Source organism: Nyctibius grandis, chromosome 5 (genome assembly GCF_013368605.1).
Source record: "Nyctibius grandis isolate bNycGra1 chromosome 5, bNycGra1.pri, whole genome shotgun sequence".
NCBI classification, from domain to species: domain Eukaryota; kingdom Metazoa; phylum Chordata; class Aves; order Nyctibiiformes; family Nyctibiidae; genus Nyctibius; species Nyctibius grandis.
In genome coordinates this window covers 81865349-81937437 of record NC_090662.1, presented here as the reverse complement: position 1 = coordinate 81937437, position 72089 = coordinate 81865349, and positions in this window count along the sequence as shown.

The following is a 72089-nucleotide window of genomic DNA, read 5'->3' as shown; positions in this document are numbered from 1 at the left end:
GGAACAGGGTATTAATCTCTCACTTGAGAGTATCTACGTAATTTATCTGCTACGAGGTACCATCGAGTTTCCGTACCTGCCTCATAAGCATGGCCAGCCTCTGTGCTAATCTCCACACCATTCCACCCTCTGTTCTCTCAGAGTTAGCACACCGAGCTCCTCTGGCACTGAACATATGAGAATGCAGGCCAGATCACATGGGGAACCATCACAGAGCAGATTCCTTACATGCCAACCACGTTCCATCCTGGATGCTTTCTTAGTTCTATAGGATGCGGATATAACTTTACTTACTTACTCTCAATAAGTGTGCCTCCAATAATTGGTTTCAATAAGTTGCCCCCAGTAGTCACTCCACAATTACAGTGATCATGACTTGCAGTTTAAGACCCTAAGGGACTTGCTTCCACAGGTCCATGTCCTTCTTATGTTGGGGGCCCCAGAGCTGAACACAGATAAACCAGGTGTGGTCTCACGAGAGCAGCATGGAATGTAAGAATCACCTCCCTTGACCTGCTGGCCATGCTGCTTTTGATGCAGCCCAGGATACAGTTGGCTTTCTGGGCTGCAAGTGCACATTGCTGGCTCATATTGAGCTTCTTGTCAACCATCACCCCCAAGTGCTTCTCCACAGGGCTGCTCTTGATCCATTCTCTACCCAGCCTGTATTTGTGCTTGGGATTGCCCCAATCCACATGAAGAACCTTGCACTTGGCCTTGCTGAACTTCATGAGGTTCGCACAAGCCCACCTCTCAAGCCTATCAAGGTCCCTCTGGATGACATCCCTTCCCTCCAGCGTGTCAACCACACCACACAGCTTGGTGACGTCAGCAAACTTGCTGAGGGCACACTCAATCCCACTGTCCATGTCACTGACAAAGATGTTAACACTGGTCCCAATGCTGACCCCTGAGGAATGCCACTCATCACTGGTCTCCACTTGGACATTGACCATTAACCACAACTCTGAGTGTGACCATCAGCCAATTCCTTATTCACCAAGCAGTCAATCCATCAAGTCCATGTCTCCCCAACTTAGAGACAAGGATGTCATGTGGGACAGTGTCAAATGCTTTGCACAAGTCCAGGTAGATGACATCAGTTGCTCTTCCCTTATCCACCAATGCTGTAACCCCCTCGTAGAAGGCCACTAAATTTGTCAGGCATGATCTGCCCTTAGTGAAGCCATGCTGGCTGTCACCAATCACCTCCTTGTTTTCCATGTGCCTTAGCATAGTTTCCAGGAGAATCTGCTCCATGATCTTGCCAGGCACAGAGGTGAGACTGACTGGCCTGTAGTTCCCTGGATCTTCCTTTTTTCCCTTTTTAAAAATGGGGGTTATGCTTCCCTTTTTCCTGTCAGTGGGGACTTCACCAGACTGCCACAACTTCTCAAAGATGATGGATAGCGGCTTAGCAACTTCATCCACCAGTTCCCTCATGATCCACGGCTGCATCTCATCAGGTCCCATGGACTTGTGCACCTTCAGGTTCCTTAGATGGTCTCAAACCCAATCTTCTCCTACAGTGGGCACTTCTTAGTTCTCCCAGTCCCTGCATTGCCTTCTGCAACTCGGGCAGTGTGGCTGGAGCACTTGCCAGTAAAGACTGAGGCAAAAAAGTTGTTGAGTACTTCAGCCTTCTCCATATCATGGGTAACCAGGTCTCCCATTTCCTTCTAGAGAGGACCCACATTTTCCCTAGTCTTCCTTTTATCACTGACATACCTATAGAAGCACTTCTTGTTGCCCTTGACATCCCTAGACAGATTTAATTCTGTCAGGACTTTAGCTTTCCTAACCTGGTCCCTGGCTGCTTGGACAGATACTCTGTATTCCTCCCAGGCTACCTGCCCTTGCTTCCACCCTCTGTAGACTTCCTTCTTGTGCCTGAGTTTGTCCAGGAGCTCCTTGTTCATCAATGCAGGCCTCCTGGCGTTTTTGCGTGACTTTCTCTTTGTTGGGATGCATTGCTCCTGAGCCTGGAGGAGGTGGTCCTTGAATATTAACCAGCCTTCTTGGGCCCCTCTTCCCTCTATGGCTTTATCTCAAGGTAGTCTACCAAGCAGGTCTCTAAAGAGGCCAAAGTCTGCTCTCCTGACATGCAGGGCAGTGAGCTTGCTGTGTGCCCTCCTCCCTGCCCTAAGGATCTTTAACTCCACCATTTCATGGCCACTGCAGCCAAGGCTGCCCTTGATCTTCACATCCCCCACCAGCCCCTCCTTATTGGTTAGAACAAGGTCCAGCATTTCACCTCTCCTCATTGGCTTCTCTATCACTTGGAGAAGGAAGCTGTCATTCACGCATTCCAGGAACCTCCTGGATTGCTTGTGCCCTGCTGTGTTGCACCTCCAACAGATATCGGACTGATTGAAGTCCCCCATGAGGGCCAGGGCTTGTGAACGTGAGGCTACACCTGTCTGTCTGTAGAGGGTCTCATCCACTCCGTCTTCCTGGTGAGGTGGCCTGTAGCAGACACCCACTATAATGTCTCCTGTCCCTGCCCTCCCTTTAATCCTGACACATGCTTTCAGTTGGCTCCTGCTCCATCCCCAGGCAGAGCTCCATGCACTCCAGCTGGTCATTGACTTAGAGGGCAACACCCCCTACTCATCTCCCCTGCCTGTCCTTCCTAAAGAGCCTGTAGTCTTCCATTTCACTCCACTGCCATTAAATTCCATTCCACTCCCTGTGAAGATTTTGAAACAAATCATCCTAGAAGCTATTTTCAGGCACTTGAAGAATAAGCCAGTGATTTGGAACAGCCAACATGGATTTAGTAAGGCCAAATCATACTTGACAAACCTGTGATGAGATTACTAGCTCTGAACCAGGAAAGAGCAGTAAAATCTAAGTAGTCTTGAGTTCAGCAAGTCTCCAGTGTTGTCTTCCATAACAACCCTATAACCAAACTGGATGGGATGGACTACAAGATGCATAAAACCTCTAGCTGGACTGGCAGGTTAAAAGTGTCATGATCAACACATCAGAGTTGCACTTGAAGCCAGTTAGTTACCTCTGGTGTTCCTCAGGGATCACTGCTAGGGTCAAAGCAGTTCAACATTTTTATTGATATCCTGAACAATGGGACGGAAAGTACCCTCAGCAAGTTGAGAGACTAGGTGTACCTGGGTGTATGTCAACACAGTGGGGTAAAGGCTGCTCTTCAAAAAGACCTCAAAAAGCTGGGCAATTAGCAGAAACTTCACAAAGTTCAAAGACATATGCAAAATCTTTCACATGACATGGAAAACCCCCGATTAAAAATAAAATTCAAAACAAAAGCCAATTCAAAAAAGGGAAGACTCACTAGCAAAATGTCCCTTACTGTATCCAATAAATACAAGTACAGGAGTTAAATACCACTTTGCTCTACAGCTCTACTAAAGGAGAGTAGCTTTATGGTTGCTTTAAGAGGCCAATGCTACCAGTTCAAAAGATCAGTGCTGCTGGTTCAATAGTGTCATGCTTTAAGCCCAGTCAACAACTAAGCACCAGGTGGCCCCTGCCTCACACCTCCCCCCTGGTGGGATGGGAAGGAGAAACCAGAACAAAATCCTCATGGGTTCTACAACCCTCTCAGAAGACTGACCCCTAGAGCCTGCCACACAGACCCAGTTCAAAGAGGCCACAGCTACCTGCCCAACAGGCCTCTTATAGCATCTTGTCAATGCTATAAGGATAATACATTAGGCTGTGCTATGAATGTTTATGTATGTGCATGGTAGAAGGGGGGAGGCAAAGCAGAGGGAACATTTTATGAAATTGCCTAATGCTAAACATGGAAGAGGAAAAGCTGTCATTCTCAAAGCATAAGCAAAGGGTCAGTGTAAATTAACACACACATGAATGAAACTGCTCCCAACTCTAAGTGGAGGGTCCTCAATAATCTTACAGTGGGTGGTCCCATTAGTTTCAGTGGTTGCTCCCACCTGCAAGCTGCACCACAGAACTGGTAGCTTCATTTTATCCCAGCACTGCTAGAGTTGTTAAAGGGCAAGATTGAAAATGATGATAAAGCTGATAAAAACACATAGTCTATTTTCAGCCTAAGCACTCTGCAGCTTACTTGTGGTAAAGTCATTTGAAGTAAATGACATGAACAAAAGGAGGAACAGAAAGGCTGTTGAGAAATACTTACACTGGGAACAGAGTTAAAAAAAAAAAATCTCTTCTAAGCACATATCTCTGAGAAGTATCCACATAGTTCAAATCTAGTGAAACTCTGCTTGGCAAGTGAACAATAATAACATAAATCACTAATTGCCTTCCTCCTCAGGGACATTTTTGTGTCTAGGTTAGTGCAAGTTGCCCTTTTGGGTACCATTTTAAAAAGCCACAGCAACGGTCTACCTCATTACTGAGTTCTTCCTCTAATATTTATAACTGTTAGGAATCAAATAAAAGCAATACTGAAGAAATATACTTGTGAACTATACCTCCAAGCCAAGGCTTTCCCTGTACCAGGAAAAACATACTAGATCTATATGCACCTTCCAGCATGTATATAGCTTCATGTAACCTACATAACATGAAAGACCTTTTCCCTTGCTTTAAAAGGTTTATGAGCCAATGACCACTTTTAGCTGAGTTTCTCTACATTAGGTATTCAGGCTGCTGGTTCACAGGACAATAAATCAATTTTCAACACCTATTCCTGAATCTGAAGTGCCAGGACCAGCTAAAGCAAACAAACAAACTCAGTTTGCCAAGGCCCATCTGATAATACATTTTTGAATAGCTATATCTTTGTCCCCCAAAACCTTTTGCTGTACCCAGTGTTGCCTGCTCATTCATAGTCAGCACATGGCTGGTGGAAGTGTGGCAAGAAATGTGGATTCAGTTAACGTTCAGGTTACTATAACACCCCTGATCTAGACCAAATGCATACTTCCATACTATGTAGAGAACCCAGATCTGATATTAGCCAATATTTATCCTCAGAGAATATTTTCTCTTTAAGTGCAAACCTATTTTACCTCATAAGGGATACTTTTCCTGAAAGTATTACTTCTATTTGCAAACATGTGTAATAGCTAAAATCTGACTATATTAGCTATAGATGCAAGCCACTAAAAGGTGTTCTCATAAAATAGAGAAGTCCTGTCACATCATACACATGTATACATAAGCACTCACTTCAGTTAGTAGTTTACTTTTCTTTGTTGTTTTTAACTTGAGCTCTGAGCTAACATGAGTACATGAACAGCTCACCTCTGCATTGTTACCTGCAAGACACCAACTTACAATGAATAGCAAGCGAGGTGGCAAACTGTGACAGCATATGGACCCTATTCTTTTTCCCCTTCAATCCTTAGGGAATCATTTTGTTCCTACCACTTATGATCATAAGCTCCACTTCCAAACCTCCCAACACAGCAACAAGACTATCAGTCTCATTCCAGCTTCTCTGCTATATGTGCATTTGCATACATGAACTGTCCTTGTATCCTCCAGACCAAACCTCCTTTGTTCTTATGTGAAGAACCTGGCTAGATTTAGCCACTAACTAGCCACTAGAACAGCTAAACCAGGAAACTTACTCTACCACTCAAAACTCTTAAAGCTGGGTCTGATTTTCTAAGCAATATTCTCTCGTACGCACACAATTTTAGTAGGCTTGATAGAGTCAGGGATCCTTGGAAGTTCTCACTTGTGCTACACCAGAATTCAGATTAGAGAAGGGTCCTCCAAACAAAAATCAGTCTGAATCCCTGAAGGAACCATTAAATCCACCCTTCCATATCCAAAGGGTCTAGGCATTTTACCCTGACTTGAGAATACCTGTCAAGAATAATGTAGGGCTTTATCTCCCCTGGAAACTGTATAAGCTTGCAGGAAATACACCTTAAATTATAGTTGATAATAATGGTCTGATAAAGATTCTGTATTGGGGCTTGGGCATTCAAGGTTCATTTTCTAATTCTTTACAGGGTCCCAGCTAGACTTTGAGCAAATTGTTTTCTTTGTCACAGTTCTTTTATAGGAAGGCATATAAAACCCACCCTTCACTTGCCCTCTTGTCTTGTCCACGAGACCTTCCAGGACACTGTTTAAGGTTTTGTGGCACTATCATAATAAAAGCAAATAGCAGTGTGGGAGACCTGGCCTTTCTGGTCTAAAGCAAGCATAGCAATAGGAGATGAACCTTCTATTCATTTAAAGGGGATACTTTCAAGTTTGTTTCTGGCTTTGTATGCTCAGAAGGGTGGCAGGGTCTATGTGCAGCCTTATGATGAGTACTCTCATTCTCTTGGAAACATTTTTACACTGAGTAGAACCACGCATAAAATGAAAATTCAGACCAAATCAATCTTTCAAATATAGCTTCAGAAGTTTTTTTATGGTATGAAATAGGAAGGAAAAAAAACAACACAAATTTGTCTCTATGCAGTATCATTTGTAATGCTTTCATTCTAAGTTAAAACTGTAAAACTGAAAGTCTCATTTTCTATATGTGAACAACCAGCATTTCTTCTAAGAGTCACTTCCAAATTAAATACACTGTCCCAGCTATCATATCTAGCTATTTATTCAGAAAGAGGTTTCCTATGAACATAAAGCAGGAGGTGATTAAGTTAAATTAGAGCCTACATTTACAAGCATCCCCTTAAGCAAGCAGATTTTCCACAGCATATATATATTCCTAGGGATTGTTCAATCATGGTATCTGAATAAATGAGACTGCTAATGGACAAAGGGCACAGTAGTAATCCCACTTCTAGACACCCTGCTCCCTCTTGTAACACAAGTGTTACAGGTTGATCAGCAGTGTAACTGAAGTGCCCAGGTACAGCTGAGCTAGCGCTTTGTTTTTCTTTCCTCTTAGCCCTTTCCATCCAATTCTAGCTACAAAACAAACACATTTTTAAACATAGCTTGAGGCACCGGAGGCAACAGCTCGTTCCCTGCATCCACCAGCCTTATAGTTAGGACACTCACTCCAGGCAACCTCACTGCCTTCTCAGGAGAAGGGAAGGGAAGCAGTGTGTTGCCTCTGGAGGAAGAGGGGAAGGTTTCTCTTTTCCCAGTAAGGCAGTTCCACCACAGAAACTGCAGGAAGATGAACAGGAGCAGGACCCAGGACCTACAGATCCAAGTACTGAGCCCCATCATTGCTCATTTACCATCTCTCAACAAAACTGATTTTTCCACATTGAACTAATCCACAACACTGAGAAGATTCAAAGACAATTTGAAGACTCAAAAGCAATTGGCTGCAAAGGAAAACCTTAGCAATAAGTTAAATATTGAAATTATATTCCTATTTTTTCATAAAAGTCTTGTCAAAAAGGAGAACAAAACTCCATGTTATCTTATTTTCATTTCTGCTCTTTGCCATCAAAACTATCCTCCACCTCAGTCATCCTCACAGTACTCTGTTTATACTGGATAAAAGAGGAACATGTTTTGTTTAAAACTAGATACTCACAGTAATTTATTTTTCAGATTCTATCATATTCTACATGTTACTTACTATACAAGTAGAAATTGTAAATAGAAATATCTTTCTATATTAAGGTATATTAAGAATATATCTACCATATTAAAATTCTCCTAAATAAATATGAAAATTTCATAAAAATATAGACAGGTAACATGCTAAACTGGATGGTCTGAAATCCTTAACTTTCATGGGCAGGTGAGAGAATAACACCATTCATCATCTGGAGATGTCAAGGTGTAGAAGGAAGTAGTAAAGCAGGAAGAGCCTACACACAGATCTAGTTCCCATGTTAATGGTGAAGCAGTGAAGACAATCCTGCCTTGTGATGGGGAGGCACATATCACATTGTTTACTGCTGGGGAGCCAATGGAAAAGGGGGTGCTAAGATGCCTTTCCTGCCAACCCACCCCTCTTCCTCCTGAACTGTCAGCTGACTCCATGCTAGACATTGTTCTTCCAGAGGTCTCACAGGTTTCTCTTTCCTTTTGTTGCTTTATAGTTTTACATAAATCAAAGTGTTCAAAACATTCATTTTCATGACATTAAATGGCATATGGTATTGGGTCACTTGAGCACACTGTTAGGAGAACAACTTTTCAGAGGAGCAGGTCTGTTTTCAAATTGGCAGGCAGATATTCAATTTCCAAAGTCCAGGGACAGTTTTTCAGTGTTTATGATCATTTTTGTAACACACAGCCTAGGAATGATTTCACAGAGCCTGAATCCCCAGTTTGCCTGTTGTATCCAATAGCTGGAGGACAGATGTGAGGGAAGATATCTAATTAGCAGCTGGGTCTGACACCTCCAAGGTTCCTCACTCATACAGGACTGCACATTGCTGCAGGTAAGACCTGTGCTGGCAGCACAGTGGCATGAAAATGTCAGCCCTGCTGAGAAGGAGCTAGTCTGCTGTTAGGCCTGTGACAAACATGCGACATTTGACTGAACCAAAAGTCACTTTTTGCAGCAAACATGGAAATTAAGAGCTCAGTGGTTCCAGTGTTCCCATACTGCAAAACATTTAGTATAGGCTTTGCTTACATTCACCAGCCACCCAGTTAATACACCTATGAAGCTATACATCTAAAGCACAGGCCACAGCCCTGTAACCCTTACCTTCTGGGTTATAACACCCCAAGCTTCTCACATGTTCCTATATTGTACCAATTGAATGTTCAGAAGTCCATGGGGCCTGATAGGATTCATCTCAGAGTACTGACAGAGCTAGTGGATATTATGTTAGGACCCCTCTCAATCACCTCCCAAGGGTCTTGGTAGTCTGGAGAGGTCCCTGCTGACTGGAAGCTCACCAACATTATTTCAATTTACAAGAAGGGCATGAGGGAAGACCAAGGAAAATACTGACCTGTTAGACTAACAGTACCCGGAAAAGTTATGAATAAAATCATACTGAGTGCTGTTGAAAGGCATTTAAAGGACAATGCAATCATCAGGCACAGCCAACATAGGTTCACGAAGGGAGAGTCCTGGCTCATTTCCTATGCTTTTATGATAATGTCACCCACCTAGTGGATAAAGAGAAGGCAGTTCTTTGGATCTGAGTTTTCTGGATTTTAGTAAGGCTTTTCATAACTGTCCCTCACAGTATCCTTCTGGACAAGTTGTGAGATAAGCAGGTACACAGTGTGTTGGTGAAAAACTGACTGAACAACAGGGCTCAAAGGGTTGTAGTGAATGGTGCTATATCTGTCTGGCAGCCAGCCACTAGTAGTATTCCCCAGGGTTCCATTCTAGAGACAATTCTGTTCAATACAGGAATGGGATGGAAGCCCTTACAGATAAGTGTTGGTTCCCAGCCCATGGGCTAAGTACATTCTTTCTCTGTTTCAATAAATATTCAGAGAATTTTTACATGTCAAGACTACTCTCTGTGGAGACCAAGGGATGATCTACCACAACCTGCATTACAGCCCAATGGATGCCACTGCTCAACCCCCTGCCCCCACTCAGACAGAGCTGACCTTAACTCTCCCACAATGTGGGACATCCTCCTGACTGTAGGAGCACTGTTGTACTTCCCTTTGTTAAGGACACTCAGATGTGAAACAAAACACTTCCCTTATGCCCAAGCACCAGTGGTTGAACATTAGGTTCAACTCAAGAGGCATTTTTCAGCTTTTTACTTCCATAAGAAAACAAGCATAATTCTAAATAAGCTCAAATGATCTAAAATATTATTTCTCCAGGTATTTTGAGCTGGTCTCACCCAGGACTCGCTCATATCAAATATCCTGACTTAAATATTAGGACAAAGTGTTCAGATGAGAGACAGAACGAGAAGCAAACACTTACATTTTCTTGACTTAACTGCCTCCAAGTGTTTTACATTTACTATATCTTTGATTGGCATGTGTACATGTTTCAGGCATAACTGTGTGGAGAATGAAATTAACCTCAGCATGGCAGAAACATGTAAAATTTGTTCCTGATTACAATTCCTAATACATTCCTAAGAAGTTCCTAATATGTACAGATGTAAAGAGTTTATTTCCCCCATCAATCTGTCCTGTTTATAGCTCTAACATTTATACATAAGCAGTGAAACCCCTGTATAATTTCTCTTACTGGGCAATATTCTACACTTCTATCCACCAGAACAGAACTTTGATTGTCTATATGCTGATTTTAGTTTCTGACCAGCATCAATTCACTCATTGAGGGAAGTGATCGTCCCTCTGTACTCGGCACTGGTGAGGCTGCACCTTGAGTACTGTGTCCAGTTCTGGGCCCCGCACTTCAAGAAAGATGTTGAGGTGTTGGAGCGAGTCCAGAGGAGGGCAACCAAGCTGATGAAGGGTCTGGAGGGTCTGACCTACGAGGAACGGCTGAGGGAGCTGGGGTTGTTTAGCCTGGAGAAGAGGAGGCTCAGAGGTGACCTTATTGCAGTCTACAACTACCTGAAGGGAGGTTGTAGTGAAGTGGGAGTTGGCCTCTTCTCCCAGGCAACTAGCGATAGGACAAGAGGACACAGCCTCAAGCTTCGCCAGGGGAGGTTCAGGTTGGACATTAGGAAGAATTTCTTTACAGAAAGGGTTATTAGACATTGGAATGGGCTGCCCAGGAAGGTGGTGGAGTCACCATCTCTGGATGTGTTTAAGAAAAGACTGGACATGGCACTTAGTGCCATGGTCTAGTTGACAGGGTGGTGTCAGGGCAACGGTTGAACTCGATGATCCCTGAGGTCTCTTCCAACCTGGTTGATTCTGTGATTCTGATTGTTGTATTCTCACAGTATTCTTGCCTGTACCAAGACTGATGGTAGCTTTAATAACCAGGCTTACGGTAAGGTAGAAATTTGAGAAATTCAGAAAATCCAGATTATGCAAGTGGTATACACTGCAATTGTCACTATCTCCTGTCAATGCTCAGGACTGGTAAAGATGTTATTTCTATTCCTGTGCCTACAAGACAGCATGCCATCTACATTTATTGTATTCCTACTAGTGGTATCTATCCACCTAAAATACACTGCTTTATTTATAAAGGTTGCTTCATGAGTTGCTAGGAAGAATAAGATATATTCATCTGGTTGGCACATTATCCATTAAGACAGGCTGAAAAAGGTTCTACTACGCCTGCTGTAACGCTGTAGCTGTACCTCCTGGCATATGGAGGGAGTCAAAAGAGACTAAGCAACAAAATGTGGCAACACTGCCAGTATTTAGAGGAAATGGCAGGCTTTAGGGATGAACCAACTGAAGTTAATATTCAGTCTGTGGTTTAAGATAACTCATGGGACAGCTGGAACTTACTGTTGGGCTTTTTGATATTTTAAATAGCAGTAAGACATTGATGATACCTTTTCCAAGAGCTCAGAACATAACACACACTAACCCTCAAACAGATTTCCTGAACAGTAGAGCTTGCAAAGGTTTTATGAAACTTTTTCCCCAAAGAATATATATATATATATTGCTATCCAAGTGTAGTTCAAAAATCAAAACTGACAAGGAAGGGAAGACAGCTCTGCTGAGGAGTGAGTAGTTGTTCCCTAAATACAGGGTTATGCCAACTCCAGAGGTGTAAAACTGTATCAAATTTAAAGGTTTACTGTGTTCACTCATCCATTACTCACCTTGCCTCTGTACAATGTTCCTTTTTTAGCATGTATCTAAACTTGGGATAAATATTCAGCAAATATGTCATTCTTTTTTTCCTGACTCTTCTCCCTTCTAGCTGTTCTTTCAATAAAAGCTTATCTTGCCACAGTATTTTGAACAGGAACCTATTACTCCTTTTCCTATCACTGATATATGCCTTTGCCCCCAGTTTTGTCCTTTAGTCATTTTGGGATCATGTAACAGCTTTTCTTGGGTGCTACAAAGCTCAAAGCTTTCCAATTCATTTCTCAAGAGTTAAGGGGAATAACTGGACCTTGTTTTCCACCTCAGACACCCCTTTCATTCATATTTTCTATCAGACTAATTGAGTTGCCAACACTCAAGGGGATAAGGATAGCAGCAGCTGTGCACAATCCACCTGGATGTGGATCAGCCTTTTCTTGAACAATTATACCTACTGTGGAAGCTGTTTCAAATTTACACTGTCAATTGCTCACTATCAGAACTGGAATCCGATAACTCCCAGGGTCCAGAGCAACTTTGCCTTTAGTGGGAGATCTTTTTAAAAGACTTCTAAAATAAACAGAAGGTTGGGAAGAATGTCCTTCACATTTTTTTGCTTTTCAAAATTGCAACAGCAATTCTGACACATTCTTGTGTAATTTCCACATCGCACTCTTCCCTTTACATCACTGAATTCATTACTTGTCCTGATTTAAACAAAGCCAAGACCCTGCCATTGCCACCTGCCAAGTCCGTTGACTATGCTGGTCTAAAATGCTGTGAATCATTCTATGTAAATTAAGTCCTATATCCTCCTTCATAAAGGAAACTCTTCAGGCTTACTGAACTTTCATGGGCTTCACTTGCTGTACATTAGATGGCACAGATATCTTAGAACATCATTTAATCACCATAAAGATAACTTCTCACAAATGAAAGATTTAGGCTTGAAATTTAACTTCTATCTCTCCAGATCAAAAGAGGTTCTAAAGATGCCAATTAAGCTTGCAGAATAATGAAACATCAAAGCTACGATTATATATTCAGCCATAGTTCTAGTCACAACTGATTATTTTTCATATGATCTCTCGGAAAACACCACACCATTCACCACTTAAAAGGAAAAGAGAGCTTTATCTACTCTTTCAGGTGAAGATCTATCAGGATGGCATCATCAATGATGGACATTACTCACCTAGCAGGTTTCAAGGCTCATGAGACAAAGTTTCTTATCCCAGAGTTATTCTTGTCTTGATATGTCAGAAGGGGTTAGTTCTATCTCTAAAGGAGCTGAAATCCCTCCAAGCCACAGTTTTGTAGCAACGTAGGCTATTAGCTTCAGCCAGCCTTGCCTTATCCTATATACAAACAAGTCAGTGTGAAATCTCCACCTGACTTTCAGCAGGGCATTGATACCAGACAGTTTAGCAACAGTTTAGCAAGAGTAGGCCTCAGAGTAGGCTCTAAAAGGCCTTCTGTGTTACCTTTACAGAGAATCAACTTTCCTGTCAGTAATTTTCCTTTCAGCTAGAATAAGAGAGAATAACAGTATGTTCTGAAGCAAACAGCATGTTTTGTAGATAGGGTCTGCTTATGGGACTGATAACAGTTATAGTCGTCAATGATTCTTGCTTGTGCTTAGTCTTAGAAAACCCAAGGTCTCTGTTAAATTCCTTGCTAATTATAAAGGGCCAAAGACAAATAAGACTGTGAAAAACAACTTTGTGATGTCTAAATTAACTTGATTCACAAACTCTGGCGCCAGAGGAGAGATAAGTCTAGTGAGAACCAGAACAACATCTTCTCCTTGAGGCCACCTGCACTTGTCAACAAGAAGGCCTTGACCACACTTGCACAGAAGTGGGGTCATACAGCAGACAGCACAATTATGGGGGATTGCAACCACTAGAGACCCCCAGGGACCACCCAAGACTCCTTCCCCAATTTACTATGCATGCACAAAGACAATTACATAATGTATTAGCATATGCATAAGTTTCTTGGAACAGGTGGATTTTTCTTGGAATTATATGAATATTCATTTTTCTATAATGTATATAATGAGTATGCTTTTGTTCCTAAGTGTGCATGCTAGGAGTAGAGATCCCCCATGCACCCAGCGCTGCAATAAACCAATGTCTGCTTTCTAAACTATCATTTGGTTTAGACAGTTTTCTTGGTTACTATTTTCCGGTAACAGCATCAGTGCTTAACCCTACACTTAATTTGGAATTCTGCTGCTGTGTGTCCAAGTTTCTGGCCTGAAGACACCTTGATAGGGGAAGATATTGTTTACTTAGAGACACAAACTTACATAATAAATCAAAGATCAAACTTCCAAATAGAAGCTCCTCACCACTGATCTGTAAAACTGAGAGACTACAAACAGCTAGTCTCTTGTGCTATCTTGCCAGCCCCCCTACTTTTCTTCTTTAGAAAGAATTTTCTCCTTGTCTGTTATACATATCATATTTAGTCATTATTTCCTTTCTGTCAGTCCCCGTGGCAATAGATCTTATGCATTTACTATCAAACCAAGTATAAAATATTAATATCTTATTAAAGATTTAGTTGAGTCAGACATGTTTTCTGCTTCCTTTCATTTAAGGGATTGGTGGGAAAGGGTGTTTTGGTTTTTCAATACCAATATCCACAGGGTATAAAGCAGTACAGACATCCTCTGCTTTCCACTGCTGACAATAATTACAGTTAGCCAATCTTACTTTCACTTCATGTTCAGATATTGAGTACTTGTCTGGAAATGGCTTCGAATTGTAAAGATTCAAAGGATTATTTTTCTCTGCAGGACAGTGAAGTAATGGTGTCTTCTCAGCTTTCAAGCTTCTTTACTAGCTCATTGGCAAAATAAGCATAAAGCAGACCTTGAACTGGACCATTTAGTGCTGTGGTAGAACAGGCATTCTTTGTTCTCACAGGTTTTCTTGGAGGGAGAAAGGTGGCAATCAGGAGATAATTGCAGTATGATGGTACAGTATTCATACACAGCAGGGATCCTTTAGACTAGGGCTGCAAAAACCAGAATGGCAAGAGACTTTCAGCTTTCCCTCCCCTGCAAGGCCCTTTGCTAGTTATGCCATTCTTAGAGCTTTTCCTTGGAGCATGGGGAGGGGAAGATAATCAGGCGAGTACAACACAAGCCAAACGAAATTATTCCTTTCCTTCACCTACTGCTGCTGAGCATTGAGGCTTTTAGCTGCTGCATTGAGACAAAGACTCATCCATCCTCTTTCCCATTTTTACCCTGTTAGGTAAGCTTCAGGGGGAAAAAAATAATGGTTTTCCAGGTTTCTCTTATCTGAGGTAGGAGAAGGAACTACATTCCTTTCAGAGTAATTCAGAGCCTGCAACAGCAAAGAAAGCAGCCCCTCAATAAAAACAGAGGTAAAACCAAATACAGGCTAATGAAAAGAATACAGATAAGTCATGAACAGATACCAGAAAGGTCGTATCACAAGACCTCTTTATCTAAAACCTTAATATTGCAGTATCTGTCTACAAACCCTCCTTCTGTAACCCTAGAGAAGGAAATGAAATAGGCTGGCCTGAAGCACTGCACTGACAGGAAGCAAAATACAAATGCCCTCAGTTGCTTCCATATCTGGAAATTAATTAAGAGCGCAAGGCACTTCAAGTCTTCTTTTTCACTAAAAAGACCACGCATGCAGGGGAATTGCTTATAGCCAATTCATCTGAGTCAGTGAGCTGCTAGATAGGTACAGTTTTTCTGTAGAAGTGGAAAGGACAACTATTTGAAGTAAAGCCTTAGGGGTTCATGTGTTTGTTTTTACTTCTGACCCAAAAGGCAGTCATTTCTTAATAAGCCTCTAGCATGATATAAGAAGATAACAAGTGTTAAGATGCCATGTAGCTTGTGTTGATGCACATGTGCAAGACAAAAATAATAAGCATTTGGTGAATAGCTTCTATGTGACATAGGCAGAAAACAGAAGTGAATAATATGTAGAAGTGATGTCTCTCCCTTGCAATATTAGCATAACATATATATACACACAAAGCTGAAAGAAGTCTCCATCTATGACAGTTCAGACCTACATGAGTCTGTAGAAGACAGCTGACAAACCTTTTAGCATGGAAATACACAACTCAGCTTTAAGGATCTCTTGCCTATAGCTGCAGTCACATCTGCAAGGAAGTAATCTTACCTGATTTCAAGGGTACTTCTGAAGGCAGGACAGATACATACCTAAGGTTGTTCAGGATGACTGCTCAGGTGTGTGCACATAGTCTATTTATTTTTCTGTCTTAATACAACCAAGGACACTATTCCTCCTCAATAGGCTGTTTCCATTTTTGCTTTAGAGGATTCCCAGGAAATACATGAAAACTGAGCACAATATTCAGGCATCTTAGCAAAGAAATATATGGAGAGAAGGAGTGTTACTTTAGAAGCTGATTTTTTTAACCAGACAAATGTGGCAGTTGCTTTGAAACAGTTCACACATTTTAAGTGCTGCAAATAGTGTTGACATGTAGCTCTTAAAGAGAGTGTGAGCAGGTGGTCAAGGTTCAGGAAAAACTGCATTTGATCCTTTAGCATGTATCACCTGCTTATTTCCATGGATGTGAATACTAAAACATGCACAGTATTACAAATAAGTGAAAGTGCAACACATTTATAGTTCTTTTGTACCTGGAATCATAGTTCCCAGGATGAGGTTTGAATTAGTCTCAGAGGAAAAATTAACCATTTATACAATTTATGAGACTATTGATGTGTAGACATTTTTAGAAATAGAACAGAGCTCTGCAGAAAGAAAAATCTCTACATAACAGACAGCAGCCATTATCACCTAATGTGCTTCTGCAAGGCACTTCACTGAGCATGGTACAGGGATCTAAATAAAACAGGGACTAAGGGTAAGTAGATACAAAACCTGCTAGTACAGACAAATTAAGACCATGCACGGACACTACTTTTGGCCACAAAATGCCCAGGGATTTAGTAACAGAAGATACCAGTACATGCAGAAACTACATATGAGTGGGGATGAAAGCTCCATGTTGTCACTGCAGTAAACAAAGCCACTCATTTGATGTGTGCTACAGTAAAACCCTCACAACATCAGAAGCAGCAGGAAACTATCAGCTTAGCAAGACACACAAGGTAAGAGCAGAAGCAGTAGACAAGCAGTATTAAAATTAAAGTATAACCTAAAATAGCCCATTGAGAATAGTCAATATTCTTGCTCAATAGAGCAAGATACCCAGCTTTTCACTGCAATGAAAAAGGACTTCCCAGAACTTGAAACAAAGAGCTCATTACTGCATATTAAACTGGGCAGAGAATGAGTATTTCTGCTAGCTGGGTAAACATAAATGAAAAGTTTCAATGTTAATTAAATACCAAAGTGTGGATGACCATGTTATAAGGGTGACTGTGTTTTCAGAGATGCATATAGTAAGATAACACTTGCAGGAACATTATGGCAGACAGTTGCTGTCTGAGAAGACATGGCCATCTTCTGCTCCAATAACAGGCAAAGAGGGAGTGCACCCATGCCTCAATTTTGGCCTAGGCATAGTTGCAGTATTTAAACACTCCAAACCATGCTATGAATGAGGTGGATGAAGTGTGACACTACCTGCTTTTATTCCTACTTTGGGACAGTTACCTTTAGACAGACAACTCCTGATGGTAAAATCTGCAGCCACTGCTCCTCACATCACTCAAACCTGTCTGTCATGTCCTTTGTGTTAGCAGTGTGACTGAGACAGATATAGATGTCTCTTCCCTGTGAAGCTTTCCCTTACTGATCATGAACATCCATCCCTGTTCCCCTTAGAGCACATTAATCTGACTAGCTGCACACACAAATTCAGACACCTCATTATAATCCATCAGGGAACACAAAAATGACAACCCACATCTTCCAAGAAGATGGGTTCAGTTTAGAAAATGAAGTAGTGTGATCTTTGCATCAGAGGGCTCTCTCAGATGCAGATTACTTCACCAGTGTCCTTCCCATTTGACTCTCAGTTTGCTCTCACTGCTTCAGAGAGACCTCATCTTCTCATGAAATAGCTGCTGTAGTGTCAGAAGTTACCATGCTATGAGGAAAATTAAGTCACAGCAAATTTACCTGCATACCAGCTGTAAACTACAGCAGTTCAGCAGCTGTGCCTGCAGAGGAGGCAGGATTTTTTTTTTTTTTTAAAGGATGGAAGAAGAGCAATTCATCTTATCATAGAATGGTTTCAGTTGGAAGGGACCTTAAAAATCATCTAGTTCCAACCCCCCTGCCGCTGGCAGGGACACCTTCCACTAGACCAGGTTGCTCACAGCCCCATCCAACCTGGCCTTAAACACTGCCAGGGAGGGGGCATCCACAGCTTCTCTGGGCAACCTGTTCCAGTGTCTCACCACCCTCACAGTAAAGAATTTCTTCCTAATATCTAATCTAAATCTACCCTCTTTCAGTTTAAAACCATTCCCCCTTGTTCTGTCACTACATGCCCTTGTAAAAAGCCTCTCTCCCGCTTTCCTGTAGGCCCCCTTCAGGTACTGGAAGGCTGCTATGAGGTCACCCCAGAGCCTTCTCTTCTCCAAGCTGAAGAGCCCCAACTCTCTCAGCCTGTCTTCATAGGAGAGGTGCTCCAGCCCTCCAATCATCTTCGTGGCCCTCCTCTGGATCTTGAAAGGGTACACCTTCTATTATTAATAGGCCAAGAGTCCAGAGAAACAGGATTAGGCAGAAATTCTCTTTTGTCCCCTTAAAGGAAACTAAATATAACAATGTAATTATGAAGCATTATTATTCAAATACATTAGATCCATAATGAATTAAATACTGTAGACATCCTGGAAATTGCACAAGAATTAAATGCTATAAGTCCCTTTGAGTCTTATATCTTAAAATTGACAGAATGGAGAAAATCCAATTGTTGGTGAGAGCTGGTAATTATTCCACATGAGATGGAGATCCAAGCCCCAGATGGTTCTCTAGATTCATGTGAAACTGAAGGCTGTTTTTAATTCAAGAAAGAGCTTTCAGTGGCAATGCTTACTGAAGTTATTCCCACTCCATGCATCTTACTTTTACCCCTTGACACTATACAGCACCTGCCTTAGCTTGAGCAGCCACATTGTGAACAGGGTCAAGGAACTGATCCAGAAAAACAAACAGACAAATGTCAAAACATTATTGCTGATACCAAGCTTGTCAAGTGCAATCACTGAACACCCTCCAGTTTTGGAGAAATCAGGCTGTTAACTGTGATAGTCAAGTCTATCAACACAACCAGACAACTCAAAATTCCAATATTTTACAAGAGGATAGTCCTCAAATACCCTCTGTCACTTGAAATAAGGTTAGAAGTTAAATTCTAGCCTGATCCAGACCAGTGGGAAATATCCTCTGACTTCAGAGCCAAGAGTTCACCCTCACATTTACCATTTGTGGTACATTAGAAGTAGATCCACATGGATTCCCTCTTCAGCTTTGAGGGAAACTCAGAAGCATCCAGAATACCAGAGAGGGATAAAACAAAACAGGAAGTTCTGAAAGTTTTGACTTCAACATTTTGAAATCATTCAGTTAATGAATCATAGAAATTTCCTAAGTGCATTGATCTAGTTTTGTTTAGGTTCTTGCTTTCCCAAAAGGATATCTGGACACAATTGTCAGAATCACACAAAGTTTCAATTTAGACAGAACAGGAATAGTTTGCAAGAAAATTCTTTAAACTCTAATTAGAAGACAGTAACTTCAGAAAAATATTCAGATTACCACAGGAGAGAACTTATTAAAAACATCCTTGTCACTTCCCATAATAAAGCTTCCTTGGACACCATACTTTAAGGAACCTTAACTAATTTTCAACTACAGTAGCTTGGACAAACAATTTTCAAATTACATATTTTTCTATGAAAAATTAATATTGAGTTTCTGGGATTTCTCCAGTTTGAATATGCATTGTAAAGCTGTTGGTTAAACAATGTTTTGAAAGGTTATGACATGCTGTGTACTACCAGCTGGAACAAATGGACCTAGACATTAAGATCAGTTTCCATCTAGCCAAGAGTCAAATTAACTTTCCTGATTTTTAGATTTTGGTTTAAGTCATCCTCCCCAGCAGCAGGTGCTTTAATGTGAAGTCAGCAGAAGTTGACTTCACTGACATTAAAGACACTGAAATATAACCTTACCAAAACAGCAAATAAAGAAATCTGACAAACAGAAAACTTGAAACAAAAAACTACCAAATGAGCTAGTTTGCTGCTTCTAGCTAGGCCACCAGGGTACCCATAGCTCTGCCCCTGACTCCAGGGAGGTGCTACAGAGCACCCAGATTAGACCCAAAGGTCCCTCTTGTGCACTCTGAGCCACCCAGTACTTATGCTAATAGGAGACACAATAGGTTCCTCTATTCAAGATTTAGAGAAAAGGTTTCTAAAATGCCTCAGTGATCAACAGTTCATTTGCCCCCCAAAACACAGCAGCAGCCACCTACATATTGGCACCACTGCCAGGAAGAAGTTGTATAGGTTTGAGGCTGATGAGGTCTTCTCCTTGGAAACAGAGGTGTAACTTCACTCAGGCACAGGTTGCAACTGTATCTGAATCCCTAGCTTCCACATCCTTAGTGAGCACCATATTCACCTACTACTGGTTTAAAAGTGCATCACTCTCCTTCCCTCTCTGAGCTTAAGAAAGGACTGACACTTGCTCAGCATCTAAAAATAAGTCATTCAAAAGAAAATGCAAATACCAGAGCATGGTGCCCTTGTATTTCCCTAAGGCAACCAAGTGCTTGTCCTCAGAGGACAAGATAATCAGTTTTCAGATTTTTTGTTTACTACCTTAGTTAAATCAGTACTCAGGGTGCTTCTTACTGCCCTTAATTTTTGAAGACTTTGGTGTTGCGAATCTATTCACCACAAACAATCCTGCTATAAGGAACTCACTTTCAAAAACCCAAAGCCACAGAGCAGGTACAGCTGAGAAGATACTGTCCAGGCAGTTGCCAACGCATTGCTTTGAAAAAGTTTTCTGGAATACCACACATAAGCTAGATTCTTATTAAAACTGAAGCTAAATTGCATATCCTAACATAATGGTAAATTACTATGTGGAGGGTAAAGAACTGAAATTTAAAGGCAACAGATCCAAATGACAGTTTGCCAGGCATTCCCACTATGTTTGCTTTTGTGGAAGCTAAACTGCATGCAGCTGAAAAATAACTAAGATGCTTGATCCACCATTCACATGGATACAGATGCTACAAATAAAGGACACTAAATGAAACAGGGGAGGAGAAACCAACAGGAGCCAAACATGCCAACACTGTTCTTAAGATTTCCAGCTAAATGTTTATTTACATTATGTTAGACAGTGACCAGACTTCTGCAACTGACATTTTGTTGCCTGTAAATGCTCTGCTTGTGCAAGCGCAGTGTGTATTGTTTAAGCTGTGAAATCCACTCAACAACTCTGAGCACTTCCCCAAATGAAAAACATCTTACTAGACTGCTTACAGTGTCTAAGGACATGGTAGGTTTACTGTATGTATCAGCTGAACATGGTATCAAGCCACATGTCCTCATGGCTTGCCCAATAGCCAAAAGAACCCAACCCAGGTGTCTTTGGTAGTTCAAATAGAAAAAGTGAGGGGATAGACTTTGATGTTTCTCCCAACCTACTTCCTATAATTCTGAAAGGGACAGACCCTAATTCTGGTAGCATTTACAGCCTGAAGATGGAGGACATGCCCAGAAACAGCCCTTGATATCTACCCCAGATCTCAACCATAACTGTTTCATGCCATAAGCCTCCATTCCTCCATGGAACTGACATGTTAGCAATACATCGCCAATCTTCACCCAAGGAATCACTCCAGAAAATAATCACAGGACTAAAAAGATGCAAAAGCCTATTGCATGTCACTGAGGCAACAGTCATCTCCCTTAGCATTATTTCCCAGTTAGGTTAAGCAGCTTCTCTCTTTGCTATGGGGCAAGGATTCCATGGAGAAGACTGAGCACCTACCTGGAACAGGTGCTTCCACTAGGAAGCAGATGGAAGAGCTGGGTGCTGCAACATGTGGGTACTCAGAACAGCTGAATGTTCAAATCTTCATTTCCCACTAACCTGCAGCAGGTTCAGTCAACCAGAAAATTGGCCCAGTTATTGATTGGATTAGTGTGCCACCTGAATACTTCAGGCTTAGTTTTTCAGGGAATAGCAGGCAGGGGAATGCATATCAAAAGGAGCAGTTGAAGGTTGATTTATACTTGGTCATAATTTTGAGACATTGAGAATGTAGGAACTTTGCTCAGGCTCATATCCTTTAGAATTTGTTGCTTTGAAGAAGCACTCAGGTTAAGTAAAGCTCCAGAGCAAGAGTTGCATACATAGAATTTATGTGGTTCCTTTGTGCCCAGTTATTTGTGACACAGCAGATACTGTTTCTTCCAGGGGATCCCCAAGACCCTATGCATAGTGGATGGCTGGTGCTTAACAGGTGAGCAGCCATCCAGAATTTTCTTCCCCTCATTGAATTAACAGGCCAGGATTCGGATGATTGAATGATTTCCTGACAAGCTCTTCCAAGGACTCAGCAGATATTAATTTGTCTTCACAACCTCCCTGCAAAAGTAATTTTAACCACAGGCTTCATGTAGATAGCTGAGGAACAGATAAATTTAGAAGTCCAGCCTGAGACAGACACTACTTATTCAGTACCAGTCACCTCAAAAAATAGAGCTTTCATGAACTCCTACAACAAGAAATCAAATCCTGGCCCCATCTGATTTCACATCCTATCCATCTTGCCAGTTAACCTCCTGTACCTCTTCTCCCTTCTCCTATAAAGACACTTGCTCTTCTGCTCCTACCTCTTCTTGAGGCTTCTTTCTTGCCTAGTCCTGGTTTTGACCTTCCATGCTTTACTGAGCAATCCCTTATCTTCCCCACTGCCATTCTTGGACTGGTCTCGACTCCTTCCTACCTGCACAACAGTTACTCATTGCAGGTTCTGTATTCAGCAAGTCCCAGCAGCCTGCTCCCTGGCTTTTATCTTGTGCCTGCCTCTTCCCATAGCAACCTCAGTTCTTGCTAGCTCTCCAGTGTGTTTGCTGCCTCAAACCACAGCTTCTGCCCCAGGTGCCAGTTGTGTTCCTCAGCACCCAGCTCATAGCTTTCTCCCCTACACTGACAGCCAAGGTTCAGGGGTGAAGAAAGTCACTCAGATACATGTAAGAAAGCAGTTCAGTATATGCAATTACCAGCCCAGATCCAAGCCCTCACCTAGACTTGCAACCTGTGCTGCTTCCTGGAGTCAACAGCATGAAAATAGGGCAGGAGATATTTGTCCCTTTCTAATTAAGAAGTTTATCTAAAGGTAGCCTACTCCATATAACCTCATTTTCATATTACAGTCACAAACATAGTTGCACTTACAGAAAGACTGAGAACTGACAACAAACTCCACAACAGACATCTGTCTTTGTACCATATGAAACCTCACAAACACTTATCAACCACTTTAAGTTAATCAAACAACTACTGAAGCACTAAAACAGCAAAGCATCTGTAGGGCTTCACATTGCTAACACATAGCTCAAGACCAGCAGTCACATGTTTAGGCTTACCTTTGCAGGTACCAGGACACTGAACTAGCAAGCTGCTCCCCAAGGGAAGACAAGCCAGCAGCCAAGGACAGCTGCAGCACAGGCTGGGCATAGTCCTAGATAAGGTGAAGGCAGCAGCCAGAGCTGAGTACTGGTAACAGAGTCTGCCAACAGCCCCATGCACTGCAAGGGGATGAACTGGGTCCAGGGAGTCCACCCAGGAGCAAATGAGATGGATCCAGAAACAAGACTGGAGACAAGTCCACATGAAAGGTCCATCCAGGGGACACACCACCCACAGCAAAGGCACAATGTCCACCCATGAGGACAGTACTGGAGACAAGCACACCTATAACAAAGCTTGGGGTGGAGCTTAAACAGGGTTTCTGGGCCGTGGGTGTGGGTGGAAGTCACAGGTGAAGCTGGTCAGGGTTATTAAGGCCATTAAGACCTGTTAAAGCCCACAGGGCCCTGACACCAAAATGCACTGAAACGTTTTAGCTCTCCAGATGAGAGTTAGGGGCAGATCTGCAGACTCCCCTGTCTGGCCCTGCAGCATACCAGGCAGCCATCAGCTCTGTTTGCATGCCTCTGTGCCTTGGTTCCTGTGCTGGGTGGAGGATTTGTCCTGTCCCAGTGTCCCCCCCGGGCGGTTCCTGCTGCAGTGCTCACCACAAAGTACACAGATAAAACACTTGCACATAGTCACGAGAAAAGATGCAGAAACAGCTGCGCAGGATAGGATTTGGTAGCCACGTGATGCAGTTAGGACATGTTTTGTACGTGTTTTAAGAAGATGGGTAGCCATGGACCCACACATGCATGTGCTGGGGTGGTCACAGAGGACAGTGGGAAAGCTGGGTGTAAGCGCTCCGCAGTTCAGGGTTCTCACCAAGCCCAGCCGAAGATGTGCTGCAGGAACCCCTGCACCCAAGACCCCTGTCGCTGCCTGGACAGTGACCCACCATCCTGCTCGAGCGGTTTGATTCCCCGTGTGAGCACTGTTCTACTCAAAAGGTTACAGGTAGTTTGTTGCTTTTTCTTAAAGAAAAAACTAGCTCTTTGTCCATGAGTGTCAGTGCAACATCTCTTCCACCTCTGTCAGCTGGACCATCACTGACTGTCTCTCCTCAGTCAGCTGTCTGCTAATAGACAGATGAGAAGGGCAGACGCTATCCATGCTTATCTGGTACTTACAAATGATTAGTGCTTTCCCAAGCGACATTGCTCAGTAACTAATCACACAAACAACGGATGCTAGCAAGGCAGCTTTGCATAAGTTTAACACAGATTTTTGTGCATGGTGACCATACCTCAGGAGCGTTTAGCAGGTACCAGGGTTCCTGCTTTTGTGTTTGGCTTCTCCTTGGTTTGGGGTCGCCTGTCCGGATACCTGCCACTGGTCTCCTGAAGTTGGTCTGTGAGGATGGTGCATGTGGAGCAGAGCTCACCCAGGTCTTGAACACACTCGCAGGAGCCAAAAACTTTTGATTTTTAGAAGTAGAGTTCCTAAAATTAACACAGTCCCTTAACAGGCATGCACAAAGTATGGTTGCTTAAGGATTTATTATTTGGCTGACTAGGACAGTGCTTGCACAAAGAAAAATGTCACATCTGTATCATTACTTGTAACCATCTGTCACAGAAAAATTGTACATGCTTAGTCCAAAACCTAGAAGGACTGGAAGGAATCTCTCAATTCCTTGACTGAAACAACATTTTCCTTGGAAATACATCAATAGTTTTGGTTGAAATGTTCTGGGTCCTCATCCTTTCCTTTACCCACACATAAATTTAGTCCAGGCTGTCAATTTTGGCACAAATAGTCAAAATGCTCCAAGCTTTTAAGCAACTGGAAACAATATGTCAATTGAAGGAGTCACCTTAATATTAGACTGTTAGCCCCACCTGTATGAAAAACAGTTTACGTGCACTCTGATATCAGAATGAGCTCTCCCACACAGTGGTTTCTTGTGTTTCAGCTTCTTTTTATAAATATACAAAATATGCATTGATCTATATTCTCTTTAAGCGCACCACAGATACACAATTTCAGAATTTAAAGAAGAGGAAAAGAGACTGAGCGAGCTACTGCATTATTTTCTCTTGACTTCTCATTTTGTACCCTTCTGGCAACGTGGTCAGCTTTATCCTCACTGAAATTAGATGTGCACTGGGTTAATGAAAAGAGCACTCTCTGGTTCTGCTGCAAGCAGTTTCATTACCACACTGACATGGAAGAATGAAATAGTTGTGGGACTTCGTGTTTTTTCAGACCACTAATAAAGAGAGACACAATCATTCTTTCCCCTAGAATCCCATAGTTTTGTGCATATAACCAGGTTACTATCTATCGATCACTGTGTAATTGTCTCTCTTGACACTAACGGGACACTTATGACCACAATGTCTGAAAACGTTAGGCATTTTTAAATGTAAGCACAAATGTTTATCTTATTTAATCTGTACCTTATGCTGGTGCATAAGGCTAGAGTAGCTACTAGTTTCCTCACATGTTGTCTCCTGCTGCATGAATAGATAAATTCTTCGTAATTTTTCTGGTATTTTTTTTACTTCATGTTCAGCTGTAAGGCTATTCTTAATGGGGCCTAGAATCCCTGAAGTTAATACTGTTGCCTGGGACACACACTGGCACATAGGTCTACCCTTTGATTTAAAAAGGCTGAATCAAGGCATTCAGTCAAGAGATGAAAAATCTCGTTCTTGAAAAGAGAAAAAAAAGTAATGAAAGAGAAACCTATAGAGGACGCTGTTTCCATGCACCTTGAAACCTGAGATACAGTTCTTTTAAAGATGCAAGCACCAGAATTTGGAGGAGTCCTAATCCTTTATGTTTTCACAGCAGCTGACAAATTAATGAAAGGAAACACTTCATTTCACAGCTGAACTCCAACTGAAGACACCATGTCTACCATGCATTATTAATTGCCTGCTAATGAAGTATAAAACAGTATTTGTGTCACCATATTATTTAAGACGTAACTGTGAGCAAAGCCTCTGCTTCAGACTGCTTCTATTATGACTTTTGTAATTTGGAAAGCAGTTCAACCAAAATTAGTTTTTCAGCTGACCTAAATAATTTTCCAAGAATGTGTGATTGCCCTCATAAATAATATTAACATCAATAAAGAAATTAGGCTGGAAAGACAACATGACTCCAGCACAGGCCTACCTGGCTGATAGATTATAAATCACTAAAAAAAAAGTAAAGCAGATTATACCAACATTGGCTTGGATTTTGTCCCTGTCCCATGGGTGGGGACACCTTTCACTAGACCAGGTTGGATGGGGCTTTGAGCAACCTGGTGTAGTGGAAAGGTGTCCCTGTCCATGGCAGGGGGGGTTGGAACTAGATGATCTTTAAGGTCCCTTCCAACCCAAACCATTCTATGACTCTATGATTCTATGTTTTCTCTTAAGTGTAATTAAAAATAATCAGAAAATTGATATTTCATGTCTGTCATTCTACTCATCACTTCATTCCCTCAGTGCGTGGTGCACAGTCATCATTTGGAGTATGGCATTAATTTTTAACAGTGCAAAGTGCAAATGTACCATCAAAGCTTCTGCCACAGATTAATGGTTTCATGGCAGCCTCTGAGCTAGTGGCTGCATTGATTTGTGGGAGAAATTTCTCCTGTAGGTGTTAGGAAATGTTGAAGATCTGAGCACTTAGACCTGCTGTGCCTCTTTCTTCCATTCAGTCTGTTCTCATTCCGTGTCTCTAGAGAGGCTCAGAAAGACAGAAGAAATAGAAAAAAGTAGCTACCATATTTCCCCAACCTACTCAGCAGTAGCACATCAGTTCCCCCAAACCTCAAAAGGGAAAGGAAGGTTAAAGCTCTGACAAATGCATACACCATGGGTGCAGGGCTAAGCTGGTGGCAGGGCAGAGCCTCAGACCCACAGCCCACTCACAGGTGTCCATTGCCTGCCTCCTGCAGACCATCAGCAAACCTGTTGCGATAAATTGGGCACTGTGCTAACCTGTCAACAGCAAAGTATCTAGAGGTTCTCTGTCGGCAGGGACACTGCGGCAGCATTAAACGCTGCTGACAGCTTCCTTCCCAGAGGCAGGGGGAAGATATTTTCAGAATGTGAGACAGTTTTATCACGCCCTTCTCTTAAATAATTTTGAAATACTTTTGTCATTTTTGTAAGTTATTCATGCCTTGGGAGCATAATCCTGTTAGAAACAGAAGGGTGGCTCAGGCTCATGGGCTGCTGATATTTTAAAAGGCAGCTGAAGAACCGAGATTGCTCAGGAAATAAAAATGACAAATACAACTTCCCGAGCTACAGGACAGCTCTTATTTCCTAACATTCCCTGAAAAAAATCATATCGTAAAATACGCAGCCATTCCTCCTTAAAAGTAATCTCTGGGACTATTTATTACCAGAAGAGATTTTAGAGACACCTACCAAATCTCCTAGAGTCCTGGGGAACCTGACTGACGGACCCTTAAGAAAGTCACATAAGGAAAAAAACCCTCAAGCATATGCCCCCCAGCAGGGTTAGGGGGGTACATGGCAAATCCCAAGCATGCAATTGTGTGGTTTGGGGTGGAAGGGACCTTAAAGATCAACTAGTTCCAAGCCCCCTGCCATGGGCAAGGACAAAGCGGGGGTTGGAACTCGATGATCTTTAAGGCCCCTTCCAACCAAACCATTCTATGAGTCTGTGATTCTATTATAATTGTGTACCTGGTCCTGATTCAGGCTCCTAAGGTTTACTGCATAACAAGTGCAATAATGACTTTACTGTTTCTGACCTCCACTGCCAATTTCTTTTATAAAAAGTGGACTGAGCAAGGAAAGACCAAATCTCTACGGGTGAATTTCTTTGGTTTCTGTCTTCTGTATGCATATTAGCATTAAAAACAATACTGACTGCCCCCACCTCCAAAACAGAGCAGTTCTTTTTGAGAGGAAGAAATGCTTTTGCTTTTATTCAGGAGAGTCAGCAAATAGCCTGCAAGGCATGAATTACAGCTAATGACCCATATGTTTCTCCAGCATTAGGCTAAAATCCAATATTCATATTTTTATGAGCTTACAGAATTGATCTATATGGAATCAGAGTAGCTGGAAATTATTTGGAATGTAAATAGCTGATGTTCCTGGGAAACTGCATCAACATTTGAAGCCATTTTGGGAGAAAAAATACTAATAAAATTGCCATACCTTTTGCTGAGGAGGGAATATAATTTTCCTAGTTTTCTCCTAATATACTTCCAAAGTTTACACTGACCATTTTTCTCCTTTGTGAGTAGATCTGTTACCTCACAATAAACAACTGCAAATTGGTGGTTTGGCTGCTACTCACACTTAAGTGCGTCCTAGATTTGTTACTGAGTTACACTGGACATTACAGAAGGAATTTTGATCAATTATTCTTAGCAGATACAGAGAAAGACAAACCTGCTGAATTTCTAACTTTCCTCTTCTTATTATTATATCTGATCTAGTGAAGTGGAACAGCTAGCAGTAGTAATACCTTGCTTTATATAGTACTTTTGTCCTTCAAAGTCAAAGCACTAAAAAAATATATATATAAAAAGCAAAATGAAACTATTTGACCGAGGTCACAGCACATATCAGTGACAGGCTAAGGAAAAGGATTTCTGAGTCTCAGAACACCACACACTTTGGAGCAGAGATGGAAATCATCAGTTCAAAAGGAAATATCAATCACTCGGTGCTGAATTAACTTCAAGGGGAACTCCCACCTCTTTCTCATGTAGATCTGTTAAATCTCCTAGCCTTTACAACACTAGGTATTTTAATTTACTTTCAACTTTGTCCATTCTATTAATGTATGTGTGGTCTCAAAGACAATAGCTATGCTGAAAAGTATATGCCTGGAAAGTTCATAAAGGGTCACCAAACTTTTCAGAGTTCCTAGGCATAAGCACAGTGCTAAAGTAATATTTTGCAAACAAAGCAAGAAGTAGAATTCCTTTTAGATTTGCTTTCACACGTTACCTGGATTAACACCTCAACCCCTCTGTTGCCCCCTTGGGAAATTTTCTCACATATTTCAGATTTATTTAAAAGCCTTTGTCTGGAACCATTTGGGGGTATAATCAAAGTAAATGAGAGTCTCAACTCGAAAAAAGTATCTAATATAGTTTAGGAGCTACTTCAAGTAATATAATAAAAGTAGGTTTTTCAGTAGTTTGCAAGCCTGGTCTGGAAATTAAGACCGAAATTATGCCGTGGCTCTGTTACTGACTCCACTGGATTAATCCCCCAATCTTCTTTCTTTCTCCCTCTCCTCTGGTTCTTTTTCTCTTTCACTTGACTGTTATTCAGGTCAGAGACAGTCTATTCTTTCCTGTAGAGCACCTAACCCAACAGGACTTTGGACTACATTTGGAATACTAGGCTTCCCAAAGGAAAATTATGAGTTTGGTCATGTGTGTTTTGACATCATGGCCTTTGTTTGTCGTGTAGACACTCTTCCTGAACCCAGCTTTAAAAAAGCACTAGGAAGAACTACCAAAGTAAATGTCGTTTGTTTTGCCTGTTAATTCAAGTCATGGTCATTAGCATTCAGCTAAGAGCTTTTAAACCCAGCACTAGGCAAAGATACAGTACTGCGACTGACAGGCGGAGGCTAGCCATGCAGCTGGAAATTGTAACTGGTGCTAATTCCCAACAGAAAGACTTTAATGTTTCATTTTTTTCCTCCATAGATGTTGAATGATTTATTGTGTCAGAGTCCTGCAATGCTATTCACAACACCAATTCCATTGCAATTTCTTCTTACAAAGGGCTGCTTTTTCTCAAGCTTGCTTATTCTTGCAAAATGTTGCCGGTGCCAATAAATGACAAGTTGCTTTAAGTAGATACAACTGCTCTTGTGGGGGCTTCCTGCAAGTACACCAATGAATATTGAATTTCACACCTCTGACATGACTAATCCTTGGAAGTGCTTTATGATGCCTGACACATATTTACAGAAGAGGCACTTGTAGACAATTAAATTAAGCTGTGCAGTATTTCCAGATACCCTGACTACTTTAAAAGGTTCCAGATTAAGGTTGAGTATCAAAAGCAGGGACAGGTGGTACTTGCAGTAGTTCATTCCGTTAGCAATTGCTTTTTCTACTAGGTTTGTATCTCAATGTCGAGATTCGAGGACAAACAGATATATCAAGGCAAAACACTTAAAGACAAGATGACACTTGAATATGTGTATATACTTCATAGGCATACCTACATTTGTAAAGTTTCATTTTTCTCAGGTCCTCTCTTGGCAGCAGTCTAAACAGCTAGTTTAGTAGAATACATGTTTTGCCTTTATTTTAGTGCTGTGTTTCATCCCAGATTCAGCTAATACTTTAGCAAAATGAGGTTGTATAATAGGAGAATTACCAGGGCTTATTCTCTTCTAGCATCAGTGCATACAGTAGCATACACCAGCAAAATACTGTTCACATCAGGGGTCTTAATCCTTATAGGCACGCGTGCAGATGAAAGAAAGATCAAGCTCCCTATGCAGGAGTAGGAAGCTAGAATCCCAGTCCCTTGCTGATGTGGGAGGCAGCTTAGCCAGAGTGATAGTTTTTACAGCATGATGTTCTCAGGCTGCGAGAACAAACTCTGTAGATTGAGCAGCTAGGTCTGAGTTACACTAAAGTAATCCTAATTTGCATTTAAAGCCAGCACCACCAGGAATAAAACAAGTGGTTTAAACCCAACTTTTTGGTCCCCTTACTTGTCCAGTCCTACTCCCAACATCCTCATTCACCCCTTAAAAATGGTGATGGAGGTGACTGAAAAAACAAGGTGCACAAGATGAGAAAAAATTTTAAACAAAGCAATAAATGAATAAAAATAAGACACTAAAAGTGTACATAGAGAAGACAGCTGTATAGTGTCAGTCTGAAGAACTGCCAGGGACAATAGGAATAAGAGATTCTCAGTAGCTGAGGACACAGACACGAAGGAATAACAAAATCCTTATTTTTAGTCACTTCTGCTAGTTGGTTATGTAAGTGATGTAACAAACAAGAAAGGGGCTTTGAAGTAGAATTCCACATAAAAGAGATTGTAAAGATTGGCAGAATAATGGCAGACCTACTTATTGCTTCCCTTTTTGTCTTTGCTAATTGGTGTACCATACAGGGCTGAAGATAATTTGGGTTACAGTAGTACTAGCATTGATCTAATAGCATTAGCTTTTTAAATTTTTTGTAACTTTGCGGGGGGAAATAAAAATTCTGCAAGACCTGTGTATATTGCTTTCTCTAATTTTGGAAAACAGTGCAAAACCAATAGTGAAACCAGGGGGCACCTGGGACCAAGCTGAAGATTCAAGACATTCAGGATAATACAGCATCCCAGAAATGGGTGTAGTGGGTCATTCCTAAAGACAGCCAACAATGAGGTGCCATAGTTTTGAGATTAATTTATCCCTGATTTGTGCCAATATAGTCAAGATTTTTCTTACACTATAAGTCTGAAGACCTGCAGTCAAAACACGTGAATGTAATGAAAACAGAGAACATTTTCATTCTTGATTGAAGCTTAGCTATGCTTCTTTCAGTTGTACCTAGGTAAAATAGTCTCAGTTTTTTATGTTGATACTTAACTGTCCATTAATTTCAATAGGTAACTGGAGATCTAAACAGCATAAAAATGCCTGGACATGATTTCGGACTTTGTCATGGGTAGACTATCTACTTGAGAAGTTTTGAACATTTTGCAACCCAGACATCGCGGTATGAGAGAGTCCCATAAACACAGATGTTTCACTGAGAAAATCATCATGAGCAGCCGAGAATACTAGAAATTGAAAAAGCCAGGGGAAAAAGTGTGCTCTGGCAATCTAGAAAATTATCTTTAACATTTTCTATAAGCATATCTTCTCACTATGTGATTTTAAAATAAACATACATGCGTGCACACACACAGGTGCATGTGCACACATGCTTCCCATCTATATGAAGCCTCCACAGAAGTCTTTTTGTGTAATTACGCTTGAACATGTTTTTCTTAACATGTATTCAATGATGTTTAATGCCTTATGTAATACAGTAGAGAAATATTATACAACAAAGTGATTCAGGTAGATCCAGTGGTAGCTGTTAAACACAGTCATTCAACTCAGAATGTCCCTCAACTGGAAATATATACAAGAGGAAGGATCCTTTTGGACACATTGTACACATTGTACATATTATTTTATTTTTAATTTGGGAGTGAGGGAATCAAAACTCTTCAAAGCTTTCTACACCCAGAAATGGGTGTAGTGGGGCATTCTTAAATCCCTTGTCCATGTTGAGATTAACTGCTGGCAACGGTGCCCCAATGACTGACTGCAGAAAGCAGCACTGCTGGTCATGGGCATAGCTTTGACTCTGGCTGTTTTCTTTGAAATTGCTTCTCTGGACAATAGTCCCCCTATCTTTGAACAAGAGTTAAAACTCTTTTGTGAAGGAAGTTGTGAGGATTAGTTAAAGTTTGAATACCTTGAAGATAAGCTTCCATATGAAATGGTAGGGATTATTTTAAAAGCCTTCAGTCTGGGAGTTAGTCATGCGGCCTGGTTGATTTAACAACATATATAATGGGACAGCAGCAATTGTTTTTAATATCTTCCTGTCTCAAGATAAAGAGTTAGAGAAATTCCACAAAGTTTCTTACTCTTTGCTTTTGGAATGCTAATCTCCCTAAGCAGCAGTGGTTTCTAACAGTAGAAAACCTAGACTAAAATACAGAGGCAAAGTCAAACACCACCAGGGAAGAAACTGGGAGTGGGGGGAGGAGGGAGAGATTGCTAAAACAGTCTATATGGAGATCATACAACAGCCTACTTTAGATTTTCTTGCTTTTTATAGATCTCTCTGGGCAAGGAAGCAGCTTCATATTTTTTCAGAGATGAGATTTTCCTGATAATATTAAGTCTCTTACCTTGCTCATACGGCTCTGTTCTTCTTTAATGTAGAATCATTATTGTTCTTTAAGTACTAACAATATACTTGGCATGAGACAAGACACGCTGTCCTATGCAGCTAAGAATTTGAATAGGCAGACTACATAAATCATGTACAAAGTGCAACAAAATACCTGCCCTGGTGGATGCCAGAATAAAGAGGTAAAGTCATCTTAGCCAGAATCAACACCAGAATTAAATTTACAGCACTGCAAGCATTGTATGTCAAAAAGTATTTAAAATAATACCTTTTTTTTTTTCCTTGAAACCAGTAACCCTGTGTAAAAATACAAGATTAAAACTGGAGATTCAAGAAATGTAGTACTTAGTATCAGCTAGACTCCTGCATAATTCATAATCATTGATTTTCACAAAATGACTCTTGTATCAAGCTTATCACTTCTGCATGAAGCTCTAGTCTATCATTCCAATTTAGGAACACAGAAATGAACAGAGACAAAAGAGGCAAAAGAAGGCATCTGAATCAAGGATATGCCTCTATGCTATCCCAGCAGAGCAGTTTGTTTAGTAAATAAGCATAAAGGTAAGCTAAGAAACATCTCTAGAAGAAGCTACATAATGCTTTTCTGTGAGCACAGTTTGCAGCACAGTACGGCTCCTTCCTTGCCAATATTGCTCAAGAAATGTGGGGGGTTTTGTGCAGGAGTTGCTGCGTACAAGCAAAAGTGAAGCATTGCACAACCAACATGCACAGAAGAGGAGAGAAGAAAAATCACCAAATTACAAAGATTTCCTTTGAAAACAGACCACATTCAAACTGAAAAGTACAAATCTAAATTCATAGAATCATAGAATCATAGAATCATAGAATTGTTTTGGTTGGAAAGGACCTTTAAGATCATCAAGTCCAACTGTTAAACTAGCACTGCCAAATCCACCTCTAAACCATGTCCCTAAGAACCACATCTACACGTCTTTTAAATACCCCCAGCTCCATTTATTTCCATTCAGAAATAAAGCTGTCAGACTTTATTGGACTAACTGATGAATAAAAGCAGATTTCTAGTGACAAGTGGATGTACGCATCTGCTCACACACCTAAGGTAAGAGCTCCCTTTGGTGCCACTTCACCTGCGTATCATGAGCAACTATGAAGTATTTGACGATAACATTTTCCTTGTATGAAACAGACCTGCCCATAGGTCTGGGAGTTTCCACCCCTGTGCTTGGCCTGTTCTTTCCTCTGCCTTTGCCTTCTGTAAACCTCTCTGTTAGGTCCTCATTGTTTTCATTTCATCTTGGACGTTGTTGGTAGATTTTATGGAATGTACCATGTCTTATCACATGTCCTATCTCAAAGCAAGCACACTCATTTTGAATTAGGCATTATTTAAATAAAAACCACCCCAGCAGGTTTGCTCCAAAGTAATCAGAAGAAAGAAAACCAGCTGACAAAATGGAAACCGCAGTATGTTCCCTGAAATGAGTAGATGGGGAACAGATGTCATTGCTGAAAGTGAGAGGTTAACCTGACATAAATAACGAAAGGACAGCAATAGGGAGTCCAATCAAGGCTGAATCAATGCTCTGATCTTGCACAGCCTGACAAATCTTTCTTGCTATTTATGGCTTCATTCCTCCTCTGCTCTCTGGGATTGCAGGTGGCAATTATGGGAGAAATCGTCAGGCCTTTTTTTCCCTTTTTTTCACTGTCCGTCTTGTGAAACCTGTCAAGAGATTGTCACTGAATGAGGAAATGGAGTTTGTCAGCTGGTATTTGAACATCATGCCAACAACTGCACAACTCAGGTTTTGCATTGCCTTTAACATGTATATTCCCTATTAGCTCCTATAAAGGGCAAAAGATGTTTATACCCTTTTTAGAGAAAAAGACTAGTATCATCCAGAAACTTTATTCTTGCTACTTAATAAATCACCTCTTTGTGCCATAAGACCAAAGCTGTGATTTCACTCAAGTAAAAATAAGAAAATTGAACACAGGCAAAGCTTTTTTCTATATATAGGTAAGTACTTTTGCTGTAAAATCCTAAATACGGTATTCACAACAGAAACTGAACAGAGTTAAAAAAAATAATTTTATGAGATCATCTAGTTCATCTCTCCACTAATGGGAGATCACGCAAGGCCTTGCCTGACACTATAAATCTGGGAAGCAAAGCAAAGCATAAAAGACAAATTTTACCCAGAGCTAAAAAGCCTTTTGGCATAAATGAATTTTTCTGTATCAGGCCAGAGAACAAAATGTTTCCTCGACCCTGTTCGGAGACACTGGATTCAAACATCATCCTCAAGGCATTTTTTTCTTCTCTTCCTAGAAGGCATCTGCATGCCATTTCCCAGTTCAGCCTCACTGACCCACAGGGAAAATTTCTGTGACCTCATTCATGATTTTGAAGCGTGTCAACACTTTTCCTGAGCACAAAGACATAGTTTCTGCACAGGCTTTTCAGGAAGGAGTATGTGGACAGAGGTGTCTGCATCATCTCCTGCCGTAAAAATACCTTTACAGGGGGAAAACCTATAACAAATCACTAATAACTCAACATTTTCCCCTGAATATATCTGCATCCTTAGCAGAAATACACCTTCTAAAGGGTAAGTGCTTGTGCACACTTCAGTGAACAGCAGTGAGCAGCAAAAGGTAAAAACTGTAAGGCAACATATTGAGATGTTTGCAGGTGGCAAATTGTTCTACTTCCAGTTCTGTGTGATGGCTCTGTCCACCATAGATAAGCACAGGCCTTCAAAGACCTGTGGGAGCGTGGAAGAGTGAGTACGTGTATGTGTAGGGGTGTGTGTGTGTTGAGGGGGGAGGTGTGTAGAGAGCGGGGGAAAGCACTCAGACATCTCTGGCAGAAACAGCAGCTGAATTCAGCGTGCAGGATCTGAATAAGGCTCCTGTTACATGTATATCACCATAGCTTTTACGCTTGTAACTGCTCAGAACAAAAAACATTTTCTAATTCCTCTTATCAACTGCTGAACTACAGCATCCTCCAAGAGTACATACCCTCCCCCCTTAATTTTGTTTGTCTAAAATTACAACCATTATCATTTGGGATGTAGCTGCAAAGCATAAATTAATGTATTTCCATAGCATCAAAGAGCAAAACACACACAAAAGACGGATGATCTGTATGTACTGGTTAGAGGCAGCTGCTGCTCCAGCCTCTTCCAATGGCTGGGTTGGCGCAGGCATCGGCGACTACTGTGGCCATGTCTGTAAGGGGCCAGGTTTTTTACCAAGTAAAGGATGCATGGCTTAAAAGGCAAGTCAGACCAACACAGGAAATAAGAGCAAACTTCTTTTGAGAGCCAGAAGCCAAAGAAAGAACCATTGGGCTCTCTTCCTATAATTCACTCAACTTGCCTAGTTACAGAGCTTTAGCCTGCAGTATCACTCTGCACAACAGTGCTATTGTATTCTGCACTGTGGATGCTACTACAGGTTCAGAACAGACTTTGTGTATTGATTATATGTTATTTCTCAGTGCTTTTTTCCTCTCACACTTAGGTAGGGCGAATAAGAACACAAGGCTGGCACATTCTGAAGGTCAAGGCTTTTCACACAGCTCCTTCATCTCTAAAATATTTAAATTTTTGATGAGAATATCTGACCTCCATTCACCACATTTATTGTCAGTGAACCCCTTACCATTACCATTGTTTCTTTCAGTTTTACTCATGCCATCTCCCTTACTGAGCCCTACCTCACATGCAACAGATATTCTCCAATATTTTATACAGATATTTCTGTATAGTCCACAAATACTGACCCATTTCAGCAAAATGCTCCTTCCTCTTCCCCATCAGGAGTCTCTGAATAAACTGTAGTTACGGGGTCTCCCCATGTGCGTACTTCAGTTGCAAAAACCTTTTTGTATAGAACTGCAAGCATGTAAGAATAAAATGTATGATGTATGCCTCCTCAGGTATATAGATCCCCATGGTTTTTCTCTTTTTCCCAGATTTTCTTTGAAGTCACCTCCCGTGAAATACCTTTGTTCTACTGTTTTCAGGAAATCCCCATCCAGTTACTTTCTGATTCTCCTTATTCTAGACTGCTTATGTAACACGCTCTTTTTTTTTTCTGAAGGGAAAAAACCTAAAAGCCTCAGAAAAAGCTTGTTTAATACCACTTACACCTCTTCTACAAATCCGTATTTAAAAACAAGCCCAACCCAAATTAGACTGAGAGAAAAATCAAAGAAGCATCTTTAAACTCATCTGATTTTAATCATCAAACCAACTTGCTGGAGTGCAGAAAAAAGAAATATCTAATTAATTGCAGTACGAGGTGAGTGAGACAGGTCAAAAGGCAAATCAGGGGAAACTGAGGGAAAGAAATGACAGAACCAAAGAAAATAGAAATGAATGGATTTGGCTGAAAGGGAAGTGGGGATGGATGGAAAGCTAAGACGACTGGTATGGTATCAGGGAGAAAAACTCAAAGTTCAGACACATGTATAAACATTTCTGGGCTTGCTGAAACCTAAACATCCAAACCCACTGAGTTAAGTATTCTAATAGAAGACATATTCCCTGTGTAATTGCAAGTGACATGTGGAGAAAACGTGACTTTCAAAGTAATAGCTCTTGTAAACCATTTAATCTTTGCTTTATTAAAGGCAAAAAGGGGAAAAAGTAAAATGACTGTCAGAGGAGGAGCACTGTTGTAGATGGCATTTAAACATCATGAGCCTCATGGATGACTAATGCGTTTATTCCAGAACTGCTGCTGAATACAGTACAAAGGCTATTTCACACTTCTGTGACCTTTTTGCCAAGGGAGCTGCTATTTCACTTCTCAATAATGAGTTTCTTTAGAGCTTAGAAATTCAGATTGAGTTGGGAGAGCCACAGGAGCCCTGATGCAAGGTGCTTTTACTAAAAGAATTATCCTTGCATTTTATATGTGAAAGATCAATGTTAAATTAGCTTTTGCATTGAAAGAACGGTGCTGTTTCTTTGCAGCAGGCTATCACTTCATGTCACATGAATCAGTATCTTACCATCAAGAAAGCCCCTGATAGCTACAAAAGTAGCTTGAAAAAAAATTCCCAAATGATCCTCAGTTGTTTTATCTTTCCAGCAAATAAGTGAAACTAATGTACTTTATCCAAGAAATAAACTACAGTCAGATGGGAACACTGCCTTCATTTCTGGCTCTGTAACTTCAGCCTAAACACAAACCAACAAAACCTCCTGGAAGCATGAAATAATGTCAGTGTATCCCATTGAACATGCACTGACATCAGAAAATGCCAGCAGATACCCCCGGTACTTTTGTTGGCAACCTCAGTAGGAACACTTTCTTCTCCCGGCTCTCCTGAAGCACACAGGCAAAATTACATGCACAAATGTGTGCTGTCTCTGCACATACTTTATCCTATTTTCCTGGTAACTGTTGTACACTGGGCTCCAAAACAAGCTGTAATAAAGGTATTAGTGAAAATAACACCTATTACTGCATGATTTTGAGGTCATTTGCTGTAGGGAATTTACAATTAACCTATCATGTTTCCCATCCCAGGAATTACTTTTTCTTAATTCCGGTAGGTTTTGTTAAGATTTACTTCTGGAGGGATTGGGAAGTACTCAGGTATTCTTATGAGAAGACCCATGTAAATTCCAAAACAGGCTGCATTTGACACATTTCTGATTCTTGCTGTTCAGAAAAAGTATGTTTGTCCTGCCCATTTCTCTAAAAAATTTACTAAATATATATTTTTAAGCATGAATTTCCTAAAACTATCTTCTATGAGTTTATATGATAGGTTATAGGAATTCATGGGGGTGCCAACCACTGCACTGTCCTGGGTGCCGCATGCCTGTCTTTGCTCACCTCTCAACACGCACTCGTGGGGACGAGGGTATCACCAAAGCAATGGGAAGCCAGGCAGTGCAGCAGCTGCACCAGCAGAAGTGAGGAACTGGCAGCAACGACGACCTGCTGTCCCCATTTCACAAGACATTATTTCTTATAAATTGCATCAGCGCAAGTCTTGAATAAGCATGTCTGCATCCACCTGAACCACACTGGAAATGTGTTCAGAACAGGGTGCAGAAGCCAATGGTCAGAACGGCCCCAGGGGATAACTTCCCCTGACACACCATTACATCAGTGACACAGTCAGCCCTGTCCTAGGTGGTCACCACTAAAATGTTTGCAAATACATTTTAATTTATTCTCTGTTAGACACTCCTGAATATTTTATGAAGGGAGCTGAAAAGTTTTAATTATCTCTCAAAAGCAATGTTCACTTTCTGACTTTTTCTCTAACAGCTGCTGTTACAGCGGAATCCCAAAACGAGAGCTCCTGACAGCTTGAATTACCTGCCAGGTTTGTAAAATCATAAGCTTGAGCAGTTAACAAGTGCTACAGAAAGTTCTTGGATATGCATCTAAAGGTTGTTTAATATGGGATTTGGCTTGGTAGGCCTAATCGGGAGTAGAGTTAAACCAGAGCTTAATTCTTATGAAATTCAATCATCTTGGGTGACACCTTGTGCGATAACTAATGACTGTGTGCAGGTTTGGAATCTGATCTCATGGCTAACATGCAGAGCTGACCCCGGAATGAGAAATTAATGCCCAAAGTCACAACATGAATCTGCAAGGTCTGGGCCAAGATCCACGCAAACGGTGTGTGTTTGTTGCCCTGACATAAGCAAGCAGCTTCCGAGGAACTGGTCTTGGGTACCTCAAGGATAATCTCTCTGTTGGAGACAAAGCGCAGATCACCTCACCCAGAGACACCTTACAGGCATCCCCCAGGGCAGGAATTCCTGAATACACATGAACTGAGCTAACTCCACCCCTGGGTGCAGGATGTGTCAGCATGGTGCTGCCCTTAGGCTAACAAGACCTGCTGAAGGCACAGCTATGTGGACCAGGCTGTCCACATACAGGCTGCCCAGAGAAGTTGTGGAGTCTCCTGCTCTGGAGATATTCAAAACCTGTCTAGATGCAACCCTGTGCAACGTGCTCTAGGTGAACCTGCTTTAGCAGGGGGTTGGCCTAGATGGCGTCCAAAGGTCCCTTCCAACCCTAACGATGCTGCAATTCTGTGACCAAGGAAGGCAGTGGGACTCCCCATACAGTGTACCAACCTCCGCACGGTACAGTGCTGGGCCACATATCTGTATGATGAAGTATCACAATGTGCCTCAAAGGCAGCCTGTCTACATTTAGGCTGTGCCATGCATCAGTTAAAAAGCCCTGAAGGAAGGCAGGATCTGGCTGCCTCCACCTGGGGAATGACCGTGGTCATTGCTAGCTGAGGGATTTTTGCACTACCTGCATTATGTGCATGCTCTTTGAGGCAAGACAAATTAGTCTAAGTAGAGTACCATGTTAATTCAGCTGTGCTGCTCTGGGACCTGAACTTGCATGTTCACCCAGCATGGGACCTGGGCACAGATCCTAATTCAGGGCTTTGCAAGGTGAATAAAGGGACTGATTCAAAACTATTTTATATCTATGCATTTGGCATAGGTAGATATAGCTATTTGCACTGAGAAAAACTTGAACTCTCACATTTTTGCTGATTGCTGATGTTATTCAAGACTTTGTGCTTGTCTACACTGGGTTGCTGCTCCTCAGTAATGAACTAAAAAAACCTGAAAAGACCTTCCATTTCTGAAGAAATAATCTAAAGAAACTCATGTGCTTTAGCAAGGGGTTGGACTAGATGACCTCCAGACGTCCCTTCCAACCCCAGCCATTCTGTGATTCTGTGATTCTGTAATCTCACAACAGTGGTGGACATAAAAATTCTACAGAATTACCATCCAGAAAATCTTGCCTAGCAGAAGGAATTAACCCTAATTTGTAAGTTTCAGCTACAAATCCTGCACTTGATTACCTAACATATGACTTCTATTAGCTTTGAAATATCCCTGTCAAGGAAAACCTTGAAAGCTGACACCTTCACGAATCTCAGAGAAGGAGATTTGAAAATGACGTGAGTCTTGTGCCACTTGCTCCCTTCATATTGCTCCAACACAGCTCTTGAGTAATCTCATGAATCTTCTCTCGTGTCATCCTTCCACTTTGGAAGCCCTTGTCTTTAACGTACTACTGATTAAAGCAATGTAAATGAGCATTCAGCAAAACCCAAGAGCCTTCTCAAGGATGACATGCTATTAAAATAATATTCATTCAGTGTTGAAGAATTCCTTCCGAGAGGCGCTTGGTAGGAAGCAGGCAGGAAAAGGAGGCTCAGCGATGATCCCTTATACTGCCTCTTCATTAATGCTGTATATGAATCAGCATATATGAATAAGCTGCTGCTCACAGTCTGCTTACAAGACCTCCAGACACCTACTGAAGAAATGCTGCAACAAATCATACGCACATGCAGGACTTCTGCTCCTGCGAAGGGGGCTCAGGGACAAAGCTACATGCAGAGATCAGACAGACCAGTGCTGTGGATTAGAGCTTTCTAATTGAATCGAGGTTTCTAAGAAAAAAAACAACCCTTTGCAAACACTGCAAGGATGCATTCAGAAGTCAGTGAAATACAGCTCCCACCTGGAAGAATTCAGCACTGCTGTCTTTACATCTCATGTCTAGACTTTGAAGCCTGTTTATATGTAAAGCCCCTACCAATGTGAAACGCCACCAGCACCAAAAGTGCAAAGGAATGAACCTGAATGCAATTTTGGTTAGCAGAAAGCACTGCCTGTCAACTTGAATAATTTTTTAAAATGATTTTCCACTTACGAACGTTACAAAAGACATAGAGGTGGACAAGCCGCCAACAGCAGAAACTAGCCTCAGCCTGGCTTACATGATAAATGACAAAGATGTATCAGAAATGAGTGTGGAAAATGAAAGAAAGGGCAGTTTAATGAAGCCAAGACCCTCCCCAAGTCAGACATTCAGCTCATACACGTTGGTGCAACTCTAGTGCCTGGACTGGGTGACACTACTTCATAACGAGACAAGAGATTTAGCTCCATATTATGTCTGCTTTTTCCAACTTTCAGTATTAAAAACAGAAAAGAAAAGCTTGCAAACAAAATGCACAATTTCTCATTGTAAAAGTCAACATTTCAATTGGGTATGAATGCATGGAAGAGCTCAGTCTAGTAAACAATGTCTTTTTCACCTATTCTACACTATGTCAGCAGAGAAGTTCGCTGTGTAAAATGAAAAAATATTGTGGACTGAGGTTGCTCTCATAAATTTAAGAAGGAAAAAATGTTTACAAATATACGTATGAAGGAGTTTTAGTGCCTTTACTAGAGTTCATTAATCTTTTTTCCTAGCACATATGTATTGAATACCCACAGGCATGAGGCATTTAACTGAGATGTCTAGGGCAAATGTGGAGACACACTATGGCCTTTGTCCAATCAGTTAAGAGATGGAGAAATACCTGTCTCTCTGGATTCAGATACGTGAGCTTCAGAGAATGCCCAAGCCAACTATACTCCCCATGTGAGCACCCGAACTAGGTGAAGAATCTCAGACCTACTCCCAGCCTCAGGTGATCCTCATCCAAGCAGTGATGTGCACAGCACAAATGGAAATGATGCAGAGTGGCAGTGGACCTTGCAAGCGCCTCCTGATTTATGGCATACTGGCATAATTGAGTTCGTATACAACATTGAAGAGAAGAGTGCACAGAGCATGCTGAGAACAGTGGTTGCCTAGCCAAAGCTACAGTTTTTATGGCTTCAGAGGCTGCACTGAAGCTGCAGAGAGTGCTCTTTACTAGCTAGAATTCCCTTTTGGCCATGGAAACTTCCAGAGAGGGAACATGGGGAGAGCTGTTGCCACTCTAGAGCTAATGTTTGGAGCAGAGCTGGCTGGAATGGCCCTGGGAAGTGCTATTCCCATTTCACGTGAGCACATGCTGCACCCCAGCAGTGCTAATGGGGCTACGGCACAGTTACCTCCACCCTGAGTATAAGATTATTCCTGCTTGGGCCAAGTTTCAACAGTAAAATGGTGGATTCATTTAGGGCATAATCCATTATTCTGTGCTCCTGTAGATCCTGCAGAAACTCCCTGGGACTCCTGATCTGCATCTCTGTTTTACCACGGTTCAATTGGACACCTCTATGACTGACTGTCAGTCAGTCTATGAAGAACTTCAGTAATAATAATAAATAGATTGGATTTTTTGTTTTTCTTCCATAAGGAAAAAATAAATATTTGTATGCATTATGCACAAATTATCTGTGAATTCCTTCCGTTCCAAATGTCTAATGATCTTGGAATCCAGCAACACTGTAAAAGCATACCAGTAAAGGCAGACCTGAAATATTAGCTATCTGGCAGCAATGGTGGGGTTGGAAACTCTGCACAAAAAGCAAAACAACTAAAATGTAGAATATGAATCACATAACAGGGTTCATTTCAGAGACCTTCTGGATGCCACATGGAGAGTTAGTGATTTTTAGCTCTATCTGGTACAGTATTCCTTCTTCTAAATTTCTGCTTTAAAGTTCTAAATGCCAGCTGGGGAGATAGATGTGACCAAAGCAGTAATCTATAGGAAAAATACCTGACTACTAATAATTAAAAAACCCTCAAAAAACTGTTTCAGAAGACACATAAAAAGGCAATTATATAGAGAGGAAAGAAACCTAAGTTATATCAGTCAGGTGTAGGCTAGATGGAAGAGTTGATGCCATGAAATTGTATGTTTCTTTCCAAAACCCTCATGTGTGAGGAGCTGTGAATTATCATTCCTTTCCATCTTAGCATTTTACAGCTTTTTAGAAATGCTGCTCCTACAGTGCTGTGACCAAAGCAAAAAAAGGTCATGTCTGAAACCACTAAATGCTGTGCTCTTTCCCAAGTGAAATATCTTCAGCATCCCTTGCACACATACCTCTTCTTAGCCCCATAAAATATTTACCAAATAAAAACGTTGCTTTCGCTTGACCAGTCTATCTCCCTTCTTCACTTCATTATACTGATACAGTCCTTTTGAGAGATAGGGCAACGCCCTTTACACACACCATGGATCCATCAAAGGAACACGATTTAGGTTGCAAAGCTGTTAATTTCTTTGGTGTTCATGCACTACAACACTGCTTTTAGTCCCATGACCAGATAAAGGTTTTTAAAGGATGTGTTTGCTTTATTTGGTACACCAGTGAGCAGTGCTCAATAAGCAGCTGTACAATTTTTAATTTTCTTCTCATGATGCAAGCCTTCTTCACTGAAAGGGAATTCAGAATTTGTTCTGAAGACAGATCTATTAATTTCTTCCTGAGCATATTTATGCTCTTTATTACCTGTATGTTGGGATTCACAAACGTTGATTGATCTTTACAAAACACTTGTGACAAAAGAAAATATGATCATTTTTGATTTCTAAAGGAAGAAAAAAACCAGCACAGATAATTAAGGTAAAAATACCCATGCGTCTTGGCTGCTCAGAGCACATCTGTGAGCTGAAAAATTCCCTTACTGTGATCTGCTCTCAGTGGTACAAGTAAATAGCTGACCATGATGGTTTCTGGGTGCATCAAAACTCTTTGAGTGAAAGTCTCACAGCCATGGATTTGACACATTACACAAGGGGGAGGATATGCCCAAATGCTGAGAAAGAGCCTTTTTCATGATTACAATGGTGCAGAAAAGAAGCATTCTTGTAAAAGTCCCTCATCAATAATCTGAGGGCACATTTGACACAGTGCAACCCACTGGCCAAAGATGAAATAACAAGGTGAGGAAAGATGGTCTTTTTAAAAAGCCACACAGAAAAACCATGCAAGGCAAAGGTAAAGGTGATGAAGCAGCATGCAGGCTCAGATGTAAAATTTTGATGTATCCAGTGGGATAAAAGATGCCTGTCTCAAATTGGCTTGTGCGATCATCCAGGCATGACTCAGTCACTCCCACCTGAGCAGTGGCATTCGAGGATGCTGGGGAACTGCAAGGGACCTCTAACAGAAGTTTCATTGGCCTTTAGTCATGCCCTACTTTACTTTTTTTTTCCCTTTTCAGAAATCTTAATAGTTCGCATAACAACTTAGAACCTAGATCCAGATATGATTCTCCTGTGCTATGAAGGTATTCTGAACAAAGAATGAAATCGCGGTGCTGATGAAGTCAGTGGAAATATTTAAATTCAATTTCAGACAGGATTTTATGTCACTGTCTAGGGCTGGCCTTGGCAAACTCCACACATGAACAGCTAATTAATGGAAGACACCTCCTTGAACAGCACAGAAATTAAATGCAGATGGTAAAAGGAAGTTCTGTTAGGCCTGGGAGAATAAAAAGATTTTCATTAAATAACCTCCTCATTGGAAAACAAAGGTAAATATAATGATGTCTATGGCCCTTTTGTATTAATTTTCTAGTTATTTGGATGGTTTTGCTTTAACTCCGAATATATTAAGTTCAAATGTTCAGATATTTTCCAGCTTTTATTCCATTGCTATGATATTTTCAGTTCTAATAATTTAAATTCACCTTGTTTTGTCTGGACTTGCAAATAATCTAATTAGGGAAACACAAACAATCCCAGTGACTTATATAACTTAGCAACCATCATCACTTCTGAAGTTCAACTGTTCACAATGAATTACTCACAAGACATTCACATGGAAAAGTTGTTTTGAAGAAATACACAAATCATTTCAGACATGCAATCGCAGCGCTTCATAATCAGCTCATAACGGAAGCAGACACAATTAGACTAATTGTTCATTATAAATTATTCACTCAGCTCTACACTTGCTAATCTAATGTCAATTGATGTTTATGTGTGAAAGGAGGAAGAAATTGCACTTTGTAGACTGACTACCTTCAGACATCGTATACTGTTTGTTGTGATTTATGACAGCTTCACAACAGCAGTTGCCTGAACTATAAATTGAGCTGAACCCCATTCACAGTCCCTGACGCCTGGAGGTGATAGAGCTATGACATGCCGATAGAAACTCAAGATCCCAAGCACATTACAGCTAAAATAAAATGTGCATTACTCTGTATCTTAAAGGACAAATTGGCTTCAAAAGATGTTCCCTCTTTTTCTTGCCAGTGATTAATAGTTACTTTTCTTTTTTCCAGCAAGTTGCTACTATTTTTTGAAATCTGATTTGAATTAAGAACTACCTCCCAGAGGGGATGAGGAGCAAAGCTGTCTTCTCTAAGAAGACAGTTGACAGAGTTCAAGTAACAAGTCCTGCAGGCATGCAAAACAGTAGGGAAAAAAACAGATCAACTGAAAAGTACTGTGCGTAAATAGACTGGGTAGGCTACTTATTTTATTTATGCATATAAATAAATGCATATGTATATGCACATGGAACTAAAAACAGTAGCTGGATCCTCTGCAACATGATATTTAGCCTATCTTTCACATAATTTTTTTGTGAGTTTAGTTCCCAGTCACAGGACTTCTTCACTTTTCTTTGAGATGTTCAAGATCATTACTAGAGACAGACACATCGAACTCCAAAGTTTTTTCAGAACACACAAAAAAAATTAAGAAAGAATGTCTTTATGAGTGGGCTTTATGAAAAACCCAAGCCTACCTCATACATCTCTTATTACCTATGGCTGGAACAGGGTGAGCAGATAAGAGAATCCACCTTCAAGTTCAAAATAACCTCTCTCTCCTCTGACCTGGGCAGCTGACAAAAGAAAATCTGAAACATCCTAGTGAAGTTTGGTTTATCAGCTTAATGGCTATTTCGCCACCTATAGAGTAATCCTGTCTCGCTCATTGCTCAGAAGGTTAACAACAGATAGGTACCATGGTTTGTTAAATAGAAAATATTATTTATAAAAATTTGCTCTATTTGTTATCTCCCCTGAACAGAGAGTGGAGGGAGCCTGGAGGGTGCTGATAAAAAGGATTGTGCTAGACAAATGAATGGAAAGGTGCTGTGTCCAATCTTTAAAACTTGTCACTCAGACTAAGCAATTCATTGTGCAGATAAGCTGTTTCTATGGAGGCCATTTAAAGGAGGAATGCTTGAATACTCTTTTTCAGGAAGGGTAGAGAAGAGAATTGAGGCACATTTGAGGAAGACATGGACTGTATACAAACTGTGTGGCCAAAAGTCAAGATACTGTTGTATCATCACTATTCCCCTTTTTAGCATAGACCTCATCTCTCAAATGAATTAGTCATTTTTTAGTCACTTCATACCAAACTGAAATGCTCAATTCCTGAAAATACTATACATTTTTAGTGCCATGACAAAGGGTTTTTTATAAAGTTCAACTGTACCTTTCATAAAGAGTATGCATCATATATTCTGAAGAACTTCTAAGAGCTTCACAGATGTGTTCTGACCACAGTATGTAATTTTCTTCACATAAATGTATTAAAGGTGTAGATTGCAGACCCTTGCAGTGCAGGATCAGATTGTGCCCTTTGCTGGGCTCATCCACTGTATTCAAAGGACTACACAGAATTTGACTTGCTGTCTAGTCTATAATATATGAAACTTGAACACTTATCTCCAATAATTGTAAAGTACCAATGCCAAGTCATTTCAGACTTTGTTTTTCCATATGAGTATCTAGATCTGCAGCAGGGTAAGGGCAACAAAATTACTGAACACCAGCTATCGCTAGAAAAGGATCTGATTGAAGATCTTAGCAAGAACACCTACAAGTAAGTAATATTTACAGCATCTGTAAGATGCTTTTAAATGCAGCCTTCCATGAGATCTTTAAAAACATTTTCACTGTTTCTCTGAAGCTATCTCAGATCCTTTACAGAATAAGTGATTGTGCACATTCAGATGTATTACATGTCTGCTTGCTATATATATTTGATTTTCTTTGCTGTTCTCAACACCGTACTGCCTGTTCTGAATCTGCAAAGACCATGAGCACCTTCATTCAATCTCTGCTGTTTACAGATATCCAAACTGCAGCCTCACTCCATCCCCTTGAAGTCAATGGCAAAACACTGAATTATGGAGAGTGAATTTAGCCAGCCTTGTACTGATGTGCTAACACCCACAAGAAAAGGATATTCCTTAGGCAAAGGTGGCCTTCATCTTGTGAAATCCCCATACCACGTGGGACTCCACTCACCATAAATAATGAGGCTATACACAAGCATAAGAATGTGCAAGGGTAAAGAAGGTTTAAGGACTAGAAAAGAAGTAACAAGATGCATACTTTTTACTAGTAAAGTATTTTGAAGAGAGAAAATGGAGTGGCACATGATTAACCTCTAAAGAGCTATCCTCTGCCTGACTTTGTAGTTAAAGCCACATACTTACCTGACTTTGGATGTACATGTTCAGCAATACCCCCGTCCGCACTTTCTTGTCTTCAACAGTCTAGTGAACATAATAGGTTTCTCTCACATTTATTGTCAGTTCCACTTTCTGGCTTATATGGATGAACTCCTTTATCCATTCTTGTAGTTCTTGTCTGCTTTGCACAGAAAAAAAATGATCCAGGAACCCGAAATGATTCAGTTATGTTATTACTTTTACATTTTCCTTTTTCTTCTAAAACCTCCAACTCCTTGCAAGAAAAAATATTTCATCCTTCATTTTTTTTCCTGTAGAAAGCAAAAAGTCTGAATTTAGCAGAACAGTTTCTAATATCATAACACATTTTATATCCAATAACAAAGGATTCGTTTTAGATGCTGAAAAGCAAATATACATACAGTGAGAGAAAGAAAGCTTATTAGGTGTATTTCAGTGGTCCTGTCATGACTGTACATGGGCACCTCCCAGTCTATTCTCACAATCATCCTATGAGGAAAACAAGTATTATTCCTACTTCACAGCTAGGGATCCAAGATCCAGAGGAGATATAAAGGTATTTGTATGATGTAGTTTCGTCTCCTTAATCTTCCAGAATACTCAGCACAAAGAGACAGTTTTTCTTCCATAAGGCAAAACAAACACCCAAGTTAGGATCCTGCTTTGCATTGTCACTGAAGAAACTTCTGTCTTCCCTCAACGATTATACAAGAAATTTTGTACTTCCTGAAGTCAGCATTTAAGACAGGTGCCTAGAATGAGGTGTTGAGAATAAGCTAAGTGCCAAAAACCACCATCCCAAAATTGAGAAGAAGCCAGAGATGAAACCAAGATTTCTTGCATGTCTTCTGTGCGTCTGGCTTGGTTTGCCAGCTCTTTACCTTGGAAACCACTGGGTGATGTTGTCTGTCCCCAGTGCTTAATGAAGCCTGGTCCATGTTCTGTGATAATACACACAATAAATAGTGGCCTACTAAAGCAGAAAATTGTAATTTTTCAGACATCCAAGACAGACATATTTGACTAAGGGACCTGGAGCAATCCCAGAAGGATTAGCTCTCAGTGCAGGAAGAGATGGGGGAGATTTCTGAAAAACAAAATGTCTCTCCTTTCTAACTTTGCAGAACTTATTTCTCGTTGTACTTGTGTTCCTGTTCCTACAGAATGATGCAGAAGCAGGGCATCTTTCCCATGTATACTAATGCCTTCTAGCCCTTTGGGAATGTTCTAGATGGCTGGCAGATGGCGGACAACGATCCTAGAAGTGTTGAAACAAGTATTTTTCAAAGCTCTACACACAAAGATATAGATACAGAAATGTTGTACCTTGGAGGTTTATAACACTGTGATCATTTAAGAATAGCCATCCACTTTCAGGCAATTATATCAATCATTCTATTATTTATTGTACATTTTCCAGTGATTAATTCACATCTCTGCTGGCAGGAAACTGTCTATGTAACAAAAAACCTGGCTCTGCAGGGAGCTTTGCATGAAAGTCTGTTCACAGAGAGAACCTGCAGACAGCCTTCTAATCTCAGGAACAACTTCGGTCTTTCAATTATTTCACTGCTAAACAGGAAATTAATTTTCAGAGCTTCAGTAATTTTATCTGTTTCTTCCAAGAAGTATTGTTGGGTTCGTTTTATTTTACTTAAAACAAAAAATTAATTCCTTTGTGCATCATGGCATTGGTAGAACTTTGGGTTTAGGGTTTTTTTACTGGGATAAATCTATTAAGGAATTTTCACGTGAATGTGTGTTGAGTGCCTTACAATGGATCAAGTAGAAATCACTGCATCATCCAGGTCTGGGTGCTAAATGATTGCTTGAGGAAATGAAAGTTGGGGTGAAAAACTGAGGAAATACTGAGACTTTCTAATGTAGGTCTAAATAATCTATGATAACTCACCATTTTGGGACTAAATTAAGGTACGCTATATATAAAACATAGCAAAATGAGCTTATATTTGAAGTAATTTACAGGAAGAATCTCACTAGTGGTTCTTCAGTGAGTCACCCACAAGAAGGTACAAAAGGCTTATGAGGTCCATATGACACATATTGTAACTTACACAGGTTTTTACAGCAGCAAAGGGTGTCCTCCTAAGAATACAGCAAATCCTCTCAAGACTGTTCTAGAAATTTCTTCCGCAGGTTCAAAATGCTGTTTCCACCCTCCCTTCCCACATAGAATAACACTGCTTTTCCCAAAGGTGGAGTCATCCAAGCTACTGTCTTTCCAAATTGGTGGGTAGGGAATACTGAAATCATTTGGCTTGCTGGTAAAGCAAGGTGCCACTTTACACTGTGCTGCATGTGAGTGGCAGTGCCATATTGAAATACTGCTTGCTTGAATGCCAAAATGCAAAGCAGAACCGTCCAAAACAAATTTTTTTTCATGTTTTCACAGGAATCATGAAGTGAGACAAATCTCCAAACGAAGCCTAGCTTCTGTGAGCAGCTTGAGCAGGTTAAAGGTGGGAGGGCTTCCTCACATCTGGCTGGATGCAGAAGATTTAACAGAATAAGAAAACTAGGAGCCACACTGTGCCTTTTGGAAACTCCTTACTTCTGCTATGCTTCAAAGGGCTCTTCCCTTCTGCTGCCCCCGGCCAGGACAGCCGACCTCCCTACCTCTGAACTAGGTGGCTCATTTACACCAGTGCTTAATTCGTTCCCGTTCCTATGAGTACATTTGCGGGAAATAACAAACATCAAGGCCTAGCTAAGTAGCCCTTTCACAACCATCCCAGATGAGAAGCAGTGTCCAGAGCGCTTAATTCTTTTTCATTCCCTCCATTGCCAGACTAGATCCAGGCATCACCCAACCCTCTGATAATTTCTAAATGTGTTCCACTACCTTATATAAGATATTTTTTTTAGCATTGAAGCGTGTTGCTGATATTACTCTATGCATATTTGTTCCTGTTTCTGCTGGCCAAACTCTTGGTTGCTGCTTGCTAAGGAACACAAATGAAAGCTGGCAGGAAATGGTCTTTTGAATAAACCAAACCCAATCAGAAATCACCCACGTTCTGCCCATTCTGTCTGGCTGCTTAAGAGAAGACTGACAGAAAACATCTGAGCTGAGTCTCTTCTTCATCTTTGGTGCCAATTAAATTAAATTAAGCTTATAATTCTGGTAGTTGGGCAGGGACTATATTAATGGATCTGGAAAAATAAAGTGCCTTGTGGGATGTCCATGAGCTTTTAGGCGCTGGCTGTGCTTAAAATGGACATATCATTATATGACCATTAGATATACAGTTGACTTTCAGATAAAAGTCAGTCAAGAGGGTGAGGGTCCAAACTTCTTCATTGTCTGCTCAGCACTCAGTGCTACTGCATAATTATTTTTACATTCGGAGCACTACATGGAATGGAAAAGGCATATTTCATAATGCCCTTCAGTAGTTAATGAATGTGATTGAGAGACATTTCTTCAGTGGGGCTTTCTGCCTTATCATACTTGCTTTACTTTTTCAGCATATTCCAGGGGAATGTTTTTTGGCATTTGTCAGCATAATTTCAAATATTTCTTTCCTACAGTTCACTATCAGATGACATGACTCAATTTCTTCATTTTAATAAATCTCCATCTAACTGAAAAGCCTGAAAGGAATATATGGTACTTCCCTGCTCTAAACAAAGTTGGTGGTTTTGAGCTCACCTGTCCTCATGATTTTCTTCTTATTATTCACCTACATTATCCAGAGGAGAAAGCTTTAAATAAAGCGATTTCAAGATCTTAAGATGCCTTGCACATAAAAATGATTGGATCCAGCTGCAAACAGTCATTCGAGTTTCCTGGTATTTCAGGTTCCTGACTGATTAATTAGAAAGTCAATCGCTTGATATTTTTACCTGATTGTGCCCTCCTAGTCTATTAGTACAGAACATACACCAGGGGTTAAACAGTGCTGGTGTTTAAAACTGACATACCTGCTCCCTCCTCCTCCTCACTGAATCTACTGATACTTTACCACCAGATTCAGTGAGTGATCAGTAAAACCCATTAGTTACGGAGTTTATCCCAGAAATTTAGTAATTTTCCATCTTTTATGATCACCATTTTCATTAGGGTTTTAAATGCTAGTTTCTATATGCATAAACAGAATTAGAGAGAATGGCTCCTTTTTGCACATCTACAGCATCAGGCAGGAAGAAATACACAAAATGGAAGAATTCAGCAGAGTTTGATTCTGACAGTAAAAAACAAAGAAGTTGCTACAAAATTTATAAGTGATTGTGGGGTAATTTACTGTTGTCTAATCTATCATTTTTTAATGCATCTATCTTAGGTACTTCCACAGCTCCCACATCTATCTAGTTGCCTTAGTTATCTGGCTACAGGCCAGTTAGTTATCTGGCCTGGCTCAGGTAGGTATGAGATCTCTCTGACGGTGAGGGTTAAGAGTCCACCCTGGGTATAGCTGCTGCAGAGAGCAGATCACTCTTTCAAAAGGCAACCAGTACGACAGCTAGCAGGTAGGACACAAACTCAGGCAGTGGCACTGCGAGACGTTTACCTTAAAGCAAAGAGAATATAAGCTCTTCTTTAAGTCTAACATAAGAGTATGTGTAACTATGAGGCTATAGAAGAGGCTTGGAAAGTAAAACCTTTGTGCTAGAACTACTTTCTCCTCCAGGATTATTTATATATCTTATGCTAAGGAAGTGATTATTTTCCTGGAAAATAAAGAGTGATGATTTTTCTTTTGAACAGGCAATTCCATGTATTCTAAGGAATGACACATATTCCTTAAGCTATTAATTTCTAGTGAAATAAACATATTTTTTGCCTTGGTCAGAAGTTTCTTAGCTCCATTGTTCTGAGATAAGGGTTCAAATTATTCACGTTGCTTTGCCATATGGCTTTTCTGTGGGTGAAGCTTCAGTTAACCCTGATTTCCTCATCAGCACACATGGCCCTTCCTCTTCGCTCCTACCTCTTCTCCCAGTTACATGCTTTTCAACCTGGCAATGTTAGAATTTCACTTGTTGGTGAATGGGCTTTTTTGGTATTCATTTCTGGAAGCCATTTATAACACAGGCTTCCAAGGGTCACCTAACAACAATGCAGGTGATCATCTGGCTATTTATCTTGGCTATAACTTATACTAAAGGGTTAGAGGAATACCTGCTCTGTTATATTTGAACTCTAGAAAAGGAGTGGGGAAAAGTATGACTATGAAAGAAAATTATAAGCCACCAAATCCTGTTTTATCTTTTCAAAGCCCCCATTCCAGATCCTTTCCTGACTGTGGTTTTGTTCAGCTCTGATTTTCGTTCCTAGGACAGCAACAACACGTGTGTGAATTGCCACCCTGAGACCAACCTAATATTGATACCAGATTCAGGCATTCAGCTTGCAAGAATTAAGGCTTTATCAAATATTAGTATAAAATGCTGGATTTTTGTCAGAATTATAAACAGCTTGTCAGCAATGTATTAAGTTTATTAAAAGCCATTTCCTGATGTCTGTTAGTAATGCACTGAGACAATCTGTTGCTCATACCACACAGGTTACAGCAAAAGGGTTCATCATCTTAAGGCAGGGATAAAACCTTTTAGGAAAAGAAGAATGGACACTATTTCAGTTTTTAGCTATAGGTGGCTTAAAAATGAATTTAATATAAGCCCCTTCTTTCTGTGTTTGCTACTTGGCCACAGGAATCATTTGATTTCATTTCTACAAAATGTGCTGGCTGACATTGTTTAGAAAGGATTTTACGTGATCATATTCTTGCCCACAGCTTGCTCATTAACTGTCGCAGGCCAGCCTTGCTTTCGGCATTCTTTACGTATAATTTGCTATTTATACAGTGCTGCTACCATCTTAAATCCCAGGGTATTCATTTGGTTGTCTCCACCATCCAATCATACTTGTAAGAAAAAGGAAAAGGACTCGAGTAAGTTTTATAGAAGTGAAAATTCATGCAAACACAGTCATTGGAGATTCACAACACTTTCAGGGCAAACACATATTGGCATGATTAATTTCAAATTTTTTTAATTAATGTTATTGCTAAAAAAATGCAGCTTGTATGAATATTCATGGGAGCAAATAAACTTTCAAATACCAGACTGAACTAATTTCATTAGAATGTATTTTCATAATGGTATTTTGAAGTAGTCTCAGAGCTCTCGTGTAAATTATTTAATTTTTTTAAAGCATTATTAGTTCTCTCTCCATCTGCTAGTACAATGATATATCACTGATACTCTGAATTAATACTGAATAAAGTTACCATAACAACTCTTAAAATGCATACAAATTGGAAGGCTTGGACAGGTGGACTCTTCGCTGCGTTAAGAACTGGCTGGATGGCCAGGTCCAGAGAGTGGTGGTGAATGGTACCGCATCCAGCTGGCATCCGGTCACTAGTGGCGTCCCCCACGGCTCAGTACTGGGCCCAGTCCTGTTTAATATCTTTACCGATGATCTGGCTGAGGGTATCGAGTGCCCCCTCAGTACATTTGCGGACGACACCAAGTTGGGTGGGAGTGTTGATCTGCCTGGGGGTAGGAAGGCTCTGCAGAGGGATCTGGACAGGTTGGATTGATGAGCCGAGACCAATGGTATGAAGTTCAACAAGGCCAAGTGTTGGGTCCTGCACTTTGGCCATAACAACCCCATACAGCACTACAGGCTGGGGAAAGAGTGATTGGAAAGCGGCCCGGTGGAAAAGGACCTGGGGGTATTGGTGGACAGATGGCTGAACATGAGCCAGCAGTGTGCCCAGGTGGCCAAGAAGGCCAATGGCATCCTGGCTTGTATCAGGAATAGTGTGGCCAGCAGGACTAGGGAAGTAACTGTCCCCCTGTACTTGGCACTGATGAGGCCACACCTTGAATACTGTGTCCAGTTCTGGGCCCCTCACTACAAGAAAGACGTTGAGGTGCTGGAGCGAGTCCAGGGGAGGGCAAAAAAACTGGTGAAGGGTCTAGAGGGTATGTCCTATGAGGAGCAGCTGGGGGAACTAGGATTGTTTAGCCTGGAGAAAAGGAGGCTCAGGGGAGACCTCATTGCTCTCTACAACTGCCTGAAAGGAGGTTGTAGAGGGGTGGGGGTCGGCCTCTTCTCCCAGGCAACTAGCAACAGGACTAGAGGACACAGCTTCAAGCTGCGCCAGGGGAGGTTCAGGTTAGACATTAGGAAAAATTTCTTCACAGAGAGGGTCATTAGGCATTGGAATGGGCTACCCAGGGAGGTGGTGGAGTCACCATCCCTGGAGGTGTTTAAGAAAAGACTGGATGTGGCAATTAGTTCCATGGCCTAGTTGACACAATGGTGTTAGGTCAAAGGTTGGACTCGATGATTCCAGAGGTCTCTTCCAACCTGATTGATTCTGTGATTCTGTGAAATAAGACACCTGCATATATTCTACAAGGCTAGGTAGAGATTTGTATGGTATTTTGGGGAATGTAATTATAAAACATTACTTCTGCATGTTAGTAGCCAAATATATTGGTTACTCAAAAAGGTGACGTGGTGGATCATCTAATCCCAAGAAAAAACTTGAGTTACAGAACTGTACTGTCAGAGAACATCTCCCTTTACACCGAAGTTTTATTTGTGGGATCTGAACTTGTTGACTGAGGCAAGCCAGCTGAGTGTGCCTTAAGCACTTTAGTGAGCAGTCACAGTCTGCTTTGCCAGCAGATTCGTGGATGGCAGTCTCAAAGAGTGAGATGAAAATCAGCACCTGGGAGCTCCCACTTCCACCAGCACATCTGAATCCAGAGAATATTTGTTAAGAGGATGAGATGCTGAGGGGAGTCTCCTTATCTATACTATCATATAAGGCAGCAGAGTTAAGATAGCAAAGCTCTTCAGTGGAGATCTGCATCAAGATTGAAACTGATTTGACATTTTTATTAAGAGTTTTGATAGCATTAAGTCAAACGATTGAAAGGAGGCATACAGGACTGCATTTGCTGGCACAGTTCTGTTGTTCACAAGAATCCAAATGTCTATGCACATTCCTGTTTCCTAAAAATGCAAATACAGGGTACAGGATTCCTCTAATGTGACCATAATGATGACTACATGGTTTTGTAAGGCTGAAATCTCTCACATGCACAGCACAGCTCTCTTGCTGGAGCCAGCAAAGCAAGCAGTGCCAATAGCAGCCATTGCCCTATGTGCAGCCTGGCCACAGGAGGGTGATGGCTCCTACCCTTCCCATTGCCTTTGCAGCAGAGGTCTGCAGGTGGCAGAAGGGCTGGGTGGTGTGCCAGCCTCGGGAGGAAGGCACTTGCATCCTTACAGCCTGCTGCTATGGGCTGTCTCTTGTCAGCTGCTTTCCCTAGTCTGTCTGCTCCACTTTTTTTCCTGATCAAAATTCTCTATTCTTACCTTCAGCTTTTGCTTCCCCTTCTTCTCACCTCTGGTTTCTGTATTCCAGGTCTCTTATCCCAAAATGTGAGGGGGAGACAAAGCAGTGTTTCAAATGAAGAAGTATGAATTGGAGACGGTGGGCTGCTCTTCACCAGCCCAGATCTATTTGTCACAAGTGATGAATACCTCCAAAAGCAGGTATGTGTTATGAAACGACACAAGTCAGAACCCACTCTGAGCAGTACTAATAACCCAGTCTGGTAACCCACGTTAACTCTTACCAGATAACACCCTGTGATTCTGCAGATTTCTTTGTTGTTCAGAGTTAAAAGTACAGCCAGGTCTGTCATGATGCTGCTTGTCCTGGTCAGATGATAAACTTTCATGTGGTTATTCCTGGTTTTGATCTTTCTCTCTTGAGTCACATTTATTCACTCTCTGAGCTCCACTTAGGCCTGTCTTTTCCCTATCCATACATAAGCCAAACCTTTGACAACTCTGATGGCTTCCTTAGTGAACAGGTCTATTTCATACACATTATTATCGATTGTATTTTGATCAGTGTTTCTCTTACTGATTTGGAAATAGATTTGTCTCCTTCTCAGAAAGCTGCTTAGAATCACAGAATCACAGAATGAGTTTCTAAAAGAGCATGTGCACTGTTTCAACAAAGAGCTCACAACCTTCCTGGCCCTGTTTCTCCTTTCCATACTACTGCATCAAGTTCTTCAGTGAAACTATCCTAGCTGCAAACAGCAACAGAAGGTCAGCAGCTTTACTGTTAAGACTGCTGTAAGCTTTTTGGGAAGGGCTTGAAGTGTGGAACAGAGTTGGTAACAGCTTTGTGGAAAATTCTCCTGATGTTTCCATTGATGAAGGCAAGGCCAAGATAGTGAGCTCATAGACACTGGCTGCTACTGTAGAATTGTAGAAAATTTAGGTCATGGATTAGGCCAAGAAGATAGCATCTACTCACATGCTGTCTAGCTCTCCATACTCATCAGTTCCCCACTCTCAGCTGATATTATGGCTATTGACATCCCAGTCATTTGGGCATTTATCTCTAGGCTGCCATCAGAGGACTGTTCATCATTTTCAGATCTTTTTGTGAGTGTTGATCATAAAGAGGAACTTTAAACATGTTTACCTGCTCAGATTCAATCAATCAGAGACACGTAAAAAACTGAGTAAATTATTTTTTATAGAGCTGTGTGATAAAATTGTACTGGGTTAAGCAAATGATGTCAAGTAAACTTTCCTAATAATTGACTAGATTTACTAAGATGCAAGTCAAGACTGCGACAGCAGGAATGAAATTGTAGAAGAGGATCAAAAGGCCAATGGGAAAAAAAAGATACAATGAATCAGAGATAACACTGGTAAAGAAACTAAATACATACAGAAATTAGTGTCACCAGAGATGAGAACTGAGGACTTCAGTAAGTTGATGCATACAAACATGGCATAAATTAGAGCATCTTGGTATTTAATAATTTGCTGGCTTTGATATGCTAAAAATAATTGAAACTGCTCTAAAAATAATTGAAACTGCTCATCTAACAAGATTTATAAATCTTTATTATTGCAAAATTCTATCATCATCACAATGATGTTGGCTCCTTAGGATACAGCATCTGGTAAATTAGGATGCCAGATGTTTTTTGTTTTTTGTTTTGGTAATAGCAGCGAAGCTACTTTCTGAACAAAAATTCAGTGCAGAAATGTGCCATATTTGCATAGAAGCTTCTGGATAACAAAGCTGAGAGAACTGACAGATCTGGAGGTGCTTTGTAGTATTTACCAATATCTGTTATAAGGTTTTTTGCAGTGCAGTGTACTGTGTTCAACATAATTGGGCATGTGTTGGAAAAAAAAACCAGTAAGGATATCTCACAATGACTTTTACTGTCCTCCATTACTTGGGATGATATGAAGGACTCCAGGACAGGAAAAGGTTAAAGAGGACAAGAAAATGAAAGGAGTCTGATTTGCCTAAAAGTCACACTCTCTCCGAGAGGGAAGGCAGTTGTTTAGGTCAGCCACATTGAAACTATGCCACATACACATAGAGGCTTGTCTGAAGAAAACCCATGTATCTCTGGGGTGATAATTCATCAGGGGAGATAACAAAAATCACTTAGGACTTGTTATCTGAAACTATGCCTTTCTAACACAGTTGTTTCTACCTCTCAATAAGCAGTACTTTGGTTTAAGGAGGATCTTTAGCCATGATACACCCCACTGGCCACAGGTTCACAAACAAAAATTTCCAGGACCAGAATTCAGTTGGCTGACCAGAGTAAGCTGGGTAGAGACACAAATCATCGCATATCTGGGGCTCTGCAGCCAGGAGCTGGGAGGACTGTGGAATATTATGTAGGAAGAAGGCCTGACATTAAAGAAAGAAACTCAGGGAGCTCAGAAGAAGAGATATGGTCAGTTCTTCACCCATGAAGCACAGATCTGGTAACGTAACACACTCAACTTATGTTTTCATTGATGGCACAGGTTAAACTTTTCAGAAATGGCTAATGATTTGAGGTGTTCCTGTTATTAGATACCCAAATGCAATTCAGTGAAAGGATATGATTTTTAGAAAGTGTTCAGAACCTACCCACCTACCCAGCCTTATGCACTGTCGTGGCACTGGACACCCAGAAATTTTAATAAATTGGTCATGTCTGAAAAGCTTTGCTAGTGTGGCTGGGTGGTAATGTTAGAATAATGTGGTACTAGGTATTCCCACGAGTCTTCCCTGGGAACCCCTTGGGGAAAGGCTTTCCAAGTCAGATGGGCTGCTCTTCTCTATCCAGTCCTGATCAAGCTTAAAAATAAAAACCTTGGCTGATTTATACAGAAGTTATTTTCACTTAATTTCAAGATTTTTTGAGCTAGTATAAATGCATCTCCCTAGCTATCTGTATGAGACCGCAAGTATGAGTCTTGAACCCTTACTGTACTTATCTATAAGTGACTCCTCTTGATTCCTCTCTTTAAATCCACCCTTGTTGGCTCAACAGCTCTCCTCAGCAATACCTGCGCCATTCTGTTACTGACTCCAGACTAACATTTTCTCTGAAATTTTTTTACTTTCATGCTTCTTTATTCCCTACCCTCTGAAAAATGTATTTCTGACTCTACTGAGTCGTGTTTTCACTAAACCCTTATTGAAGTGAATCGAGTCAAAGTAAAATAATAATAGAAATACATATGAAAGATACTATAGAAAATAAGGTGAAATGGTTTCCCTCCAGTAGTCCATTCAACACTTTTACAGTGACTAAGAACAAGTATCTGACTGAAATATCTTTGATGTTAGTTCAGTGTGAAAAGTTGTATTATTTAACCAGGTACAAATGCAGTTCTGTTCTGACAGTGGACTTGACAAAAATGGCATCCCAGGTTTCCATTTTTTGTTGTGGCTCCAGTTCATGTGTGCTGTTTTTAGAAGAGAATATCTTTTTACTGACTACCACCTGCCTTGCTAAATCCAGCTTGAATCTGCAAGTCAAGCTATCCTCTTTCCTCATTTATCTTAATCAGTTAACAGTTTAAAGTTGTGCAAGCCACCTTTGCAATCTCTTTATTCTCCTCTCCTGGGTGATATCTCTATTACTATCATCAAATGCATAGTCAGCCCCAATGTGTTCATGAGATTCAGCTTCCACTCTTATCTGTGACTGATTGACTTTGTCAATTTACCCACCAACAGCAACCTGGTGTTACTCTTCACAGCCTTACATTGCGCTACAGAAACAGATTCATAGCTGCATTTTTTGCACTGGTGATTGGTAAGAGAGAGGAGAAGCCAGCTCCGTCTCTCAGTGCTCACCAACCCTGCTGCTCCACCAGTAGGTAAAACACTGGCTAGGTGAGGTTGCAGACATGGTTCTGATTTAGCATGGGGAACAACGGCTGGGTAGTCAGCAAGTCTGGTATAATGACTTAGCAGAGCACAATCCTATTTGGTTCAAAAAGGAATTAATTTGCACACAAATATACTAGTCAAATGTGCCAGCAAAAATCAGAAGAGAGCTCTTCTGGAGGTGGAAGTGAAAATATTACGGATCTGAAAAAGAGTCGAAAAAACTTTACAGCAGGTTCCTCTCTGCAGACACATAGATCCAAATAACAAGTTGACAGTGTCTGCTTATTATCTGAGTGACGGGTTAAATATTTATGATGTAACAGTGACATTTCCACTCATGTCATTTGGACCGTTTCATTCCAGTTTCTGCATATGTTAGATTAATACACATCGCAGTCATTCCACGTTTTTTCTCCTCTGTCGTAAGTCTAATGCATTTTTTTCTCTTTAAAAATGATATTCCAGTTAGTAGAAGAAGACTTCTTCCTGGATTGCTCATCACTTCCTGACATAGCTTAGACAAAATTGCTCTAAGAGTTTCAAGGACCCATGGTTTAACTTTGTTTAACTGCAAAACAAGTGTAGAAAACATTGCTGCTCAAGAAACAATTCTAAGAAGCTATCTGAAAACTGAAAATCAACTCTTTGTGCAAGCTAGCACATTAATGAAACCAAAACTTTGGCTGCTTCTAATTTCAGTATTGTTAACTCCATGACTGAGAATTTAATTTTTGAAATATTCCCATTTATCTTGTAGTAGTTGCTCTGGGGACACACAGATAACAGTACAGGGAATTCACTGTCCAGTATGTTCCATTGAAAATACACCCAAGCAAAAATAATGGGCTACATCATATGATCCCCTCCTACCAAGGACTCTCATCCTAAATATGGCAAACATCCTTTACTTTCTGTGACTACAATGAAAACTGAGAATGTGCTGTGTCCCCCACTAGCTAGCTGGTGCTCTTTCTCTGAGTTAAAGGAAACATACAGTCTAAAATGTACTTTAATTTACACAAAATGTCAGATCAGATACTGTCCTAGGCAGCCTGCTCCAGCTGACCTGTTTGAACAAGGCGGATAGACAAGACTGTCTCAGAGGTCCCTTCCAACCCCAGCTACTCTGAGTCTGTGAAACAAATTACCGGTTATTACCTGGGAAACAATCACAGAGCATTTGGTGTTTCCTTAATGAAACTCTAGTCCTGGTGGTTCGGACTGACGGCGGGGGGGGGGGGAAAGCACGAGGGAGTACATCTCCTTGATGAGCTCACTCTTGAATAAATTTGTTACTTTCTTTCCTAAGGCAGCTTTAAAGCCCAGCATGATGTTTACTTCATGGCTGACCTATAGTATATGCATGTGCAATGGCCTGTTCATTGTTGACCGATTGCAGTCTCAGGGCTCCCCTCCCCTCCAGCTGATGCAGGCTGCAATAAATGAGGGGAAGTTAATGTGAGTTCAGACTCCGAGTAAGAAAATGCAGTGTCGTTTCGTTATATACCCTTGCTGGCTAAATAAAGTGTTATACTTTGAAAGTATTTACTGACACTGAAGAAGAAGAAGAAAAGGAAATCAAGGAGAAGTTTCCAGCTGCCCTGATTATTCAGGTTATTATACCCATTCAGAAGCTGAGAACACTTAACTTTCTTGCAATACCAGTATGCTCTAATATCAAGTCCAAGCCATCCATTTTGCAACTGAAGCCAACTATTTCCTGCTTATTCTACTGCACACACTGAAAACTATTATTCTCTTTCCTTTACAACGGCCTCTTACATATCTTAGACTCCGTCATATCCTTCTTTAGTCCTTCGTTCTTCAGTCTTCCTGATCTCATTCACACTTTCTCCAGAAGTCATCCTTTCCAACCTCTGATTGATCACATTGCTCTATACTAGACTGAGATGCTCCATGTGAAACTTGCCTAGTACTGAACGCAAGTAAATATTTCACCTATTTTGCAGGCCACACTTCTCTTTCGGCAACACCAGATCATATTTAACCTCTTCTGAATAACTTCATCTCATGGATGTAACTCCTGCTTGTGCTCTACTGTAATCCACAGATCTTCTTTTACACAACTGTTTCATACCAGAAGTTTCCCAACCTGAATTTCTGCGGGTCATTATCTCTGCCCAAGTATAATACTTTACATTTGTCCCTGCTGAACAGTATCTTCTATTTTTCTTACCACATTTGACCAGGTCTTGGTTTTACCATTGACTGGTATGCAGTCTCACACCTGTGGAGACCATAGCCAGAAAACAAACAAGAATTCCATAGGAAATTTGTGATTATTTAAGTTATGATACTACTCTTTAAGGAAACAAGAATTAAAATGAACTGAGCTATTCAAGCTGGAATGGCACTGAAAGCTTTAAAACAGTACACGCCTTGTGAAAAAAACTACCTTCTAATCATGGCTTCACAGGGACCATGTTATCCAGGAGGTTGTTGATAATATTTCCAGCTGTGAGAAATATTTCTGAATTGTAGCCAAGCCACTACAAATCTGAAGGTCTCTGGACAGGGAGAAGCAAAACGATTCCCTATCAAGTGTTCTTTAAATCATCTACTTTGGGGAAGGTTTCTCACTTCATTGGCGTTTCCCACTTTAAAATTATTAGTATATGTATTTGTTATTCTGTTTCTGCTACTATATTTCCTTTACCAAACCCACCTTGCTGGCTTTCCTGTTCTCCCTACTTTGCCTTACAGATGGATCAAGGGACTACAGTTACTCTTCCTTGCACAGAACGTAACATAATAGGGCTCATCTGCTTGGCATTAGACACTACAGGACAAATATATTAAGTAAAGGGCTGAGGCCTTCCTCAGACTCATAAACACTTTAAATGAAAGACTTCAAAAATGCTGCAAATATCTTTGCATCTCTAACACAGGCAAAATGAACAGATTTATCAGTAAAAGTATCACAAAGTAGCAGGAGAAATCAGAGAGTGATGAACATGCTATTTTTAAGAGGAAAATAAACTATGGCTCATAAAAATGCCAAGTGATACAAACATGCCAAAAGCAAGGAGGAATCTGATGAAATACATTCAGGCCACAGAAGTCTTTCGAGGGGGAAGGAAATCTGAATCAGGATGGTTTCTCAGCATTATCTGAGCATTTCTTTGACATGACAATTACAAGTTACCATTTCAAAAATAAAACAATTCATTTCAATGCATGTCTATAAATCATTGTATAAGTAGATCTCTCACTTTCAGATACGCAAGAAACCAAGAGATGAACTCAATTGTCTCTTAAACAGAAGATTGTCTCCCTTGCTGTCATTCAGTATTTTTCATCCGAGGGCTCTAAGAAAGGTCTGACTGATATTGCTACCTTTCTGGCAGTAACACTGAGGTACAGCAAAGACATTGCTGGGGCATTTTAAACTTCCTTTATAAAAGCAGAATTGCTGATTCAGAGGATACCATCCTGTTGGTAGAAATACAACCTGCCAAATCAGAGGACAGAGCTATAGAAATAACCATATATTAGGATCAATGGGACCAAAAAAGAAAAAAGAGAAAAGAAAAGAAGTAAAAAGCTCATTTATTGTAGGTGGCTATGAGATTATAAAATATGGTTGCCTGGACTATGGTCTAGGCAATCCTGCTCCGGCAGGGGGATTGGACTAGATGATCTTTCGAGGTCCCTTCCAATCCCTAACATTCTGTGATTCTGTGATTCTGTGAGAGGATAGAAGGGACTACCGCTTCAGCCAACGCATTTAAACTGTGTCAAAATAAAGTTAATTACTCGCTGATTCCGAAGGAAAGTAAGAAAATATAACTATATTCAGGTTCAGACTGTGAGGAGAACAAATGTTAATAAAGATACCTAGGGAACCTGTTCTCTGTAGAAATTAAATAGGCAAATGCTTTGTAATACCTAACTCAAAAAAGAGGCTTATGCTGTGGTACTTGAAGAAAACTTTCACAAAAATGCACTCCACCACCACAAGCTTGCCAGACAGAGCCTGTGCCCTCCAGTGGGCCCTGCTGCCTCCCAGTTGTCTTTGCTCTGGGGATTCTTGACAATCTTAGTGAAGCACACACAGGAATTACTACTAAGAGCTGTGATAAGTACACTTTACCACAGCCCCAGTCACATTATAATATGTCTCTGCAAGTCTGACTGATGGTGACACAAGTCACATATAGGAGAGATCGGAGCCAAGTTCTGTACGCTGGAGTTCCGTGCTGACTCAGGACTTGGCCTTTGTAGTAGACAAAAAATAACTTAAATTGTGAATGCTCACAGGCAGCTGATAATTGTCTGTATGTGAGTTAGTGTGGGCGAATGTCTAAAACTGAACTTCTGCACTCTCAGGCACCAGCCTGCTACTTGCTAGCTACAACCAGTAAGGGCTGGTTGTAAATTTGACACATCCTGAATCCTCCAATTAATATAGCCAGTGAAAGTACCAGGAGCAAGCAGGGCTAGACTCCGTCTGGGGACGCAAGGTAACAAATAGTCACATACATCCTTTCCAAGGCTGCAAAATCATGAAAATTACCCATAATCTTTCACAGAAGGCCTTCTGAAATCAGAAAGTCTACCACTGACTAAAAAGGGAAGGGAAAATGCAGACATCTCAGCATACCAGTCTGAATAGTTAATTCGGCAAACACACTGATAAATGGACCTCAACTAACAAGTCCTGAAGCAATGCCTTCTTAATATCATCTCATGATGCTTAAAGCAACTAACTCTCTAGAAATGAAATCTTGTTACTGCCTCTGAATTATTTTACCTTTTGTTACCTTTGGACACTTTCTTAAAAGATTGATCTGATCTGTTCTTCCAGATTAGAAATTCCTTTGAGAACTTACTGCTTGTTTAAAAAGCAGATGCATATTTTTTACTGTCACTGGACTTGAGGCTGCCACATTTTAACAAAGCTAATAGTTCAGTTGTACTGCATGGGAATGCAAGCAGACATTGCAGCAGTGGCAGATACTGAGATGGTGGTATTCCTCCTCATTTTCACCTAGCTCGGGCAATTTCACCATTATTGCCTTAAAGCACACAGACAGTCAAAGGATAAGGACATTTTTTGGTAATTATTCTTCACTGGTGGCACTTTGACAGCTGAAATACTAAATACACCATTCACAAAGGTGCAAGATCAAAAGGACAATTGTCGATATGCAACCAGATGTCTAACTGGTCTTTTAATCTACACAGACAGCATAATCCGATAAGCAGTACAAAAGTCTGGCACCACCCCTCTGCAAAAATCTCTTCTGCCAATAGGTCTATTTCATTTAAACTGATACACAAATAATTGATTTTAAGGATCACAGCCTGGGTCATCTCATCATGACAATGACTTCTTCGGAAAGAACAAGTTTTGCTAAATATTTATTTTATAAATTTATTAAAGAATCCCTGACATCTGTGTGAGGTGACAGATAAAATAGATTACAGAATAAGAGTGTTTAAAAAATCTGGCCTGCGGATGCTCTAGGGCAGGGCAATGACAGAGTAATATACTTACTGTCACAGAAAACATCTGACTAGGATGTTAATTACTTGAAACATTGTGTACTTAATTAGTTCCCTGGGTCTTCAAGCAGTGGCTTTTGTCCCCCAGTCTGCAAGCTAGTGCATGAACAAAGTGAACTGAACAGTTCATTACAGCTCTAATTAACAGATTCTATACATAAAGCAAGATTAGGGCCCTGACAGATGACAAATAAGCACAAACCCATCTTGTCATCTCCCAGGCTGCTTTCTTTTCCTTGGAGTTTTCCAACCAGCAGATACTCAATTCTGCATATTTTCAGCCTCCACAACAGCTGTGCCAAGTTTCCTTGACATCTCAACAATGTCAAGCCAAATAATTTCCCAAAATATTTCTGATATATATCTATCCTTTAAGATAGCCGATGTAGAGACAGCTGTGGTGTGCTACGTAAATATAGGGCAAAAGAGCTGATGGGCAGGTAAGGAAACGTGTCAAACTACATTACTCAGCTGTCCTCTTGCTATGGACTTACTGTGCACCTAAAGATTCTGGTTTTGTTCTGCCAGTGACCCATATATGCTTTATTCATTAAAATGGGTAAAAGTAGGTCAAAATATGGATCCAGCTTTATATGCAGACAGGTCAATAAAAACGCTGAAGATTATTATTCTTATCATTATCATTACCATTACTATTAACATTTAACTTATTTTTGGAGTCCTAACTATGGCACCACATTTGACTTCTTCCTCCACATGCTTTTATAAGCCTTGAGAGAATAGAGCTTTTATATTTGTTGATCAAATCAAAAGGTTTGCACAGGTCCCTGGACTCCCCATACAAACAGTGCTATTTCTGGTAACTACCCCACAAATGGCTGTTGCATTTAAGAGGGCTAATTTGGCAGAAGCTAAACCCCCTTGCCTTCCAGCTTGTCCTCGGGTATTAGAGGGGATAGGGGTGGCTGAGCTTAGCCTCTGAGTGATGCCCATTGTGATACCTTAAATTTTGGCTGAGATAGATAGGCCAAAATTGACACTATCAGTCCGGCTGCGTTCAACAGCTGACATGGTGAACTAACACAGGTCCGGATGCACTGATAGTGTAGGGCCTAGTTGCGGTCAATGAACTAACACGGTTCCAGGTTATGCCCCAAATCTGGGCGCATGCACCGAAATAAAATCCTCGCGGCCAGTTCCACAGTTAAGGTCATTTACATGAGCAACAGATACAGATTCTTTTAGATTGCCGGTGATGAACACACTGTCTGCAAAGCACGCTTAGGTACCAATGAACATCTATATGTTGCAGGATGACTATATAGCGCTGCTAATAGGATTACAAATACAAGCTTGATTTCTAAGTTTCCTGGGGAAGCACCTGGTGTAACCAAGTGTACAGATCTTACCCAAAGGCATCCCTATTGGGTGGGGAAGAGAGTTTTAGCCCGTTGACTGACCTCAGAAGTCCGTAGTGATGTCTCCCTGACTTCTCAGCAATGGTATCTTCCCCCCTTGCCTCTTTCTTCAAGGCATTTTATACTCTTTTCCTATGTTTAGATGGAGCTTGAGTGGCTCTAGTCATACATACCTTTATTACTGATTGGTGTAAAATTCTCTCACTTTGATTTTAAAGGTATAGAGTAAGAAATTTTGGGTTTTGTTTACCAACAAAGAGACAAACTTGTTAAAGCTGGTCCCACAGATACTCCACTTTCTCTCTATAGATACTTTTATATATCACATACGCCATACCAAAGAGCAACGTAAGTCCTGTGGGTCTATGCAAGGCTTTAGCTGACCTGTTTGAGCTCAGTGAGCTTCCATGGGTGAAAAGGGCTATAAAACATCAAGCATTTTTTGTAGATGTATAACCCAAATTACATTATACATATAAATTAGGCAATATAATTTAGGAACTGCATTCAGTATTAGCTGTATTAGCCCTGGGAGACCAGCAGGATTAAACAAAGCCAATACAAAAACCAAATGATAAATCTGAAGAAGAAATGGGAACTGTTCTATGGACGTAGAAAATACCAGTTTTGTCACCTCTTATCAGAAAAAGCACTGCGCTTCCAGGCTGAACAATTTACTTCTGTGGCCCCACTAGGAAGATCTTGATTTTGAATTATAGGAAGATGAAAGTACCATTCAGAAACTGCCTAATAAAAAAGCAATGGGACAAGTCGTATCACAAAAGAGGAGAATTTCAAAATGCGTTTAGTAAAATAAAAATCACTTAAGCCAATGTCCTTTCTAAGCATTTGTCTAGTCTTCTAAAAGATTGAACCTTTCTTTGTTCTGAATTCACAGCTGTATCTCACATGATTAATAGAGCTGAAGAAAGGGGAAGAAATCCGCAAAGTCCTGTAGTCTTGCATCGAGTACCGAAACCTATTGTTCTAAGTAAAAATGTTACAGAACGTCAGCTCTGTTAGTTCTGGGGGTCTTAAGGATTCCTTAAAACTGTTTGCTTTTGGAGTGCTAGTTGGTGGCTGGTAGTTAGGCCCCAAAACCTCTTTTCTCAAGCTGGCTAAAAGTAAGGTTTAAAAACACAAATTCATTTTCCTCTCAAAAACTCAAATGTTCATGAAGAATACTTCCAATAGGAAACTGAAAATAATTTCTCTTGATGAGTGCTAAATATGACTATTACTAGGTCACCCCATCTTCTCTGGGAATCCAAACAGCCTTTCATTCTGCCACAGGGTTATGTATGAAGATAACTCAGATCCTAAAAAGGCTGATTACAAACCACTTGTGACCAAGATTCTTGCTCCTCTGGGTTTTAAACACACCGAATATACTACCTCACTCTTCAGAGCATCATCAGGCAACAACAGAGTTGTGCATTATTGGCTCATTTTTCACACTTTTGGAGAGCATCCAAGTCCAGCTGTTTTGGAAGATGGCTCAGTCTCTCAAGGACTGTAGCAAAGTCAGCCTGAGGCGTTGTTCTACAGAAAAACTAGCACACCCTCAGCTCTCCAGCAGGTTCCCCAAAGCCTCGAGGTGCTTCTGATTCCAGACCAGACCTTCTGCCATATGGCAGCAGGGGGACACCCTCACGGCATCAGGCTCAACAGAAAAGGGCTCCCTTGTCCTTTGGCACCTTTGCCAGCAGGAAAGCTTAACCACTTCTTGGTTAAAATATTTTTCAATATTTTGATGCTTTCAGAAGGGCTTAATTTGAGGTTAGAGGGTTAGAAGGAAGAAAGAATGTTACCACCATCACTAAAGAGTAATTCATCTTTTATAACCTTGAAAAAGGATCAGGAAATGTTTATCCTTTTTTCTTTTTCTGGGGTGGAAGGACGGTGACAGGATTATTGTTGCTTGTATTATTATACGCCATCATCCGCCCCAGAGGAGAACAAAGGCAATCCTGTTCATTGATTTCCTTCCTAATTTTGCCTTTTCCCTTAAAGCAAAGTGCAAATTAAAGTATTCAAAGGTTGAATATAATGAGGTCTTATTCTCTGCTACCTGAAGGACATAATCACCACTTCTTGGAAAGTCTTTCACTGTCCAAGGTTTTGTTGCTATGGTGACTTCGGCTACCATTTGCTTTGGTGTTTACAGTATGACAGTGTGTCAAAAGCTTTTTAAAAAAAACACCAAAAAAACCCACCCATTCTCTCACCTTCCTAAAGGAGGTTTCCGCTCTCCTCTCTCCCCACCACCCTTGTTTTATGGGCAGATTTTAAAGGAGGAAAATGGTGTTCTTTGTTCCATAATAACCCATCTGTAGTGGAAAAAAGTTATTTCACGTTAACAAAATCTGAGCATCTTCATCCCCACTCCAGCCATTTACCTCAGGTATTTGCTATTGCAGACCCAGTCTTTCCCAGGGCACAGGTGCATATGGCAGCAAGTGGGGCCCTGAAAACCCTGAGGGGCTGGTGCAGCAAAGGGCAGGCAGGCATTTGTACTCTTAAATAGGAAAAGAAGAGAATAAAAAGATCTTCATTAGGGAGAGGGTGTTTGAATAGTCCAGACACGGGCTCCATGAATCCAGCTGTGTTGCAAATATAGCTGTGCACTGACAGGGAGATGTGGGTCTGATGGCAGATTTAACAGAAGTAGTGTGGTGGGTGAGGACCGTCACAGAATCACAGAATCACAGAATCACAGAATGTTAGGGATTGGAAGGGACCTCGAAAGATCATCTAGTCCAATCCCCCTGCCGGAGCAGGATTGCCTAGATCATATCACACAGGAACGCGTCCAGGCGGGTTTTGAATGTCTCCAGAGAAGGAGACTCCACAACCTCTCTGGGCAGCCTGTTCCAGTGTTCGGTCACCCTCACCGTAAAGAAGTTTTTCCTCAAATTTAAGTGGAACCTCCTGTGTTCCAGCTTGTACCCATTGCCCCTTGTCCTGTCAAGGGATGTCACTGAGAAGAGCCTGGCTCCATCCTCTTGACACTTGCCCTTTACATATTTATAAACATTAATGAGGTCACCCCTCAGTCTCCTCTTCTCTAAGCTAAAGAGACCCAGCTCCCTCAGCCTCTCCTCATAAGGGAGATGTTCCACTCCCTTAATCATCTTCGTGGCTCTGCGCTGGACTCTCTCTAGCAGTTCCCTGTCCTTCTTGAACTGAGGGGCCCAGAACTGGACACAATACTCCAGATGCGGCCTCACCAGGGCAGAGTAGAGGGGGAGGAGAACCTCTCTCGACCTGCTGACCACACCCCTTCTAATACACCCCAGGATGCCATTGGCCTTCTTGGCCACAAGGGCACACTGCTGGCTCATGGTCATCCTGCTGTCCACTAGGACCCCCAGGTCCCTTTCCCCTACGCTGGTCTCCAACAGCTCTGTCCCCAACTTGTACTGGTACATGGGGTTGTTCTTGCCCAGATGCAGGACTCTACACTTGCCCTTGTTATATTTCATTAAATTTCTCCCCGCCCAACTCTCCAGCCTGTCCAGGTCTCTCTGAATGGCTGCGCAGCCTTCCGGCGCGTCAGCCACTCCTCCCAGTTTTGTGTCATCAGCGAACTTGCTGACAGCGCACTCTAATCCCTCATCCAAGTCATTAATGAATATATTGAATAGAACTGGTCCCAGAACCGACCCTTGCGGGACTCCGCTAGACACAGACCTCCAACTGGACTCTGTCCCACTGACCACTACTCTCTGGCTTCTTTCCTTCAGCCAGTTCACAATCCACCTCACTACCCGATTATCCAGACCACACTTCCCCAGTTTAGCTGCGAGGATGCTGTGGGAGACAGTGTCAAACGCTTTACTGAAATCGAGATAGACCACATCCACAGCTTTACCATCATCTATCCACCGGGTTACATCCTCATAAAAGGCTATCAAGTTGGTTGAGCATGACTTCCCCTTGGTGAAGCCATGCTGAGTGCCCCTAATGATCCCCCTATCCTTGATGTGCCTAGAGACAGCACCAAGAACAAGTTGCTCCATCACCTTTCCGGGGATGGAGGTGAGGCTGACCGGTCTATAGTTACCCGGGTCCTCCTTCTTGCCCTTTTTGAAGATTGGAGTGACATTCGCTTTCCTCTAGTCCTCAGGCACCTCTCCCGTTGCCCACGACTTAGCAAAGATGATGGAGAGTGGCCTAGCAATGACTTCCGCCAGTTCCCTCAGCACCCGCGGGTGCATCCCATCAGGGCCCATGGATTTATGGACGTCCAGGTTGCTTAATTGGTCCCTGACCCAGCCCTCATCAACCAAGACAGATTCCTCCTCTATCCTGACTTCTTCTGAGGCCTCAGGGGTCCGGGGCTCCTCAGGCCAGCCTCCAACAGTATAGACAGAGGCAAAGAAGGCATTCAGTAACTCCGCCTTCTTTTTATCCTCTGTCTCCAGGGCCCCCACCTCATTCATCAGTGGGCCTACATTGCCTCTAGTGTTGGCTTTACCTGCAATGTATTTGAAGAAGCCCTTTCTCTTGTCCTTGACCTCTCTTGCAAGGTTTAATTCCAAGGAGGCCTTAGCTTTCCTAGTTGCCTCCCTACATCCTCTGACAACAGACTTATATTCCTCCCAAGTGGCCAGCCCCTCCTTCCACGATCTGTACACCCTCTTCTTCCACTTGAG